The 60,948-nt window shown below is 49.8% G+C and overlaps 1 protein-coding gene and 1 long non-coding RNA gene across 2 annotated transcripts; one reads left to right on the forward strand and one right to left on the reverse strand.

The window, feature by feature from the left end:
* On the reverse strand, positions 2,224 to 4,987 carry LOC106506682. The gene is made up of 3 exons (XR_002343950.1): positions 4,394 to 4,987; positions 3,656 to 3,748; positions 2,224 to 2,306 (listed from the first exon to the last, which is right to left on the reverse strand). It is a non-coding gene; the product is annotated as an uncharacterized LOC106506682 (long non-coding RNA).
* KRT18 (keratin 18) lies at positions 33,515 to 37,261 on the forward strand. The gene is made up of 7 exons (XM_005652579.3): positions 33,515 to 34,014; positions 34,767 to 34,849; positions 35,153 to 35,309; positions 35,824 to 35,988; positions 36,092 to 36,217; positions 36,479 to 36,702; positions 37,080 to 37,261. The coding sequence occupies exons 1-7, from the start codon at positions 33,619 to 33,621 to the stop codon at positions 37,198 to 37,200; spliced, it is 1,272 nt and encodes a 423-aa protein (XP_005652636.3). The 5' UTR covers positions 33,515 to 33,618; the 3' UTR covers positions 37,201 to 37,261.

Here is a 60,948-nt window from a genome sequence, read left to right on the forward strand (position 1 = left end):
GACTGTGGCATAGGTCAGCAGCTGCAGCTCAGATTCGACTCCTAGCCCGGGAACTTCCATGTGCCACAGGTGCAGCCATAAAAAGAAAAAAGAAAACCCACAAAAGCGTAAACTAGCCACATATATAAAACAGGGACTTTATGGGCAGCATAGGGGGCAAGGGATAGAAGGAAAGGTTTTGTCGAGATGCTGAAAGGAAGGTTCCCTGAGTCTACATTAATACCCAGGGCAGTGTCTCCAAGGCACTGAAATCACCTTACAAGATGAGCAATTTAAAATCTTATTGTTGGCTGAGTTTAGCACGGAGGCGACACGAACAATTCATGTAAGTAGGAAGCCACAGATGGTGGGAACACCCATCCATAAGCCACATCATGAATAATAAAGTTGATTTGATTGTTGATTTTTTGTACCATGCGCCTCGAGGCCAAAACTGTTCAGTCAATGCTCAGCAAGTGGTGACTATTTGTGTTCATGATAAACACGGCTCTGATGATTAAAACCAGCCAGAATGGGAATGGGAATGAGCTGCCTAGAGAGGCAGCAGGCTCCTGTCCCTAGAAGTCTCAAGACTGAGGTGTACTAACCAGCTGTCCGCTGGTTCACTCTGGGAGATCCCTCAGTCAGGTAGGGAGGGGTTTGGACTAGAACTTTCCAACCCTCCCTACTTTCCAACCCTCCAACAGGCCTTGGTCCCTGTTCAACCACTATAGAGCTTGGCATTTCGATTAGACAGACGCAAAGATTCTCTGCACCGAAATTTTGATTTTAATAGAAAGTGTGGTTGGAAGTAATAGGAACACGGAGTTCCCATTGTGGCTCAGCAGTAACGAACCTGACTAGTATTCATGAGGACGCAGGTTCAATCCCTGGCCTCCCTCAGTGGGTTAAGGATCTGGCATTGCCCTGAGCTGTGGTGTAGGTTGCAGATGCAGCTGGGATCTGGCATTGCTGTGGCTGTGATGTAGGCCTGAAGCTACAGCTCCAAGTCGCCCCCCAACCTGGGAACTTCCATATGCCTTGGGTGTGGCCCTAAAAAGACAAAAAAAAAGAAGAAGGAGAAAGGGAAGGAGGAGAAGGTGAAGGAGAAGAAGAAGAGGAAGAAGGGAGTTCCCATCATGGCTCAGTGGTTAACGAATCCAACTAGGAACCATGAGGTTGCGGGTTCAATCCCTGGCCTTGCTCAGCGGGTTAAGGATCCGGCGTTGCCATGAGCTGTGGTGTAGGTTGCAGACGCGGTTTAGATCCTGCGTTGCTGTGGCTCTGGCGTAGGCTGACGGCTACAGCTCCGATTCGACCCCTAGCCTGGGAACCTCCATATGCCCTGGGAGCGGCCCAAGAAATGGCAAAAAGACAAAAAAAAAAAAAAAAAAAGGAGAAGAAGGAGGAGGAGGGGAGGAGGAGGAAGAATTAGAACAAGCAAGGGGAGAAAGGTTAACAAGGTAAGCCTTCTTGAAGAGGAAAGGAGAAGAGCCTGACAGCCTGAAGATGAGGAGGTCTCCCACCTGCCTTTCCACCCTCACACCCTCATCTCTCCCTCCTCTCTGCTGAGACCAAACCAGAAGGTGGGCAGTCAAACCGGAAGAGGCCATCATTGGATGGACAGTCCAGCCTGGCTCGGCCTCGCAAGTCCTTCCCCTTAATTCTGGTTCTCTGCCTGGAGCACACACACCGAAATCACTCCACCTGCACTTGTTGAAAGCTTCCTTGGTGCAGCCAGCACTGAGCACCCGGCTCTCCTCCCACACCGAGATCTCCGGGAACACACTCTCCTCTCCCCAGAGGAAGAACGCCCAGAGCCCAAGTCCAGAGCCCCGCAGGGTCCCTGCTCAGAAAGGACAATACATCTGCCCTCAGAGGAAAATCGACAATGGCCAGTCACCAGAGCCTGACCCTCCACCACGGTGGCCAGGGACACAGAGACTGAGATAGGACCTGAATGGGTCCCACTCGGGGTGGTGAGGACAACAGTGCAGGAGGCCTGAGTGATGGAAACCAAGGCAGGGAGTCCCTGGAGAAGGCTCCCCAGGGGCATGGGTCCCTAAGAAAGGACGCACCCAACCCACCCACCCTCCCACACACAGCTCCATTGCAAGAAAAAAGCTTTCCTAAAGGTGTGTTCGGGTACCCAGACAGAAGTGCAAGAGGGAGAAAGGAACCCCAAGGACCTGGAGTTCAGCTACAGCACCCCCCACCCCACCCCACACCACCCCCCTTCCAGCCCTGAGAAATACCTGCGGCCTGAGCGGCTTGGCAATGGAGCTATTGTCCAGAGGTCTTTTGTTCTGAATTTCCTGCCCAGCAACCTGAGGACCAAGGTGGGAGTTAGGGGCAGGAACCCCAGGTTTTTATTCCCTCCTGGTTTTGTTCAAGCCTTCATTCACTCATCCACTCATTTGCATATCAGGCACTAGCCTCAAAACTGTGGGGAGATATAGCTTTGGGGTTCCTTTCACACCGGTTAGGTATAGGTAGGAGCCTCTTATGACCATGGCAAGGTGTATCCTGAAGGCTTCTGTTGAAAGAGAGTCCTGGAGTTCCCGTCGTGGCTCAGAGGTTAACGAATCTGACTAGGAACCATGAGGTTGTGGGTTCGATCCCCGGCCTTGCTCAGTGGGTTAAGGATCTGGCATTGCCGTTGTCTGTGGTACAGGTCACAGATGTGGCTCGGATCTGGCGTTTATGTGGCTCTGGTGTAGGCTGGCGACTGCAGCTCCAATTGGACCCCTAGCCTGGGAACCTCCATATGCCCTGGGAGCAGACCTAGAAAAGACAAAAAGACAAAAAAAAAAAAAGAAAGAAAAAAGAAAAGAGAGAGTCCTTAGTTAGGAGTCCTTAGTCATTAATTCAGTGTCTTACTGGCTGACTATACACTAGGCACGCGCTGGGAAGGCTCTGAGGGAATAGGGGCCCCCATGGTCGTCACTGTCTGTAGGGAGAGACAGACACAAAATGTTATTTATTCTAAGACTGTGATAATAATACCTATATGGTATAAAAATGTCTTCCAAATATTCATTCATTCAATTCTCATAAGAACCCTATAAAGTGGGAGTTCCTGTCATGGCTCAGGGGTAAGGAACCTGTGTCCATGAGGACACAGGTTCAATCCCTGGCCTCACTCAGTGGGTTAAGGATCCGGCGTTGCTGTGAGCTGTGGTGTATTTCGCAGATGCAGCTTGGATCCTGCATTGCTGTGGCTGTGGTGTAGGGCAGCAGGAGGCAGCTCTGATTCAACCCCTAGCCTGGGAACCTCCATATGCCAGGAGTGCAGCCCTAAAAGGACAAAAAATAAAACCCTTAAAGGAAGTGCAGTACCACCATTTTTTTACCAGATGAGATGAGGCACAGAGAGGTTAAGACATATGCCCAGACTCACACAGGCACATGGTTCTTTCTCCATGCTCCTAACCGCTGTATCATGCTTCCAGGATAACGATGAAGAGCAATAAAAGCAGTACAGTGGTTTAACAGCCCAGAGACTGTCCTCAGATCAGCAAACAGGCACCAACAGGGGCAGGGCCTGAGAGAGGGGCATGAGGACAGCCCGTTTTGATGGGAAGAGGAGTGGAGTGTCTGTATTGGGTCCAAGGATCCCCCGTGGAGGCAGGAGGACTGGTGGGGTGGGGAAGGCCACTGAGGTAAGCTCCCTTACCGCCATGTCACCTGAAGCCAGTCTTGTCTGGGATAGACTTCTGAGTGTCCATTCTTCAACCGATACCCCCCAGCCTCAGAGACATCGAGGGCTCTGCTTGAAAAAGAGGAGCCATTTGTGGTCTGAAAAACATCCCCTAGGAACCCTCTTAAAAACTCATAACTAGGGAGTTCCTATTGTGGCTCAATGGCTTAAGAACCCGACTAGCATCCATGAGGATGCAGGTTCGACCCCTGGCCTCACTCAGTGGGTTAAGGATCTGACCTTGCTGCAAGCTGCAGCATAGGTCTCAGATGCAGCTTGGCTCTGTCATTGCTGTGGCTGTGGTGTAAGCCTGCAGCTGCACCTCTGATTCAACCTGTAGCCCAGGAACTTCCATATGCTGCAGGCACAGTCCTTAAAAAAAAAAAAAAAAAAATTTAAAAAAGGAGTTCCCGTCGTGGCACAGCAGAAATGAATCTGACTAGGAACCGTGAAGTTACTGGTTTGATTCTTGGCCTTGCTCAGTGGGTTAAGGATCCGGCATTGCCATGAGCTGTGGTGTAGGTCACAAAGGCGGCTTAGATCTGGGGTTGCTGTGGCTGTGGTGCAGACCTGCAGCTGTAGCTCTGATTTGACCCTTAGCCTGGGAACCTCCATATGCTGCAGGTGCGGCCCTGAAAAGCAAAAAAAAAAAAAAAAACAAAACCCTCATACCTAGTGGAGTTGGATAGAACCTCTGAATATCCTGATACCCACTTGCCAAAGAGTCCCAGAGGTGGGGTGCACACTGACACACCAACCCAGGATGAAGAGGAGGGGCCCCTTCTTGCTCTCCGGATGCCCAGGAGCCATCACCTTCCCATACCTGGTACAGAAGAGAAAGTTGTACAACATGCTTGGGGCTGTGAAAAGTCAGAGTAGGCAAGGTATGGTCCTCTAGAGGAGTTCCGGTCTCCAGATCTCATTCTGCCTTCACCCAGGGAAAAAGCCACTGCTTAGGCCATCCCCAACCTGCGCCACAGACAAGGCTCACGGCCTACAGGAAGGGATCCTTTGTGTACGGCAGGCTGGGGTAAATAAAGAGGTCTGCTTGGGATCAGAGGTGGTCAGGCCAGAGGCTCTGACCACCCAAGGCCTCCCTTGGACACTCAGAGGGCTGGTGGGCCCATTGCATCCCACAGGTATAGCCCGCTCTTGGCACAGTCGACAAGACCAGGCGCCCTGGCTTGGGGACACCGTTCTGCTCTGGTACAGCGAGTTGCCAAGAAAGGAATAGGAAGGAATGGGACTCAAACAGGTGAGGCCCAGCCCACCTTGGAGAAAAGGCTCAGAGATCAAGATCCATCAGAGCTGGAGGCCATAAATTCTCAGCTATTCTACCAGCCTGAGGTTAATCACCCCCCATAAAAGCAACCACAGCCCATGAAGAGGCAGGATGAGGGTGGGGGGTCTCTCAAAAGTGGCCCAGGGCCAGCCCTACCCGTCCCTATCCCCACCCACAGGAGTAGAAGGAAGTAAAAACTCTACCTGGTGAAATCTGGCTATGCCTCAGCAAATTACACCATTCGGGTCTCATTTCCCTCCCCTGTTACTAGAAGTTAGTATAATCAGCCGTCCACATGAACACAAGTTTTATGATTCTATATATCACTCATAGATTCTGAGGAATTTGGCTTCAATCTGAAAACAATGGGATTTTCTCCAAAGGGTAGAAGCTAATGATGATAAGCAACTGTTTGCTGAGCACCTGCTGGGTTCTCCCTAGGTACCTGTGATTCAAAGTCAGCCCCTGCCCTCGGGACATACAGGAGCCAAGAACAAACAAGCCCAAACAACCCCTTGCTCACCCGCCATGTGGCCATGTGTGCACGCATCCCCTCCGACCCTACCTGCACCCTCACAGCTAGTCGGTCCCTTCCCCCTGCAGCCCCCAACATCCATCGCCCTCCATGAGGATATGCATCCCTCACCGCTTTTTTTTTAAACTATTAAATCCTAGTCCTTTACCTCACATCTTTTTATTTTATTCTTTGTTTGTTTGTTTGTCTTTTTAGGGCCACACATGCAGCATATGGAAGTTTCCAGGCGAGGGGTTGAATCGGAGTTACAGCTGCCAGCCTCCGCCACAGCCACAGCAACGCCATGTCCAAGCCGCGTCTGCAACCTGCACCACAGCTCACAGCAATGCCGGATCCTTAACCCACTGAGCGAGCCCAGGGATCGAACCCACATCCTCATGGATACTAGTCGGGTTCCTTACCGCTGAGCCACAACGGGAACCCTCTTGCATCCACCACAGCCACATACATGCCACTGTCCAGTGCCAGTCAAAAGCCCCCCCACCCCACAGCCGTATCATCCAAACTCCAACACCCAGATACTCATCACTGGTCAGGACTCTTGATTGCAAATGACTGAGACTCGACTCAAATGGGCTTAAACAGGAAATACCCTGTTTATACGCAAAGTTTGGGGTGCATATTTGGCTTTTGGCACAGGTGGGTGAGGGGCTCAGTGATGGCACCAGAATTGTCTCTCTCTGTCCCTTGACTGTTTCCGCCTGCCACCTTCCTTCTCAGCATCCACGCTGCAGCAAGCCTGGCAACCCAAGGGAGTGCCACTTTCCCAATCCTTCCAGTGAAAGTTCCAAGGCTGACCCTCTTTGGGGCTGACCTAGGTCACGTGCTCCACCCAGACCCAATCACTGCGGCCGAGAGCCGAGGATACCGGAGGAGGAGGAGCTCGGCGCTGGACTGCAGAGGGCGGGGTTGGTGGCCAGTCCCACCCAGATTATGCAGAAGAGGGGCAGAAGGAGGTGATTCACCAAAAAAAAGGAGGAAGAGATGTGGGGCAGGTAAAAACAACAGATGTTCCCTACTTACATTAACCAAAATGTACACAAAGAAGATGTGGAAACAGAGAGAGCTCCAGGGGTGTAAAGATACTGGTTACACACGGAGCCCTTGTATAAATATAAATACTGCCTGACCAAAGTCTACCTTCCGTACTCATCAAGGAAATATTGATCTCAAATAAATGAGTGATTCAGATACAAGTGATAAGACTTCAGAGGAAGAGCTATTTAAAATGAGTCTGGGCTTCAGCAGAAATGAATCCGACAAGGAACCATGAGGTCGTGGGTTTGACCCCTGACCTCGCTCAGTGGGTTAAGGATCCGGCGTTGCCGTGAGCTGTGGTGTAGGTTGAAGACATGGCTCCAGTCTGGCACTTCTGTGGCTGTGGTGTAGGCCAGCAGCTGTAGCTCTGATTCGACCCCTAACCTGGAAACCGCCATAGGCCACAAGTGTGGCCTTTAAAAAAAAAAAAAAAAAAAAAAAAAAAATCTGGGCTTGAAGATGTTGAGCTTGGAAAAGAAATATGCAGAAATGCAATGATCAATGGGATGAGATCATGATTTCTCTGGCACAGAGAGGCAAGGTAGGGAAGAAAGGGGTGGGCCTGAGGGTTTCAAAAGCCAGACAGAGTTTATGCTGTAGGTCACAGGTGCCAAGGAAGGGGAACACGGTTAAAATAGTGCTTTGGGAAGATTCAGGGGGCTGCAATATATAGGCTGGATGGCAGGGGCAAAAGTGGGCAGGAGGCTGGAAAGGAAGCTATGGTAGCACACAAGTGAGAAGGCTTGTGGTATGCTAGGAGCTGTGCAGTTTGAACACAGTAGGAAGGAAGAGCCAGCAGGATATGGCAGTTGATTGTATGGCCAAGCCCAAGATGAAAGTAAGTGAGAAGGTGACTCAGAGGCATTTCCAGTAGCTCCCTCTGAAATCCGGCACCTTCTGTTCCAGCCAGACTGCTGCACACACTTTCCATGAGCCACTGGACCTACCCCTGCCATCACGTTCATCACAGCGGCCTCACACCATAGCTCCTTGCGGACAGGACCATCCTTAGCATCTGTGTCTGGTTCGTAGCTCTATGCCAGCCTCTGCCAGGCAGGGCACCGGCCCAGAGTAGATGCTGCTGAGCAAGGGTGTAGACCCCCCTGGAACCGCAGTGTTCATCTCCCACCTTACCTCTGTTCATCACACATGCACGGGCACACACACACACCTTCACGCCAGCCACAGCGTGATGAGGTCGCCGTGAAACCCTCTGTGGGCAGCAGATACAAGCGCGGGAGAGCCCATTTTCTCCCCCTCTGATCAGGCCACGCCTGGAGAAGAGGGTTTAGCACTTGTCTGACTCGTCTAAGGGGTCTGGACAAATGGGAGCCTATGCAAGGAGATGACGGGGAAAAGGCGATAAATGGGAACCACCTTCCACAGACCACTCGGGTCATTGCCTTGTCAGAAGCTGTGCCCTGGAGAAGAGGCACCGACTGCCAGGAGGAGGAAGGGCCGTTCATCGGCATGGCCCAAGGGACACGACTCACACCAGCAGGATAAAGCCCCCAGTGAGAGACTTCGGCTCGCTCTAAGGACCTCCCAAGAGATTTGCACAAGTGCAGTCTGCATTGAGACCCGGCAAGTTGTGGCACAAGGTCAACAGATGGGTTGGCAGAGCCCCAGACACGTGTTCTGAGGCCTAATATGTGCACAGCACACATCACCTCCTGCAAACTCAGGAAGACCCCGCCAGGCAGGATGGGTAGGTGCCCAAGTCCACACAGCTATGAAGTGGATGGAATCTGAACCCCATCGTGGGACTGGCCCTAAGCTGTAGATGCGTGTCCCACTGCTTGCAGCCAGGAGTGACTGAAGGCCAAAGGATAGAAGAGGCAATCTAAAAAATTTTGGAGGCGAAGTGGGTTAAGAACCCGACATAGGGTCCATGAGGATGCGGGTTTGATCCCTGGCCTCGCTCAGTGGGTTAAGGATCCAGCATTGCCGTGGGCTGTGGTGTAGGTCGCAGATGCAGCTCAGATCTGGTGTTGCTGGGGCCGTGGTGTAGGCCGGCAGCTGCAGCTCCAATTCGACCCCTAGCTGGGGAACTTCCATATGCCATGGATGTGGCCTTAAAAAAAAAAAAAAAAGAAGAAGAAGAAGAATGTTGGAGCCACTTCCCAACCGCATGAAGCTGGGCACGCTTCTTCATCTTTCCGAGGTTCCTTTTCCTCAGCTAAAAATGCTACTTCCTAAGATGACAGGTATGAGCATCAGGTAAGGGAACAGTGCCTGATGATTGTAGATTTTCCATCAATGTTAGCTTGACTCTCACCACCGCCCCCCACGACGTGCAGCCTCCCCCATCCCTTCATGGCCTCTGCCCCATGGAACTGCTCTTCACTCCCCCATTGACTCATTTGCCTTAGGAGAATTGAAGTCCTTGCAGGATGGAACCACGTCTCATGCATCTCCGTGTCCTTTGCAGTGTCCCCCGGAGGTGCTCTGTTGGGAGAGGGTGCTGGTTCGGAAGGGCTGCGGGTAACTAAGGAGACGTGGCAATGGGGGCTCTAAAGAGGAGTCTGTGGGATAGTAACAAATGGATAACATGCAAAACTCCGCCACCATGCAAAGCAGAAGCTTGCAAATCAATTCCCAGGGAACCAGCCACGCAAAGTGAACCCTGCCTATTGACACCCCCCGTCCTTCCCCAGCTCTCAACCCAGGGCTCCTTTCCCTGCCGACTGTGCTGGTGGCGGTGGGAATGAATGATGGTGATAAGGACGGCAGCTTTCACTTGTTCACTTGTTGGGTTCCCACTGTTGGAAATTGCAATAACTCTGGCTCAGGTCGTCAGTGACGGAAAGTGAGACACGGGGACAAGGAGAAATCTCAACAAGGCTCTTTACTTCTGCAGAAGGACGCGAGCACTCCAAAAAGCGCACGCGCCGAACAAAGGACCCTCCCCTATTTATCCCTAACGCAGGTGGTATACCTGTCCCCTTCCCATGGGTCGGGTCAGGGTGCACATTCTTCCCGGGTGGCTAATTTGAAAGAAATTGTTACTGGGGAAAGAGGTAATAGAGGAAGGGGGTCACAGGAGTGAGCAAAATGGAGTAACCAAGATTTCCTTTGATAGAGAAGATATTATGTTGCTTTCCACACCTCTAAGGGTCGAAGTGTCAGATCTCCTACACATATTATTTATAATCATAAAATAACCCCCAAGGAAGATAAGACTACCCCATTTTACAGATAAGGAAACTAACAAGTCCTTCAAGACTTGCCCTCAAGTCTGGGGTAAGCCCAAACCCTGAGCAGGCTCTTTCCCATCATGCTCTCTTATGGAGCCAATGTCCAGTCCCACCACCAAGGAAGCAGAAAAAATGACCACATTCGCTCAAAAGGCATTTGTTGAACATCTGCATTAGCCCTTCTGCTTAGTGATTGAGACAGACCTGAGGACACCTCCCTATCACAAGGAAAGCTCCAGGAGTGCAGGGACCTTGCCCATCTTGTTAATTACCACATCTACAGCATTAGAATGTGCCATGGGTGTTCCCTTTGTGGCTCATCAGGTTAAGAACCCAACTAGTATTCATGAGGATACGGGTTCCATCCCTGGCCTTGCTCAGTGGGTTAAGGATCCAGTGTTGCTGCAAGCTGTGGTGTATGTAGGTCACAGATGCGGCTCAGATCTGGCATTGCTGCAGTTGTGGTGTAGACCTAGAGCTGCAGCTCCGATTAGACCCCTAGCCTGGGAACTTCCGTATGCCACGGGTGTGGCTCCAAATAGAAAAAAAAGAAAGAAAGAAGGAAAGTGCTATGATGAATGAATTCACTAATGATTGACTCCGCCTGTGCCATGGTACCTGAGCCTGTGCCATGGTGCCTGAGCATGTGTGCGTGCGTGCTTGCGTTCCTACGTGTGTGCGTGTGTGTGTGTGTGTGTGTGTGTGTAAGAGAGGAAGTAAGAGGGAGAAAGGGAAAGCAGCTCAGGTCAAGGAAAGCCCTGCTACATGTGCTCACTGAAGTATATGGAATAACTGGGCAATGGGGACCTGCTGTATAGCATGGGGGCCTCTACCCAATATTCTGCAATAATCTACATGGGAAAAGAATCTGAAAAAGAATGGATGTGTGTATATGCATAACTGAACCCCTTTTTGCATAGCAGAAATTATCACAACGTTGTAAATCAACTATACATCAATCAAACCTTAAAAGATGGGAAAAAAAAAAAAGGGAAAGTCCTGATACCTACCGTCCAATAACCAACATTATCTTCTGGGATTCCCTGGTCTCTAAGGGCTAAGATAACCCCAAAGAAGGACACAGTGATACACCATAGGTCTTATGACAAAGCTGCTGAACTGGATGGTGGGAATGGGCTGGGGCTGGGCCAGCCTGGGCCAGTTTAGCCCCAGGGAAGTGTGTGGCAAGTTCCCATGGCAACATAATTCAGTGTGTGTTTCTACATTCCCAACAGAATTCCAGGCTGAGGCCAGGATTCCCCAAGGCATCGCCCTCTCCTTCCTTGCCTCCCCAGGTTTCCCAGAGGATCATCTTGGGAAGCTAAGAGAAGCTTGAGCAGCAGAAGCAGCCTCTAGAGCGTGGGAGGCAGAGGAGAGAAAGCCCTGCCATGGAGAGACCCTAACCAGACCAGAGCTTCTGGCTCAGAAGCATCCTGCGGCAGAGAGAAGTCAGACTCCCCAGCCTCCTCCGAGACCCATGGTGCCGTGGCTCCCATGGCCCCCTCATGCAGCCTCATGAACCCTTCACCCGCAGCCACTCCTCCCCACCCACAGCCTGACGCTGTTCCAGCTGGCAGCCAGCTCCTACACAAACTCTTTCTCCGCTTGACCAGTTCCTCCACCACACCAGACCCTCCTCTTCTCTTTCTCTCCCTCCAGCCTGGCTCCACTCCAAATACCTCCTTCAAGAAGCCCTCCCTGGAGTTCCCATCGTGGTGCAGTAGTTAAGGAATCCGACTAGGAACCATGAGGTTGCAGGTTCGATCCCTGTCCTTGCTCAGTGGGTTAAGGATCTGGTGTTGCTGTGACCTGTGGTGTAGGTTGCAGATGCGGCTTGGATCCCGCGTTGCTGTGGCTCTGGTGTAGGCCGGGGGCTACGGCTCTGATTAGACCCCTAGCCTGAGAATCTCCATATGCCACGGAAAGTGACCCTAGAAAAGGCAAAAAGACGAAACAAACAAACAAAAAAAAACCAAGAAGCCCTCCCAGGCTTCTCCCACCAGTCCCCCCAGCCACGACTCTGCGGGGTCTCCCAGAGTTGGGCCTGGGTCCAAGTACCCCCAGTGGCCTCGGAGTTCTTTGAAGGTGGTAATGAGAGCTTTCAATCCCTACAGAAGCTATGAAAGCAGCGTTATCTCCATGTAGAACTGAGTTAATTGAGCACCAAGGTGAAGCCTTGTTCTGACAGCAGCAAATGGGGAGTTCCTTTGTGGCACAGCAAATTAAGGATCCAGCAGTGGCTCAGGTCACTGCTGTGGTGCGGGTTCAATCCCTGGCCCAGGAATTCCATGTACTATGTGGGCGCCACAAACACACACACACACACAACACAACACAACACAGACAAAAAAGCAATAACACGTGGGAGAGGCAGAGCTGGGCCCTGTCTGCCCTCCAAAGCCATGGCTCACCACCCCCCCGCCCCGCCCCTCACACCTCCCTCTATCCCTGTCCCTTCAGGATAGTACCATATGCCAGGCACTCCCTGAACCATAGACTTTTTATAACCCCATGTAATCCCCACAATTAAACCTATGAGGAAAGTACAGTTAGTCTTAATCATGCACGTGGATACGGAAGTTGAGAAACTTTCGCTCTGTTTTGTAAAGGCACAGAAGGGTCAGGATCAGAATTCAACCCAACGCTTCTAGGTCCGAAACCCAGTTAGGTTTCCAGTCCCCCTGGGTTTCGCCGTCCTGAGTCTAACCAGAGACAGACCCAAAGATGTAGGAGACAAGAGTGCAGACTCTCCAGGCCTGCATGAAAGCTTTGACTCTGACAGAGGAAGATGACTTCCAGGAGGCCTGCAGAAGTTGCCCTGCTGATCTGGGGAGGCCTAGGAATCCCAGGACAGTGAGAGCTGGCTCCCTGGCTCGCTGACCTCCCAGCTTCCCACCCTTCCCACCCATCCTGTGAGCTGACACACCCTCAAGTCCTTCCACTTCTGCAAATTCCTATCACTACGCCCCAGGGCTCTAGGGTTTGTAATGAGAATTAATTTTCAGGTTGAGAATTGTCTTCAGCCATCCTTGGAATAACACGGAGTAGCAGGCAAACATAAATTGGGGAATCAAACGAGTTGCTCTCATCTCAGCTCCATCTCTAAATTGCTGTGTGACCTTGGACAGGTCACGTCCCCTCTCGGAGCTACAGTTGTCTCATCTGAACAGTGGAGGAACAGTCCCATTTTATTTCTAAAATGCCTTGCAATGAAGTTTGAATATTAATGACATTTAAACGGATTTAATTTTGAAAACTTTGAACTTCCCAAAATGATTGCAGTGTCATGGGGAAAGCATTAAGCTTGAAATCACACCTGGAGTTCCCTCTGTGGCACGGAGATCCATGGTCTCCTGGGAGCTGGGACATAGGCTCCATCACTTTCCTGCCACAGTAGGTGAAGGATCCAGCGTTGCCGAAGCTTTGGCTTAAGTCCCAGCTAATGCTCAGATCTGATCCCTGGCCCGGGAACTCCATATGTTGCTGGGAGGCCGGAAAAAAAAACAAAAAGAAAAAAGTCACACCTGATTCGGGCGCTCAGCTTTTGGTTCTCTCCTATGTAAAAGCAATTATAGGATGATAATGTTTGCAAGAGATTTTCCTCACCCCTGCACAGTTCCCATCTAGGACTCCTGCTGCAATGGGTGAATACTCTAAACTCTTCTCTAAGAATTCGTCCTTCCCTGACTTTGACCTGCCTCTCGTGGGATCCATCCACCCTCACCTGCCCTCTAGAGTTGGCCTCAGCAGCACCAACCCATGAACAAAACAGAGACTTTGAGCAATGCTTTCCTCCCTTTCAAAGGCAAATCCCCCCTTCCCTCTTTCTTTATTTCTGCTCCTACTATTTCTGGGAGTAGCCTCCCTTCAGTCTAGACTTTTCTCCCTTTCAATATGGTACCAGTGACAGCCTTTCAAGCTTTCCCTTTTTCATTCCTCCTCCTTCCTGCTGCAAGCCCTGAGCTGTCTTCTAGGCGCTTCTGACTGGTCTACTCTTTGGTCTCTTTCTTCTGTGTTACGTGGGTGCAATTCCATCTTTCTCTGTGCAGCCCATCTTTCTTTTTTATTTTTAAATTGAATTTTCAATGAATTTTATTATACTTATAACTGTACAACCATCATCACAACCTAATTTTAGAGTGTTTCCATCATCCTTTTTTTTTTTTTTTTTTTGCTTTTTAGGGCTCCATGTGCAGCATATGGAAGTTCCCAAGCTGAGGGTTGAATCAGAGTTGCAACTGCCAGCCTACACCATAGCCACAGCAGCTCCAGATCCAAGCCAAGTAAGTCTATGACCTAAATCACAGCTCAAGGCAATGCCAGATCCTCAACCCACTGAGCGAGACCAGGGATTGAACCCACATCCTCATGGATATTAGTTAGTTGGGTTCGTTACCGCTGGGCCACAACGAGAACTCCAATCCAGCATCCCATCTTTCAAGATGTATAAAGTTCTTCACTTTTTTCTCTAAGGTTTTAGTGGGTGGGGGAGGTCAGCATCATTTTATATACATATATATATATTTTTTCCCCAATCCAAAATTTTTTCAATGTCTATGAAGCTTTTTTTCCCCTTTTTTTAAACAGTTATTTCCCCAATACAGTTTTTTTTCTACTGTACAGCATGGTGACCCGATTTACGGAGTTTTTTTTAATTGAAGTTTAATTGTTGTGCAACATTACGTAAGTTACAGGTGTACAATATGTCACAATTTTTTAACATATTAAAAACAATTCCGTTTCATAAGTGAACATATATTATGTTCACATACAGCCTAAATAAACCTTTAAAAATCCACCTCGGATTGCCTGTCAAAATGCAGATGACAGAAATTCAGAAGAATTCTTGTTCTCCTGATAGAACAATCTGCACATTGTGATTTTAATGGTTTACAGTGAGTCACAATTTTTAAGGGTTATATACTCCATTTACAGCTCTTAGATGATTATACTGTAAGGTAGAAAATGTGACTTAGATATAAACTGACAATAAATATTAAATGAAAGTGAGAAAATAAATTAAAGGGAGAAAAGGCGAGACTGAAGGAAGGACTGGCTAATGCAAGGAGTGGCGAGAGTAGAAATGAGAGAAGAGGAAAGGGGATGCTCATTTGCAAAAGAAGCTGTGCTGGGTCTCTTTTCACTCAGATTTAGAGTGGGTCAGGAGAACCCCCACCCACCCACCCCCCCTGGAGCCGAGGCCTAGGGCAGAGTGGGAGCAGCAGGCCTCAGGGGAGCAAGAACAAGGCGAGGCCAGGGTGGTGAGCAGATCCCCTCCAGGGGAGGAGATGCCTCGGGGCAGCTTTCTGAAAATGGAGCTCTCAGACAGCCTGAAATTCCTGGGAACGACAGAGTAAGCAGGGTCAGGCCCTGGGAGGAATGCAGTCAGAGGTATGTCTGCACAGCCCACCAGCACAGAGAAGGAGCCATAAACCTTATCTCCCCACCTCTGGACAGGGGGGGTAGCTATCTGGGCTTTTCTAGGAACTCGGCTGAGTCAGCGCTGGGGGTTGGGAGGACTGCGAGCTCGGGCCACATACCTGAATCACGCCAGCCTGTGTGTGGTCCACCCGGAAATGAGGTGGGAGCAACGCTCAGTTGGGATCGGTGGTGCCAACAAAGGCTGAGGCTCTTGGATTCCTACCGGCCAGGCCCAGGCCAGAAATTTCCCTCCCCAGAAGAGTTAGATCCCAGGGCTGGATAGCACAGTCCTCCCAAATGGCCCTCTAGGTTTCATGACAGTGACTTTCCTGGGGGCCTCTGGGTTCTCACTCTCTTTGTCACCATGAACTATTCTCCAGCTCTAAAAACCACAGCTGAGGAGTTCCCTGGTGGCATAGCAGTTAAGGATCCAGCATTGTCACTACTGTAGCTCTGATCATTGCTGTGTCACAAGTTTGATCCCTGGCCGGGAACTTCCATATGCTGCAAATGAGGCCAAAAATGAATAAATAAAAAATAAAAATAGGAGTTCCTGTTGTGGCTCAGCAGATTAAGAACCCAACTAGTGTCCATGAAGATGAGATCTGACCTCACTCAGTGGATTTAAGGACCTGGTATTACTATGGCTGCGGTGTAAGCAGCAGCTGCAACTCTGATTGGACCCCCAGCCTGGGAACTTCCATACGCCACAGGTGCAGCACTAAAACAAAAAACAAAAAATAGAAAATTAAAAAAAAAAAAATAGGTCTTTTAAAAAATACCTGCAGTTGAACTATATATAAAATAGATAACCAACAAGGACCTATTGTATGGCACAGGGAACTATATTCAATATTTTGTAATAATCTATAAGGGAAAAGAATCCCAAAAAAATAGATATTATGTATAACAGAATCACTTTGCTATACTCCTGAAATGAACCCATCGTAAATGAACTATACTTCATCAAAAATGATAGTAATAACAAATTAAAAAAAAAAACCCACAGTTGATTCACCCTCTCTCTTAGAGGACGGGAGCAGGACCCAGCAAAACAAAGGGACTGGGATCCTAGGTGTAATCTTGTCCTCTCCTCCCCACCTCCTCCCTCCCCTCTTCCCCCCCTCCTCCCTCCCCTCCTCCCCCCTCCTCACTCCCTCCTCCCCCTCTCCTCCCCCTCCTCCTCCCCCTACGAGCCGAGCCCTGGGTCCCACAGAGGGCGGAGGAGAAAGGAGGCAGTGTTCCCCAGCTCCCTGTGTCCCCGAGAAATTCTCCACCTCCCTGCCATGTTCCCTCCCTCCTCACAGGCAGGTGAGAGGGGCCCCAGGGACAGGGACGTGCTGCCATGAACGCCCCCGTTTCTGCAGAATTGGGAGGGAGGTGACCTCATCGGCTCCCAGACACGTACGCGCTCTCCCTCTGGCCCCGCCCCCCTTCACCTCCAAGGTGTCCTCTCCCAGGGCCCAGCCAGACTGATCTTCCACAAACACCACTTTGATCCTATCACTCCCCAGCTCAGAACTTCCCCGTTGCCTTCAGAATAAAGGTCAAGCCCCTCCTGGAGGACAGGAACTGAGCCCTTCCTGCCTGGCACTGGCGACCTCCCTGCCCTGCCCCAGGGCTCTGCCTGTCCCTCCTGCAGCAGCCTTGGCACCTGCACCTGCTGAAATCTTCCCTTCCTGCAGGCCCTGGCTCCCTGCATTCTGCAAACATTTACTGAATGAAAATCACCATGCACCAGGCACCTCCCAACATGTCCTGCCTGCAGTCAGCGCTGTCGGAAGTGGCCACGCCCACAAAGACCCCAAGAACCGGCCTATGTTACACCCTGGGCTGGGTTACCCTTGCCTGAGCACCCCTCCCTGATTGTAAACCTGAGCCGCAGGCAGCTAACAGGCATTGAACACTGGCGAAAGAGGCAGTCTTCCACATGGGGCACAATGACCTTGGGAATTAAAGATCATTATCCTTATTTACAGATGAGGAAGCCAAGGCTTAGAGAACTGACTTGTCCGTTAAGTGGTGGTCGGGGCTCTAACCAGGGTCCCTGGATTCCCGACGCAGGGCCCTCACCCCAGCACCAAGGCGCCTTCTCAAAAGCAGGGTCGTGTCGGAGCTCTCGTCGTGTGGCAGTAAAAATGAATCCAACTAGGAACCATGAGGTTGTGGGTTCGATCCCTGGCCTTACTCAGTGGGTTAAGGATCCGGCGTTGCCAGTGAGCTGTGGTGCAGGTCACAGACACGGCTCGCATCCTGCGTTGCTGTGGCTGTGGTGTAGACCAGCAGCTATAGCTCCAATTTGACTCCTAGCCTGAGAACCTCCCTATGCCACAGGTGCGGCCCTAAAAAACAAAACAAAACCAAAAAAGCAGAGTCACATCTTATACTTTTCTGTTTCCCCCAGCACCCAGCATGGGAGTTTGTTTGATTGATGGAATGAATGAATGAATGAATGAATGAATGGTTCTAAGATTCAATTCTACCCAGATGACTCGACTTCTCCCCTCTGAACCCTATTCCTTTCCCCTACATTGGTTTTTTTTCTATCTTCTCCCTTCCCTTCCCTTGGGCGCTAAGGATCCAGGAGATAAGGAGGGAAGAAGCTGTAATTGTTCTCGCCGATTCCAGGGTTTGGACCTAGGCCTCAGGAAGGCCCCCACAGCCTCCCTGGAAACAGCCCAAAGGAGGACAAGAAGGCTCTTCCCTACACCCCACCACCCAGCTTGATAGTGAGTCCCAGTCCTCTCCCCAGTCCTCCCCAGTTCCAGCAGGACAGAGATGGGGCAAGAGGGAGCAGCAGGGCCAGCCGGACAACAGTGAGGGGGTGGAGAGGGCCTAAATTCAGTGACTCATCACCCCTGTGCCTTCCCGAAAGGGGCTGGGGGACACGTGGACACTCGAAATTCCAGCCCCTGCCCAGAGAGACACCAGGGTGTCAGTAAGCTGAAGAAGAGGAGGAAGAGCTCTGTTTACCCCCAACCAAGGGGCCGCCATGGCAACGGAGAGGCCAGGGCCATCTGGGCAGGGAGCAAAGTTCCTGGACCCGGTTGGGGGGTGAGGGCCCGGCTGCCAGCCTGCCAACTGGGCCATTTGCCCGGATCATGTTTGCCAGCCTTCTCTGGCTGAGCACCCTCTTGTGGGCGCAGCCTGCCCTGAGAACTGAGGAGGGACAGTCCTGAGGGAGAAGCCACCCATTTCACAGATACACCTCTGCTCCCATTCCTTCCTTACCTCCTTCCTTGAGCTTTCTCTCTGGAGATCAGAGACAGACAGACAGACAGACAGACACTGAACCAAGGGGAGCTCTTGGCCCCTGTGCTGAGGCAAAGAGGGAGTAGGGAGCTGAGGCAGCTGCTGGGAAGGGGCAGAGTAGAGGTATCAATCAAGGAAGGCTTCCTGGAGGAGGACAAGGCTGAATATAAGGAGGAGGGTGTCCCAGGCTACGGAAGAAACAGTGTCTCCTAGACTAGTGTGAGGCAAGAGGCAACATCACTCTTTCCCCTCTGCTAGTCCCCAGAATCATAAACCCCTGATGACCAAAGGGGTGCCCCATGGCTGCTACTGCCATCTTTAATAAGGTCTCCCTTACCTCCCTCTTGGAGATGGAGGTGGCACTTGCTGTACTCGGAGGAGCCAGGCCCTCCACCTGCACTCTGACCTCTACTCCTCAGACCCTCACTGCATTAGGTGGCTTCTCTCTCTGGTCCTGCTTCCCCACCCCCATCCCAGAAGGGATTTTTCCCCTCTACCAATATCCATGCTCAAGGCCCTTCCTCCTTAAAAGAAAAAAAAAAATGAATGAATTAAGAAGATGTGGTGCATATACACAATGGAATACTACTCAGCCATAAAAAAGAATGAAATAACGCCATGTGCAGCAACATGGATGGAACTAGAGATTCTCATACTAAGTGAAGTAAGTCAGAAAGAGAAAGACAAATATCATATGATATCACTTCTATGTGGAATCTAAAATATGGCACAAATGAAACTATTTACAGAATAGAAGCAAACTCATGGACATGGAGAACAGACTTGTGGTTGCCAAGGGGGATGCAGAGGGAGTGGGATGGACTGGGAGTTTGGAGTTAGTAGGTACAAACTACTGCATTTAGAATGGATAAGCAATGAGATCCTGCTGTATAACACAGGGACCTATAAATAATCACTTGTGATGGAACATGATAGAGGATAATGTGAGTAAAAGAATGTATGTGTATGTATAACTGGCTCACTTTGCTGTATAGCAGAAATTGACAGAACATTGTAAATCAACTATAATTTAAAATTTTTCAAAAAAGAAGAGAGAAGAAAGGAAGATGGATGTAACTGGAGATTAGCTTACTAGGTGAAGTTTGAAAGACAAATACCATATGATATCACTTACATGTGGAATCTAAAATATGGCACAAATGAACCGATCTACAAAACAGAAACAAACTCACAGATACGGAGAACAGACTGGTGGTTGCCAGGGGTGGGATGGGCTAGGAGTGGGATGGGCTGGGTGTCTGAGGTTAGTAGAGGCAAACTATTACATTTAGAATGGATAAGCAACCAGGTCCTGCTGTATGGCACAGGGAACTATATCCAGCCTCTTGGGACAGACCATGATGGAAGATAATATAAAAAAGGAAACCTGCATTTGTGTGTGACTGGGTCACTTTGCTGAATGGCAGAAATTGGGACAACATTGTAAATCAACTATACGTTAATAAATTTCAAATTTAAAAAAAAAAATAAAAATGAAAAAAGAGGAGTTCCCGTCGTGACACAGTGGTTAACAAATCCGACTAGGAACCACGAGGTTGCGGGTTCGATCCCTGGCCTTGCTCAGTGGGTTAACAATCCAGCGTTGCTGTGAGCTGTGGTGTAGGTTGCAGACACGGCTCGGATCCCATGTTGCTGTGGCTCTGGCGTAGGCCAGTGGCTACAGCTCCGATTGGACCCCTAGCCTGGGAACCTCCACATGCCGAGGGAGCAGCCCAAGAAATGGCAAAAAGACAAAAAATAAATAAATAAATAAATAAAATTTAAAAAGGGAGAAAGAAGGGAAGACAGTGAGGGAGGGAGGGAAAGAGGGTGGAAGGGAAATGACCCTTGATCCTCAGCCCTCTCTCTCCTCTTCCCAAAAGAAGAAGCTCTATTCATTGTCAAGGTTCACCTCATCCTTTCTGCTCCCACCCCAGCCACCATCCATGGAAATGATTAAAACCACCCATGATCCACTAAGAGCCGCACCAGGGCCACATGGAAGTCCCCAGGCTAGGGGTCAAATTGGAGCTGCAGCTGCCAGCCTGCACCACAGCCACAGCAATGCAGGATCCAAGTCATGTCTGCGACCTACACCACGGCTCACAGCAACGCCGGATCCTTAACCCACTGAGCAAGGCCAGGAATCCAACCTGCGTCCTCATGGATACTAGTTGGATTCGTTATTGCTGAGCCACAACAAGAACACATAAGAGCCAAATTTAGTAGATATTTTCACGTTTTCTCTTATCTGACCTCTTGGCAATATTGGCCTGGACCACTGACGACTCTTTTTTTTTTAAAAAAAAGATGACTTTCTTGACCTTCTGACATCTCTTTCTGAATTTCTTACTATCTCTCCAGCCACTCCTTTGCAAACCTCCATTCCTGAATGTGCTTTATCTACCCACCGCTTGTATCCATACAAGGACTATCCATAGTCCTTAAACTTTTTGGTGGGCTATGCAGCTCCCTCTGCTTTTAAGCACAGTCACAGACTGCCAGCATCTCTCACACAACTGAAGGGGCTCATGTACTCAGGAGACCATCACAGACGCCAGATTATGAGCCTTGGCCTTGAATGTTAGATGCTTCAACCTCTTCTGGCCGATCCCATCCACTCCCGGGGATGAGGGCTCCTGGACCCACATCTCCTGGCTCTCAGGAGAGTTTCTGACCCATGTTTCCAGTTGCTGCCTGGATATCAGCCAAGTCCCAAAGTCAGGAGCATCCAAACTGAAGTCATTACCTGACATCACCTTCCTGGCGCTCCTTCCTCTCCTGATCCTCGTCTGTGGACCGCATCACTGCCTCCAAAGCAAGAAAACTGGGAGTCACCCGAAGTCCCAGGGTGATACTAAAATCTGCCTCACATGGTTGTTATGAGACTAAATAATGTGACATGTAGATGCAAACTATTACATTGAGAATGGCACATCCTAGGTACTCTTTAATCGTTACTTTTTGTTGTTGCTATTCTTTTTTTTTTTGTCTTTTGTCTTTTGTCTTTTTAGGGCTGCACCGCAGCATATGGAGGTTCCCAGGCTAGGCGTCTAATCTGAACTAGAGCTGCCAGCTTACACCGCAACCACAGCTACACCAGATCCGAGCTGTGTCTGCGACCTACACCACAGGTCATGGTAACACCGGATCCTTAACCCACTGAGTGAGACCAGGGATTGAACCCATACCCTCTAGGATACCATGTGAGGTTTTTAACCTGCTGAGCCATGACAGACATTCCTGCAGTCACCTCCAGTCTTGTCCCTTCCTACTTTTTTGAGACATTCAGCCAGAATGGTCTTGCCAAAAGGCAAGTCATACCAAGACACGTCCCTACTTGAAATCTCAGTATCTTCCCAGATCCTAAACCAGTAGCCCTCAGCCTTTGGTACCTTCCTAGGGAACTTGTTTATAAATAAAAAGGCTCAGACCCCAACCCCAAAGGGTGTCATTCTGCGGCATGGGTGATACCTTGGCACACACATTCAGAACACATTCCCTAGTGGATCTCATGCAAAATAAACTTGAAGAGCAAGGAAGGAAAAATTCTGTAAGGCCTGCAAGGCCCTCCTTTGCCTACCTACCCTCGATAACCTTTCCCACTTTATCTTCTGCCTCTTCCTTTCCTCTGCTACTCATATAGGCAACAAATATTCATTGAGCTCCTAATAAGTGCAGGCACTAAAGACACAAGAGTGAGCAAAATGGACATAGCCCCATTTGGGAGCTTACGATTTAGTTGGAGAGAAAGACAGTAACCTAATAATCACACTAATGAAAGTGTAAATATAAACTGCTATAAATTATGTAAATGAGAGGAACAATGAGCTGACAAGAGTTTATGGTAAAGGCACCTGACCTAAATTTGAAGGGGTTAAGGAAACCTCCCTGAGGAAGTGATACTTTAACTGAAATATGAAAGATGACTACATTAATAGAAAAGGCTGAGTAAGATGAAAAGAATGAGCTAGTTATGGAGAATTGCATGTGCAAAGGCCCTGGGGAAGCAGGTGTATGACGTGGAAGAAGGCCAGTGTTGCCGTATTAAGAGACAAGGTACAGAGGGAGACCAGAGAGGGAGGGAGGGCCAGACCAAGCAAGGTTTCCTTGGCCACCTTAAGGTTGTGGGTCTTCACCCTAAGAATAATAGAACCCAATTCTTTTTTTGTTTTGTTTTTTTCTAAGGCCGTACCCACGACATATGGAGGTTCCCAGGCTAGGGATCTAATCAGAGCTGTAGCCACCGGCCTACGGCACCAGCCACAGCAACACAGGATCCGAGCCGCGTCTGCGACCCACACCACAGTTCACGGCAACGCCAGATCCTTAACCCACTGGGTGAGGCTAGGGATTGAACCCGAAACCTCATGATTTCTAGTTGGATTTGTTAACCACTGAGCCACGATGGGAACTCCAGAGAGAATTTCTTTGACCGGACAAAGAGCATCTACAAAAAAACCTATGACTATCATCATTTTTAGCAGTGAAAGAATGAATGCTCTCCTTACAAAGCCAAGATATTTGCTCTCTCATCACTTCTATTTAACATTTTAATGGAGGTGTTAGTGCAATAAGAAAAAGAAACTAAAAACAAAGAAATTGGAAAGGAAGAAACAAATCTGTGTTCATAAATGAAATGATATTCTATGTTAAAAAAAAAACTCAAAGAATCTACAAGAAAGCTACTGGAATAAGAGCATTTAGCAAAGTTGCAAGATAAATCATCAACACACAAAATCAATCATAGGAATTCCTGTCGTGTCTCAGCGGTAACAAACCTGACTAGGATCCATGAGGATGTGGGTTTGATCCTTGGTCTTGTGCAGTGTTAAGGATAAGGGATTGCTGTGAGCTGTGGTGCAGGTCGCAGAGGCAGCTCGGAACTGGCATTGCTGTGGCTGTGGCATAGGCCAGCAGGTATAGCTCTGATTCAACCCTAGCCTGGGAACCTCCATATGCTGCAGGTGCAGCCCTAAAAAGACAAAAAAAAAAAAAATCATATTTCTATATACTAGCAATGTAAATTGGAAACTAAAATTGAAAATACAGTATCATTGGCAATCTTATTTAAAGCATAAAATACCTTTCAATCAAACAAAATATGTGCAAGATAGTTGTGCTGAAAACCACAAAAGTTTACTGAGAGGAATGAAAGAAGATCTAGAATGGTGAGATATACCAAGTTCCAGGTTTTATTGGGGTCCCAATCAATACCCCAGGAAGCTTTCATTTAGAGACTGACAAACTGATTCTAAAAATGTATATAAAAGAGCAAAGGGCCTAGACTAGCTAAAACAGTCTTGAAAAAGAAGAAGGTTGGAGAACTCACACTACCTAGTTTCAAGGCTTAACTGTAAAACTACAGTAATCAAGACACTGAGGTTTCAGCATAATGACAGATACATACATCAGTGGAATACAACAGAGTCCAGAAATAAACTCACACTATGATACCAAAGTAGATCATTGTAGAAAAGAGAATCTTTTCAACAAATAGTGCTGGAATAATTGGACATCCTCATGCAAAAAAAAAAAAAAATTAACCTCAACCCATACTTCATGTCATAGACAAAATGTAGATCCTAAAAATATACAATCTCTAGAAGAAAACATAAGAAAAAAATCCTAGTGATCTTAGGTAAATGTTTCTTAGAACACCAATAAATAAGTAAATAAATAAATAAATGAAAATTTTTGATAATGGGATTTTACCAAAATTTAAAATTTCATCTATTCTAATGACATTGCTAAGAAAATACAAAAATAAGCTACAGACTGGGAAAAAAATATTTGCCAAACATATGAACTCAAATGAAACATAGTCCAAAATGCAAAATCCCAAACCATAACACTTCTAGAAGAAACCAGAAAAAAACCTACCGATAAGCAAAGATTACTGTGACTTTCTGATAAGCAAAGCTTTCTCAAATAGAGCACCCAAGTATGATACTTAAAGTAAAAACTTGATAAATTAGACTTCTTTGAAATTAGTAATTTCTCCTCAAAAGACACCGCTAAGGGAGTTCCCGCTGTGTCACATTGTGTTAGTGACCTGGCTTGTCCCTGTAGAGGTCCTGGTTCAATCCCTGGCCTTGCACAGTGGGTTAAAGATCTGGCACCGCTGCAGATGCAGCTTCGGCTCTGATTCCATCTCTGGCCCTGGAACTTCCAAATATATTCAAAACTCTCAAAATTTAATAATAAAAACACAGACAACCCAATATTTTTTAAATGTTTTATTAAAGTATGTTGATTTACGACATTGTGCCAATTTCTGCTGTACAGCAAAGTGACTCAGTTGTGCACATAGATACATTCTTTTTAATATTCTTTTCCATCTATGGATATAGTTCCCTGTGCTGTACAGTAGGACCTCATTGCTTATCCACTCTCAATGTAATAGTTCACATCCACTAACCCCAAACTCCCTGTCCATCCCTCTCCCTCCCTCATCCCCCTTGGCAATCACAAGTCTGCTCTCTATGTCTGAATCTGTTTCTGTTCTGTAGATAGATTCATTTGTGCTGGTTTTTTTGTTTTTTGTTTTTTTGTTTTTTTGTTTTTTTTTTTTGTCTTTTCTGGGGCCACACCCACAGCATATGGAAGTTCCCAGGCTAGGGATCTAATCAGAGCTGTAGCTGCCAGCCTACATCACAGCCATAGCAACGTGGGATCTCAGCCGAGTCTGCGACCTACACCGCAGCTCACGGCAATGCCGGATCTTTAACCCACTGAGGGAGGCCAGGGATCAGACCTGCATCCTCATGGATGCTAGTCAGATTCATTTCCACTGAGCCACAACAAGAACTCCAAATGTTTTGTAACTTGATTTAAGGCGGCAGTTCTACAACTATATCTATTTGTCAAAACCCATCCAACTGTACCCTTAAAAAGGGGTGAACAGGAGTTCTATTGTGTCATAGAGGGTTAAGGATCCAGCATTGTCACTGCCGCAGCTTGGGTCACTGCTATGGCACAGGTTCAATCCCTGGCCCAGGAACTTCCACATGCCACAGGCACGGCCAAAAAAAGGGGGGGGGGGACATGACTGTATGCAAATTGCACATCAATAAATGTGAATTTGTTAATGCAAAAAAGAAAAAGATGAAGATCCTAGGTTCAGCCTTAGGGCCTTAGACCTGACTTAAGATTTCTTAGAAACCTCCAACTGCGAACAATATCCAGTGACCAGCAGGAAATACAGACCTGAAACTCCGAGGAGGGCACTCTGTTGGTGGTGTAACAGGTCTCAATGCCCATCATTCTAACTTAGAAGATTCCTCCTTGCCCCCCCCCCATGTCTCTCTAGTAAGTTCTTGCTCATTTTCTGAAGCTCTGCCAGAGCATTCTCTCCTTCACAAGATTCTCTCTGATCCTAATCCTTCAACACCTAAAATGTGGCAACGACCTTATCTGGCTTTTCTTTGCTGTATCCCCAGACTCTAGAACATGGCTGGCATATCGCAGTTGCCTTATAAAGAGTGAATGAATGGATGAATGGCTTCGTCCTGCTAGTGCTTTAGAACTTATCCTAGCACTTGTCACACTGTATTTTTTTTTTTTTTTTTGCCTAGTTATCGGTCCCCTCTAATCATCATCTCCTTGACAATTATGATTTATTTTTATTTATCGCTATATCCCCAGCTCACCGTGGAACTGAACCAAACGCAGAGACTTGAACCTCCCTGCTGCTGAGGATTCCAGGAGGCAGGGGAGCACCTACTCTGCTCCAAGGCCTCTCACGCACATTTAGTTCCCGCAACAGCAGATGAGAAACGGTAGCTCCAAGAAGCTCACTAACTTGGGCGTCCAACTTGAACGAAGTCCCTCGGCAGGCAAACAACAGAGCTAGAACACAAATTCCGTTCGGTTTGATGCCCAAATCCATGCTCTTTTCCCAGCCTTTCTTTTCTTTGAAGAGTCTTAGCTCCGTGATTTTCAGCACCTTCAGCTACCCTCAAATGGCATCATCTGCTCTGACCCTAAACTCGTGCCAATCCCTTCTCTGACACGCCACATCTCATGCTCCCTAGTTTTCGAGCCACCTGCTGCCATCTGTCATGTCCGTTCCCAAGCCCTAGACTCCTCCTTTGCCTCTGAGGTCTTCTGGTGGCCTTTGCTTTTCCCACTCAACCCACCCCAAGGGTCTGTCATTTCAGCAATGTTGCAAACCCAGATTCCTTTGCCCCTGAGTTTCCACCACTCCCTCCTTCTCATCTCTCAGCCAGGGAGTCCCCCAGGAAACAAATTCTTCGGTGGTTGATCTCATCACAGAACTATGCTGTGTGACCTTCACTGGGACCTCAAAACCACCCACGTAGCCTCAGGCACCATGGGTAGACCAGGTATCTCATCACCCATGCCTCAGTCTCCTTCTGCCTCTGTCCTACTCTTCCCATTGGTAGAGATGCAGAAGCGTGTGGAGGTCACTCATGATTAATTCCAGCTCTGCCACCTACTAGTGCTGGCATTCTTCAGGTTCCAGCTGAAATGTCCATTCCCCAAGGCCCTTAGGCTGGGTGAATGGTTGCTGTTATAGGCTTCCACTCTGCTCTGAACTTGCCCTGGAGTACCAACCACACTCCATTGCCATAGCCTGGCTCAACTGTACCATCCTAAGAACACGATCCATCAACCTTGCTACCTACAAAGATGTACCACCCCATCTTCTCCTTCCCTTCCCTGATATACCTTTTTTTGGGGGGGCCACACCTGCAGCATGCAGAAGTTCCCAGGCCAGGGATCAAAACTTGAGCCACAGCAGTGACAATGCCTGGTCCTTAACTGCTAAGACACCAGGGAACTCCCATGATACATTTCTTAAGAAAAGTCCATATTCTGCCTCCTCTTGGCACTAACCGCCCACTCCTTGGCCTTTCACCACCTGGCTTTGGTCTCCATCACTTTATTGAAAGTGCTCTGCTTGCTCTCAGCCTCCTTGATCCTGGGTGTATCGATGCCTCCTTGGCACTCTTTCTCCTTGGCTTTCATGACAGACCTGTCTCCTGGTCTCTTCTGGGAGGAGGTCCTCTCCTCTCTCTTCTCTCTGTCTCTTCCCCCTCTTCTTGTCTTAGGTCCCTCCGTGCAGACTCTGCCCAGTTTTTCGTCTTTTTATTTTTCCTTAGGCCATCTCATCTGCACCAGGGTTTTCCCCAAGTCATCTAGGTGGGTGGCTCCAGACAAGGCCGCCACATCTGGCTGTGTAGGTCACAAGGGCACCAGGCCAGGGAAACAAGGAGGAAGCTGCCTTTGTCCAGTTCATGCAAAGGCCCTGAAGGCTAGCCTTGGTCCCACAAGCTGCATTCCATACCCCATGCCTCTCTCAAGCTCTCACCTTGATTTTCTGGCTGCTTCCTAGACACCTCCCCCAGACACTCCTGGTAGATCTGCCAAGTCCAAAGCCAAAGTGGACTACCTGTTGTGGCTCAGCAGGTTAAGAAACCAACATAGTATCAGTGAGGATACAAGTTCAATCCCTGGCCTCGCTCAGTGGGTTAAGGATCCCGTGTTCCTGTGGCTGTGGCATAGGCCAGCAGCTGCAGCTCTAACCCAACCCCTACCCTGGGAACTTTCATATGCCACAGGTGAAGCCCTAAAAAGATTTTTTTTCAAAAGCATTTAAAAAAAAAAAAAAACCAGGAGTTTCTGTCATGGCTCAGTTGTCAACAAACCCAACTAGTATCCATGAGGACATGGGTTTGATCCCTGGCCTCACTCAGTGGGTTAAGGATCTGGTGTTGCTGTGAGCGGTGGTGTAAATCACAGACGTGGCTCAGGATCCTGCATTGACATAGGCCAGCAGCTACAACTCTGATTCGACCCCTAGTCTGGGAACCTCCATATGCCGCAGGTGCAGCCCTAAAAAGACAAAAGACAAAAAAAAAAAAAAAAGCCAAAGGGATAGAGACTGATAGACACATGGCCATTGATAGGATGATTTCAAGATGGGTTCTCAGCCACTCTACTTTTCCACAGACTCAGTTGTAGCTGCCGCTGCCCCATGCCCAAGGTGAAAGTAAGGACATAGTGATAAGCAGAGAGCAGAAGGCTAGAGGGTAGTGAGGGCGAAAAAAGGAATCTGGAAAAAAAAGGAGAAGATAGAGGCAAGCCAAACAGGAAAGGAAATCTACTGGATTCTTCAGCACCGAAGCTCTTCCAGGCAAATGGTCTCATTTGACCCTCATGCAAACTCTTGGAGAATACAGTGGAATACTACTCAGCCATAAAAAAGAATGAAACAATGCCATTTGCAGCTGCATGGATGCAACTAGAGATTCTCATACCAAGTAAAGGAAGTCAGAAAGAGAAAGACAAATACCATATGGTATCACTTATATGCGGAATCTAAAATACAGCACAAATGAACCGATCTACAAAACAGAAACAGACATAGAGAAGAGACTTGCAGTTGCCAAGGGGACGGGGGGAGAGAGAGGGATGGACTGGGAGTCTGGGGTTAGTAGATGCAAACGATTACATTTAGGATGGATAAGCAATGGAGTCCTCCTGCACAGCACAGGGAGCTATACGCAGTCTCTTGGGACAGACCGTGACGAAAGATAATAAGAGGGAAGGTGTATCTATCTATGACTGGGTCACTTTGCTGTACAGCAGAAACTGTGACTACACTTTAATTAAAAAAAAAAAAAAAAAAACTCTCGGAGTAGATATACCTATTATCCTTATTCTATAGCTGAAGAGACCAAGACGAGTAAATTTGCCCAAGATCATCCAGCCAGCAGTGGGACCTTGAACCCAGGTCCTTTGACACCAAGTGCCACACTTATGCCTGTGCTTCATTCCGCTCTTGGCAGATTGGAAAGAGGTGATAGGTTGTGGGGATGGCACTGAGGTAAAGGGTGGCACCTGAGAAGAGACCAGATCAGAAGGGGCAAGGGGCAGAGGTCATAAGAATAGGAGGAGCGGAGTTCCCGTCGTTGCGCAGTGGTTAACGAATCCAACTAGGAACCATGAGGTTTCAGGTTCGATCCCTGGCCTCGCTCAGTGGGTTAAGGATCCGGCGTTGCTGTGAGCTGTGGTGTAGGTCACAGATGCGGATCGGATCCCGCGTTGTTGTGGCTCTGGTGCAGGCCGCCGGCTACAGCTCTGATTCAAACCCTAGCCTGTGAACCTCCATATGCCATGGGAAAGCGGCCCTAGAAAAGCCAAAAAGACCAAAAAAATAAAAAATAATAATAATAATGATAAAAAGAATAGGAGAAGCCATCCCTGGTAGGGGAGAGCTGGCTTTGCCAGAGGTGACTGTAGGGGACCCCAGGGAGCCGAGGGTACTCTGGAAAGCCCGGATTTCCTAGAAGCCTCTCTGAGTTTATTGCTGGAGATTCCTCAGAGCAGCTCCAGACTCCTCAGAGCGGATCTTTCCTTCCTTTATTCCCGGGAATAACTCAGGATCCAAACCCAGTTGAAGCAATGATATAAAAGTACCAGAGCATTCTTTTTTTTTTTTTTTTTTTTGCTTTTTAGGGCCACACTCCCAGCATATGGAAGTTCCCAGGCTAGGGGTCTAATCAGACCTACAGCTGCTGGTCTATACCACAGCGACAGCAACATGGGATCTGAGCCATCTGTGCCACCTACACCACAGCTCACGGCAACGCTGGATCCTTAACCCACTGAGTGAGGCCAGGGAGCGAACTCCCATCCTCATGGATCCTAGTCGGGTTCGGGTTCGTTAACCACTGAGCCCTGAAGGGAACTCCCTATCAGAGTATTCTTGGACCCTCCCAACCCTGGGGGAAGGGGCCTGGCCCAACCCTCAGCATCCTTCCCCCACTCCACACAGGACAGGCAGGTCCAGGGGCCCTGCCAGAGAAATTCCCCAAAGTCTTGAGAGATTCACATTGGGTCCCACTCCCAAGCCAGCAGGAACCCCATCAACCCACCTGCCTCCACAGCCTCCCTAAGCGCACTTCTTGGTCCCCTGCATGTCCCCAGAACCCCCTTTTCATTCATTGTAAATCATTTACGGAGCTCCCCCACATGCCAGGCTCAGGGCTGAGCCAGAGGGATTCTCACTCTGCCTGACTCCTTTCCCTCGGCTCTGCCTCATCCTTCCTCTGTCTGTTCTCTTCCTCTAAGGCTCTGCCCCTAACTCAGTAGCCCTGGGGTCCTCCAGTGAGACACCCGCCTTGCTGCCCCCTGCTGTCCCCACCACAAGGACCTCTCACTGCCCCCAACAGTCTGGAGTCATTCTCAATCCTTCAATCCTTTGAGAAGAGGCTGAGAATCAGCCCCCCAGCGCCCCTCCCCCCAGCGCCACTCAGTCTAGAGACCCCCACCCTCACACTTCAGCTGCTATTCTAAACAAACCCCCTCCTCAGGGTCAGGTATGAAATTTACAGCCTAAATGATAAAGCAAAGCCTAAAGGGCTCCAGGCGCCCATGATCCCCCCAATCCCTTAATCCCCCCACTATCTAGTTCTCCCAGAGCTGTGGCTCCAGCTCTCGCTGGGAGGTGGGGGAGCGGGGGAGAAGGCTGACCCCCCTTATCGGGGGTCATCTCTGAGTTGACTCCGGAGTTAAACCTGTCTCTCAGGTTCCCAGTTCCTCCTCTGCAGGACGCCGGAATGCAGGGCAGGATGGGGGCGGAACCATTTCCCCTCTTCTGGACCCCCCTCTGCTGAGTCTTTTTATTCTGGGAGCCTTTTCTTCTGTCTTTGTTGCCGGCTCACACCTGGGCCCCTCCTGCTCCACCTCCTTCCAGGACCAGCCTCACCACCAGCCATGTTCCTGCCCATCCTGCCTCCCACCCACCCGACCCCAGAGCCCCAGTGCTAGGAACCTGGGGAGGTCCGAAACTCCCCCTCCCACACCCCCTTCCCCAGCTCTCCCAGAGGCTCTCAGACCCAGTGAAAAGGCCCTGGACCACAGAGGAATCTGAACGTGGTGGAAAAGGGCAGACTGGTGCTGGAAACCTGAGGTCGGTATTTGCCCCAATGCCGCAAGAGGTCAGGAATGTGGCCACAGCATCAGCTCTGGGAGATAAGACCCTGGCAGCTCTCCTTCTCTGGCCCCAGACAGAACCTTCCTCCCGAGGCCCCAAAAGGTCCCAAGCAGTCAGAGCGGGGCAGGGATCAGTGAAAGATCTGGAAAGGAGCTTAGATAAGGATCCTTAGATCTGGGCCTGATCCCTGGTGGAATTCAAAGACCCCCAGGGGTCTTAAGTGACTTAGAAAGAGTCCTTATATCAAGGAGGCATCTTTACAAGTAAATTGACCCCCTCGCAGCTGCTTCACCATAAGCAATTAGCATTTGTTCAGTGCATAAGTGAGTGATAATTAACATTCATATCCATTGCCACCCAAGGAGATGGACGGGACTGGTTTTTTCTCCTTTTTACCAGTGAAGAAACTGAAGTGCAGAGTTAAGTCACTTCCGCCAAGGTCACACAGCTGGCCAAATACCCAAACTGGCCGTAAGCCCTATACCTCATCACAGCGTAACCCCTCTACCTCATTGCGCAATTCTGCACATGACAATTCTGGGTAGGGGAAGGTGACGTAAGCGGGAGAAACCTCTTTGACTGGCTGGCACTCCTAAGCTCCCAGAAACCCTCCATGCAAAACTCCTGGGCATTCATTTGGATGCTAATTTGCATCCCGTTTGCCTTTTGATCTTCCACAAGACCTGACCCTCCCCTGGCCAGCTCCTACCCTGACCTGCCTCCAACTAGCTCCCAGTGGGTGTTTCCCCACCAGAAGATGCCAGGCCTGGGATGATCCAGGGCCAAGCCCCTCATCTGAGCTGCACCTGCCCCCTGGCTGGTCCTTTGACCCAGCTACTCCCCAGGGCACCTATCCTCCCAGGTCTCCTTGCCTGTCTGCCCCCTCCTCTTCAGTTTAGCTGGCAGCTCATTAAGAATCAATAGGTCACTGCAGAGCAAACAGCACAGACAGCTAGGTAATGCCAGCCCCTGCCTGACAAACCAGCTGCTGGTGGTGACAGGCCCAGAACCTTAGGATTCCTCCAGCTCATTCAGCAGGGGGTCACCATCCAGCTTCAGGGGTGAAGGGAGCTGTGGGAATTTCTCTACCTGCAGCCTTTTCACTCATATCCTGGCCGAAGCTTCCAGAAGGAGGCAGCCTCCACCCACTCCTTGGGATCCAGAGAACCTTTTGAGGAGAGGCAGGGAAAGGAAGAGGGCTTGCCAAAAAGTCCGAGTGAGGAGGAAGAGAGGGCCGACCACCAGGCTGAGGCTCACCTAGAATGTTTCTAGGTGCACGTGTCTGTCCTCTCGGACAGGAGAGCTCCATGAAGATTACCGGCGTCTTTTCACCACTGCTCCCCAGCAACTAGAACAGAGCCTGACACACAGTAGGTGCCCAACAAATATCTGTTGAACTGTACGTGCCCAGCTATTATTTCTTTACCCAAGGGTGTGGGTAAGGCTGAAACACAAAAGTGTGCAAAAGTGAGGACAAGTCCCCTGTTCAAATCACTGAGTGTTTCCCAGAGGCCAGGCCTCCCTGGGATGGAGCTGAGGGAAGAGGGGAAAGGAGACCCCGTTCAGAGAATGAGTTTGTTTTCCAGAGTCTGAACATGATTGGTGAGTGAAGGTGTCTGTGGGTAATTGACAATACCCGCCTATAGGATGCAGGAGGACTGTTGGGGAATCAACCGAGGTGGGGACCCGTGTAAACCAGCCAAATTGAGCCTCAGGATGGCATTTCTCTTCCCCAGGACTCTGGGGGCTCTAGGATTCCCCAAGATGTCCCCTGCAGGTGGGAACTTGGGGTGCAGGCTGAGCCCAGCTAAAGCAGACACACTCTTCTCCGGACCCTCATCCCCCAAATTCTCACAGGCTGGATCTCCTCTCCCTGGGGGTAGGGTGGGGGTACAATATCATCATTTCTTGCCGTGAAAGCACAGCTGCCAGAGCCACCTTCACCTGCTGCCCTTGCGGGTCTCCATCCCGCTCACTCACCCCCTTCCCGCAGGGTGGAGGGTGGCCGGGGCAGGGCAGGGCTGAGGGGGCGGGGAAAGGCTGGGGAGGGTCAGGAACCATGGGCGATGATTCCCCGCTGTTCACCTGTGACCCGGGCTTCCGTAGCGACTCCGGTGGCAGGGGCGGAGCCTGTCCGGGAGGTCCCCTCCCCTTCCCTCGGAGCTATAACTTGAGTTGCGAACCTAACACCCTCCACGGCCCAGCACCTGAGCTCTGGTCTCGCTCTTCCCTCGCGGAATAAGCAACATGAGCTTCAGCACCCAGTCCTCTTTCTCCAGCTACCGGTCCGTGCAGTCGCCGGGCCACCGGGTCCGACCGGTCAGCAGCGCGGCCAGCGTCTATGCAGGCGCCGGGGGCTCGGGCTCCCGGATCTCCGTGTCCCGCTCCAGCAGCGTCCGGGGCGGGAGCGGCTGGGGGGCCGGGATGGCCGGGGGTCTGGTGGGTGTCGGGGGCATCCAGGGCGAGAAGGAGACCATGCAGGACCTGAATGACCGCCTGGCCTCCTACCTGGAGAGGGTGAGGAGTCTGGAGGCTGATAATCGGAGGCTGGAGATCAAAATCCGGGAACACCTGGAGAAAAAGGGACCCCAGGTCAGGGACTGGAGTCATTACTTGAAGACTATCGAGGAACTGAGGGCTCAGGTAAGAGGGCAAGGAGGGAGCAGCCCCAACTCCCAGCCCTGATGGATCCTCCAGTTGTCGGCTGCCTTCCCTCTTCCTCCCCCTCCCCCAAGGATAGCAATTCTAACAGAGTGGGGTACGTTCACTCCTTCCCCCATCTCCCACCCCTCCTGCAACTCCGACTGGGGGGCTTAGGAATGCCCCAGATTTCCTTACACACCTCTGGCCACCGGGCTCCCAAGGGTGGTGAATGAGCAGGAAGGGCTCTTCCCCAGGAGAGAGCCGGAAGGGGAGGTGGGCATTTGCAAAAGAGTGGACAGCATGGAAGGAGGTGAAACAGGAGCGGAGAAGGGACAGCTGGAGGGGTTAAGCGGATGTGGCTAAAGCTGAGTCATCTAGGAGCAAACAGAAGGCCTACCTGTGGGAGAGACCAGTGGGGGAGGGGGGCCACTGAGCAGGTGCTCTCGCAAGAAATGCTAGGAGAAGGCCAGGAGCAGGCTTTTTAGCAGCTGCTCGTTTCTGGGCAGGCCAGCCAGTGGAGGCCTGGAAAGGAAGGGCAGCAGGAGGTGGGAAACGCTGGGATTTGGGACTCCAGGAAAGGAGGGGACAGTGTGAGGGGGCACAGGTGGAAGAGGAGAGGTATACAAGGAGAGCCTCTGGTTACCCGGGGACCAGGAAGGTTGTTTTACTGAGACACATGACACCTCCCAACGTACTCAGCCCTCCCCATCAACTTCCCACTCACCGAGCAACCTCTCTGTCCATCCCCCCAGATCTTTGCAAGTTCTGTGGACAATGCCCGCATCGTTCTGCAGATTGACAATGCCCGTCTCGCTGCTGATGACTTCAGAGTCAAGTAAGGATGGGGGGCTGGGGGCTGTGATCCGGTGGGGTTCACAGTGGGATCTTGTGCAGCTGTAGGTGGAGCTGGATGAGTGAGAGTAAGGCTCCGTCAGTTCACTTATTCATGAGCCCCAGTTTTCATACCCAAGTGCCAGTACCCAACTGCCAGGAACTGTGCTCTGAGGATTGTGATCGCCTGATTCTTGAGCCAGGTGGCTGGTTTGCAGTGGTCATGCAGCTGCTCTTAGGAGGTGGCCTGGGTTGAGAAGGTTCTGGATCAGAGACGAGGCCCTTCTCATCACCTCCACTCCCACAGGTATGAGACGGAGCTGGCCATGCGCCAGTCTGTGGAGAGCGACATCCACGGGCTCCGCAAGGTCATTGATGACACCAATGTCACTCGCCTGCAGCTGGAGACAGAGATCGAGGCTCTCAAGGAGGAGCTGCTCTTCATGAAGAAGAACCACGAGGAGGCAAGCAGGGGCCGCAAGACAAGTCTGGGTCGGGGAGTAGAGGGAGCAGGGCCCCTGCAAGGATTCTTATTTAGAACTACCAGCCTGAGCACATCTCCATCAGATTCTTGCCATGCTCGGTGGCTCACCTGAATGTGGTGAGGTCAAAAGGATATGGATGAGGAGTTCCCTTGTGGTGCAGCGGGAAGGGTTGAAACAGGAGCAGTAAAAGCAAGCAGTGATGGAGAAAGATACAAGGAGCAGATCAGTAGACGGAGGAACAGGGCGAAGGGAGGTGAGAGAAACCACTTGTGATTGATTTGTGATTGACAGGTATGGGCGGGACAGGTGATATTTACCCATCTCGAGCAGAAGGCCCATAACTGGCATTGCCCAGAGAGCAAAGTCAAGGGCATCCTCTGCTTTGTTGTCTGGTCGGCCCTGTAGGCTTCCTGGAAGAGGCAGCCCCGGATGAAGAGTCTTCCTGGATCTCCGACCCTCAGCCCCTCCTCACTTCCATTCCTCTCTCCTTTAGGAAGTAAAGGGTCTACAAAACCAGATTGCCAACTCTGGGTTGACCGTGGAGTTGGATGCCCCCAAACCTCAGGACCTCAGCAAGATCATGGCAGACATCCGGGCCCAGTATGATGAGCTGGCTCAGAAGAACCGAGAGGAGCTGGACAAGTACTGGTCCCAGCAGGTGCGTGAAAGGAAGGGATGGATGCCCAGCGAGGCACAGAGGCAGGAGGGGGCGGGAGGGAGGAGGACAGAGGAGGGACCTGAGCACCATGTCCACCCTGCAGATTGAGGAGAGCACCTCAGTGGTCACCTCACAGTCGGCTGAGATTGGAGCTGCTGAGATGACACTCACAGAGCTGAGACGGACCGTCCAGTCCCTGGAGATCGACCTGGACTCCATGAGAAATCTGGTGAGAGCCCTCACTCAGTCCATCTGTCCCCACCACCCTTGGTCCTGACCTCTGTCACCCAATCCTGTCTCAGCCCCAATCCTCCCCTTCCATCATCTCCTTTGGCTCAGAATTGTTTCTCATGTCATGTCCCCCTGCTCCTGCCCTCTACCCTCGTCCCTGGCACACACTAGGTGCTCCAAATTTCAAAGCGTGCTGCAAGTGGCAGAGATTCTTCCTCTGCTCTGTCTCACCTGACCCCCCCTCCCTGTGCCCCTGCAGAAGGCCACCTTGGAGAACAGCCTGAGGGAGGTGGAGGCCCGCTACGCCCTGCAGATGGAGCAGCTCAACGGGGTCCTGCTGCACCTGGAGTCAGAGCTGGCTCAGACCCGGGCAGAGGGGCAACGCCAGACCCAGGAGTACGAGGCCCTGCTGAACATCAAGGTCAAGCTGGAGGCTGAGATCAACACCTACCGCCGCCTCCTGGAAGATGGCGAGGACTTCAAGTGAGTAGAGCTGGCCTCCCCCGCTTGTAGAAGCCGGGGTCAAGCCACCACTTCTCCCCAAAGCCTGAGCTTTCCTAAGCCTCCCATAGGCAGGTTCATTGGGACCCAGTGAGCCCTGGGCTGGGGTTCTGTACATGCCGCAGGCTCTCAGGGGAGTAACAGTTAGAGAAGCTCCCTCCCAGAGAAGAGAACGGACTAAGTATTGCCCCTAGCCTTTCTTAGAGCACAAGGGGACTTTGGTCTTTGACTTACGGAGGAAGCAGCCAAGGGGAATTTGGAAATATAGGTGGGGATCAGGAGGCTTTTTTTCTCCACTTTTCTTGTTTCCCTTTCCTCTGCGGGGCTGTTTTTAACTGAGGCTTGGTCTTCTGTTACAGTCTTGGCGACGCTCTGGACAGCAGCAACTCCAGGCAGACGATTCAGAAAACCACCACCCTCAGGCTCGTGGATGGCAAAGTGGTGTCTGAGACCTCAGACACCAAAGTTCTGAGGCACTGAGGCAGCAGAAGCAGGGTGCCCTGGGGAGCAGGAGGCCAATAAAAGTTCAGATGTCATTGCATACCGCTTTGTAGTTCTATCTTCCTTGGCTGTTTGCATACGCCGCGCGTATAAATGCTCTGACCCCGTAGCCCTAGCTCTGATCAGGCAGAAGTCACCTCTGAGCCCAGGGGTTTCCTTTGGGTGTGGGTGAGGGCGTGGGTGGAGGAAGGATCTGAGTTCTTGGAAACACCTCAGAGAAATAGGAGGGAGCCATAAATGCAGTGGGGAAAATACAATAGATTTGGGGAGTCTTAGCCTTAAATAAAACTGGTCATCACAACGTGCTCTTTAGAAGAAATCTGAGCCTCAGGAGAAAGCGGAGCCAAAGCCAGGGGGCAAAGGAAAGGAGAAGATCTGAGCACACAGCTGGCCCTCCGCCTCCCTGCCACTCTGCAGCCCAGGGCCTCTTTCCACATTCAGCCCCCAAACCAGTGGTCCCTATGCTCTGCCCATTCACTTCATTGGGAATCAGGATGTGATTTGCAGGGTGCTAGAGGTCTGGCTAGAATTGGATTGAATGCAATCTTTGCAGGGGAAGGAATAATCTACACCACTGGTTCCCATCTAAGTGGTGCCCCTAAGTAAGCCTCCACTTAGGTAATAACGAACTCTCGGAGTTCCCGTCGTGGCACAGTGGAAACGAATCTGACTAGTAACCATGAGGTTGCGGGTTTGATACTTGGCCTCACTCAGTGGGTTAAGGATCTGGCATTGCCGTGAGCTGTGGTGTAGGTCGCAGGCACAGCTTGGATCCTGCTTGGCTGTGGCAGTGGTGGAGGCTGGCAGCTGCAGGTCCAGTTTGACCCCTAGCCTAAGAACCAACATATGCTGCTAGTGTGGACCTAAAAAGCACTCCCTATTCTTCTGATTGCAAATGTGTCATCTAGTAGTGAAAACAATGGCTGTCTGAAACTAATTTTAGGCTTTTGATTGGGATGATAATTTATCTTTTTAAGTTAAAAAAATTATAAAAAAAACATGCACAGAGAGTTCCCATTGCGGCTCAACAGGTTAAGAATCCGACCAGTATCCATGAGGATGTAGATTTGATCCCTGACCTCATTCTAGGTTAAGGATCTTGAGTTGCCACAAGCCGTGATGTAGGTCACAGATGGGGCTTAGATGCCGTTTTGTTTTGCTGTAGCTGTGGGGTAGGCCAGCAGCTGCGGCTCTGATTTGACGCCTAGCCTGGGAACTTCCATACGCCGCAGGTGCATACCTAAAAAAAAAAGAAAGAAAGAAAAAATGCACAAAGTCTGAAAAGAAAGGAAAAGAAAATTAAATATTTCCCATTCCACCCCCAAGGTGATTATTGTAAATATACATATATGCAAACCCTTTTATTTTATACGTGTGGGACCATACTGTTGTCTACTTTGATTTCTTAAACTCCGCTTTCTTCATTTCACATATCTTGGACACCTTTCTGAATCAGCATGTGTAGATCTACCTTTTTTTTAAAACCCAGACAAGTAAACTTGGAATCCATCCGCATATTTCATGTACTAAAAGGAAACTGTGGGGAAGTACAGGACTGCAATGCTTACACATTTCTGTCGCCTCTCCTGTTTTGGTGTCAATTTCGATGACATATTTTCCTACCTGTTGTCCAACTGAATGTTCATATCGCGTACATCTGCTCCTAATCTGCAATAACGACAACTACTACACTCCATAAATTCTTTCTAAAAATCAGAACTTTGATCTGTGTAATGTCCGATCATGTTCCACAGACCAATTTGAGAAATGATGCCTAGATCTTTCTTGACCCTTGCCTTAGTTATCTGTCATCCATCTAGCTTGAGAAACATCGTACAAAATAGGATATGTTACATGAAACTCCTCATTGCATCTGTATAGGAATAATGTTGGGATGATTATTTTAGAAGGACCCTCTACAATTCTCTCTTTCGGTCTCAGCAACCAAAAATAACTTGTTTGGTGGGGAAAGGGCTATTATATTTGATCTCATATCATACATCTCATACGTTGTTTTCTTTAGGGTTAGGGTTAGGGTTTTTTCTTTTAGGGCCGCCCTGCAGCATATGGAAGTTCCTGGGCTAGGGGTTGAATTGGAGCGGCAGGTGCTGGCTGACACCACAGCCATGGCAATACCAGATCCAAGCTGTGTTTTCGAACTATGCCACAGCTCAGGGCAACGCCAGATCCTTAACCCACTGAGCGAAGCCAGGGGTCAAACCCATGTCCTCATGGATACTAGTCGGGTCCTTAACCCACCGAGCCACAAGAACTCCATCTCATTCTTTTTAGTAGTTGCTTGGCACTCTAATGTGTGGAATATCCATTTAATTAACCCAGATCTTCTAATGGTCCATGTCTTGGTCTCCAGCAGTTTTATTTTTGCCAAAAGTCTACAATTAACATGAATTAATATGCAAGTAATATCTAATTAATATGCACTCGGCGATCATATCTATAGGTTAAATTCCTAGAAGTGGTGTTCTAGGCTATCATATTAACCAATATTTATGAAGTGCCTATTTTGTGCCAGGCCATGCAAGTATATCTGCGGTAAACAAAAATGGGGATCACCCCCACCTCATTAATGGTCAAAAGCATGTGCATTTTTATTCGTTCTCCCAACAAATTCTTACCGAGCACCTACTATGCACCAGCCACTCTTCTAGGCACTAGGGATAAACCAGTGAACAAAACAGGCAAAAGCCCCATCCTCATGGACTTTCTACTCTGGGGACAGGAGACAGATAATAACTGTGGATGTAGCATGTTAGCAGGTGATGAGTGTTACAGGCAGGATAGAGCAGGCAAGGACTGTAGCCAGGAAAGTGAAAAGGTGATAATGAATCTTCAACTAAAACAGACAACTGAGTTTTTACTTAAGAAGTACAGTGTGTTGGGAGTTCCCGTCGTGGCTCAGTGGTTAACGAATCCGACAAGGAATCATGAGGTTGAAGGTTCCATCCCTGGCCTCGCTCAGTGGGTTAAGGATCTGGCATTGTCGTGAGCTGTGGTGTGGGTTGCAAAAGCGGCTTGGATCCCGCGTTGCTGTGGCTGTGGCATAGGCCGGTGGCTACAGCTCCAATTAGACCCCTGGCCTGGGAACCTCTGTATGCCGCAGGTGTGGCCCTAGAAAAGACAAAAAGAAAAAGAAAAAAAAAAGAAATACAGTGTGTTTATCCTGCCATCTCTAAAATCGTGAAGGTCCTTGGAGAAAAGGCTAAAGAGAGCACCATTTGAGTCCCTCAGGGGCCCAGAGGACAGGAAGCCAGGCCAGGTGCCCCCAAGGGTATAAGGAAGCCCCCCCCCAACTCCGCCCCAGGGAAGATGAGTCAGAGAGGCTGCCAAGTGAGCAGAGCAAGGGCTGCCCATCCTGAGTTACACAAGAGGTCACCCGGGAGCTTCTGCAGGCAGGGAGCCTTGCTGTCTCTGGGTACCTGGGTTCTACTACCTGGAGGAAAACAACCTATCTGAAAGCAAGGTGCCCCAATGAGGTGCTTCTCACCCTTAAACCTACCTGCCCTGAATAAACACAGCAATCACTGACCCTACTTCCTCCCTCCCAATCTCTCTCCAGCCCCTACTTTGTCCCCCGATCTCACTTTTCACAGGAGTCTACAGGAGAGGCATCCTTGGGGCAAGGAGGTTGAGCTTTACTCTCTAGGATTTGTTTGTTTATTTTCTTTTTTAAAAATTTTTACTATAGTTGATTTAGAATGTTCTGTCAATTTCTGCTGTACAGCAAAGTGACCCAGTTATACATGTGTGTGTGTGTGTGTGTGTGTGTGTGTGTGTGTGTACACATTCTTTTTCTCATATAATCTTTTATTATGTTCTGTGATCTTGATTTGTTTTAGGAAAGTAATCTGGGTAGTTTTCTTGTCCTGTCTGCCCCACCATTTTCCAAATGTGTAAATACAATTTTAAAAAACTTTTTTTTATTATAGCTGATTTGCAATGTTCTGTCAATTTCGGCTGTACAGCAAAGTGACCCAGTCTTTCCCATACTATCTTCCATCATGGTCTACCACACGTGACTGGACAGAGTTCCCTGTGCTCTACAGCAGTAAGACTTTAAATCTGCTCTTCCTGAGTACACAGGTACCCCAGAGGTCTGATGAACCCCAGCCAAAGGTTGCCCTGGCTGGAATTAGGGGAAGGAGGAATCTAGCCCTCATAAGAAGAGACTGATACAGGACAGCAAGCAAACAGGCCTGAGAACCGCCTAATGCCAACAAACATTATGGGATGTGTACCTGCCTGTGGGTGAAGCAGAAAGTCCCTGGCAGAGCCCGAGCGGTGCTTGCAACCAAGTCAAGCAGATCGAAGAAACCCGAGATGATGCACCTGATATGATTAGCGCTCCCATTGGACAACGGCTTACAGTTCCCAAGGCGCTTATGCATTTGATCCTCATTACAATCCTGTGAGGTATGACAGGCAGTAGTTATTACTGGCTCTGGCCCAGAGAGGTAGAGACCGAGGTTCACAGGGATCATGTGACTCGTCCAAAGCCACCGAGCGAGAAGCTTAATGAAGGAAACCACATCTCCGGATACCCAATCCCAAGCTCTTTCCCCTATTCCAACTTCACCTGGGGGTTTTTGCCCTGGATGCACATTTGAATAACCTAGTGAGATCTCCAAACATTGCCAGGTCCCAGCTCTAGAGATTCCAGTTCATTAGTTCTGAGGTTGGGACGCAGGCCTCCAGGCCCCTAAGTGATTCCAACAGCAGGCAAGATCAAGAGGCACCATGGCCTTCCCTCTTTTTTTGGTGGGGGTCGGGGTGGCTGCACCTGTGGCATGTGGAAATTCCCAGGCCAGGGATAGAACCCAAGTCACAGCAGCAACCCGAACCACTGCAGTGACAATACCAGGCTCTTAACCCACTTCACCACAGGGGAACTCCTGGCCTTCCCTCTTGATGCAAGAGGGGAACAGGAGATCAAGGACTCTGTGGTCTGTCTGCCTTGGCTGTACTAATGAGCTTAAAGAAAAGAAACAGCAAGCTTAACATTTTTTTTTTTTTTTTTGGTCTTTTCTAGGGCTGCACCCGAGGCATATGGAGGTTCCTAGGCTATAGGTCTAATTGGAGCTGTAGCTGCCGGCCTACACCACAGCCACAGCAACGCCAGATCCTCAACCCACTGAGGGAGGCCGGGGATCAAACCCACAACCTCATGGTTCCTAGTCAGATTCGTTAACCACTGAGGCTCAACATTTTAAATTCTTGACTCAAAGGAGTTCTCTTAGTGGCTCAGTGGTTAACGAACTCAACTAGGATCCATAAGGATGTGGGTTCGATCCCTGGCCTCACTCAGCGGGTTAAGGATCCGGCCTGGCCGTGAGCTGTGGTGTAGGTCAAAGACATGGCTCAGGTCCTGCATTGCTGTGCCTGTGGTGTAGGCGGCAGCTGTAGCTCAATTTGACCCCTAGCCTGGGAACTTTCATATGCAGCAGGGGCAGCCCTAAAAAGCAAAAAAAGAAAAAAAAATTTTGGCTCAAAAGGACCAAGCTGCTCTCTAAGACGTTCTAAATGAATCTCAACTCCTGGAGCTGTAGGGCTGATGCAGCTGAAGCCTGATTCGACAGGTTGTTGGATTACATCATGCATTGAAATCACAACCTTGCCAGGTCTTCTGGGAAAGCCAAGGGACTGGGGAGGAATCCTAAGGATGAGCAAAGGGGCCTTGGGATGAGGATGCTAAATGTCCAGACCCCACGAAATCTCACTGGCTGGCAGAGGCAGCCCCTCCTTCTCTGTCTAACGAGGCTGGTCCTGTCTTGCTTGGAGAATCTGTAACAGCCTCACCAGAGGCACTTAAGGTGCAAAGGATGCCTCAGACACATACCGAGGGGTCCGTTCCAAAATCTGACCCTAGTGAAGACTCACAAGAATTGCAGAGATTTTGCCAGTTTATATAGACACAAACTTGGGGAATATGTGTGGGAGAAAATTCTCAAGGCACTAAACCAGAAAGGAAGGAACACAGTTTGAGACCTGGGCTGAATTTCTGTACAGGAGTTCCGAGATTGCAAACTCGACGTGCTCACTCCAGCAGCTGGAAATGATTTGATCTCTTTCCTTAGTTAATGGGTTAAAAGCTGGATTCAAGAGCGGTGTTGTTCCATAAACGAAGCTGCAACACGAGAAATCCTATTGCATAATGCAGAGAAAGGAATCCAAAGACTTAAGGAGAGAGGAATGCTGAATCGGATTTATCATGTACAATCCAGTCACTCGCCCCTAAATAATTCCCCCAAGAGAGCCTAGAGGACCTGCCCTTCACTGAGGCATTGAGAAAGAGAAGCACAGCATTCTTAAAAAGGGCTGAGCTGGTTTTTCTCTGCATGCGCAGGAATGAAGATGGACAGGCTGCTATGGAAATGGGCTTCCTGATTTTGATCGCAATGATGGGTCCCAGCCTGGAGGGGGAGGGGCTGCAGTTGACCACCAGAGGCAAGGTGGGTTTGGTTACCTTAAAAGGCAATGGGGTCAGCACAATAATCGGGATGGCCCGACCCACAGGAATCTTTGGCAGTTATCACCTTGTTATAGGATTCCAGTTCTAAAATGAGTGGGCAGTCTATTAAAATCCTCTTTGAGGTTTCTCTTATAGATGTGTCTATAAAAGGTTCATTTCAAATCAATGAGATAAGCAGGTCGAAAGTAAAAGAATGAAAAAAAAAAAAAAAAAGATCGGTCATGAAATAGCAGCCAAGGGAAAGCAGAAGTGGCAATATTAATATCAGATAAAGTAGACTTCCCAGCAAAGAAAACTGCCAGAAATAGAGACATTGTACAATAGTAAAAAGTTGGAGTTCCCGTTGTGGCTCAGCGGGTTAAGAACCGGATCAGAATCCATGAGGATTTGGGTTCAATCCCTGGCGTCACTCAGGGTGTTAAGGGTCTGGAGTTGCTGTGGCTGCAGTGCAGGCCTCAGCTGCCACTCCAATTTGACCCTAGCCTGGGAATTTCCACACACCACATGGCAGTCGTTAAAAAAAAAGAAAGAAAGAAAAATAAATGGACATCACCAAATGCACGTGTGGAGAAACTGGAACGTTCATACATTGCTGTTGGCACAGCCACTCTGAAATACAATTGGGTGAGTTCCTTAAAAATCTAAGCTTAGGAGTTCCCTTTGTGGCTCAGTGGAAACGAATTTGACTAGCATCCGTGAGGACGCAGGTTTGCTCCCTGGCCTCGCCCAGTGGGTTAAGGATCTGGCAATGCCGTGAGCTGTGGTGTAGGTCACAGACATGACTCAGATCGGGCATTGCTGTGGCTGTGGTGTAGGCTGGCAGCTACAGCTAAAACTTGACTCCAGGCCTGGGAACTTCAACATGCCACGTGTGCAGCCCTAAAAAGCAAAAAAAAAAAAAAAAAAAAATTTAAGCTTACAACTCAGCATTTGCACTCCTGGGCATTGATCTTAAAGAAATAAAAACTTTATCTTCACACAAGTCTTAAAATAGCTAAAAACTAGAGACAATACAGATGTCCTTCTCAGGTGAATGGTTAAACTGGGGTACCACATCTATATGGTGGGATAATTCTCAGCTCTAAAGAAGATATTTGCAACAGCTCAGATGAGTCTTCAGGGAATTATGCTAAGTGAGAAAAGCCCGTTCCAAAAGGTTACACGTTGTAGGTTTCCATTCTTGAAATGACACAATTGCAGAAATGGAGAACAGCTTAGCGAGTGCCCCCCACCCCCTGCGCCTGGGGGGTATTAAGGAGGAAATGGGGCCAGAGGGAAATGAGTGTGGCCATACAAGGACAACACCTGAGATCCTTGTAGTGATGGAAACGTCTTGTGTCTTCACATTATCAATGTCAACATCTTGTTTGTGACAAAGTACGATAGTTTTGCAAGATGCTACCCTTGGGGGAAACTGGGTGAAGAGTACATGGGATTTCTCTGTGTTATTTCTGACAGCTCCATGTGTCTACAATTATGTCGAAAGGTTTAATTTAAAAAAAATGGGTATATAAAAGGTTTTGCATTTATTTTTTTCCAAAAAACAAAGGTATTTAAGGTTGCTTTTTATTTTATTTTTTGCTTTTTAGGGCTGCACCTGTGGCATATGAAATTCACCCAGGCTAGGGATGGTATCAAAGCTGCAGCTACACCACAGCCACAGCAAAGCTGGATGGACCCCCTTAACCCACGAAGCAGAGTTCAAACCCACGAAGCAGAGTTCAAACTCACGTCCTCATGGATAAAATAGTCGGGTTCATTACTGCTGAGCCACATCGGGAACTCCTAAGGTTGTTTTTTTGGTTTTGGGGGCTTTTTTTTTTTTTTTGTCTTTTTGCCTTTTTGCCTTTCCTAGGGCCGCTCCCGCGGCATATGGAGGTTCCCAGGCTAGGGGTCGAATCAGAGCTGTAGCCCCTGGCCTACACCACAGCTCACAGCAACACCGGATCCTTAATCCACTAAGCAAGGCCAGGGATCGAACCCTCAACCTCTTGGTTCCTAGTCGGATTTGTTAACTGCTGAGCCACAATGGGAACTCCAAGTTTGCTTTTTAATAGTCAATCTTTACCCTAAATTTATAGGGCGGGCCACACACGTACACCCAAGATTTTTCCCTTGAGTGTTAGGAGAATGCTCCCCCATCTTAGCTTAGGAGACTCAGGTTGGTTGCAGGTGCTCCGGGAATCACCCTGTGCTCCCAGGAATCCCAGGACAAACTGGAAACCAGGCGACTCTCCCAGCTGGGGGACGTTGGGGAAGTGGCGGTCAGAGGGCGCGGGAAGCCCAGCCCAGGGGTGCGAACCCAGACTGGGCTGGGGCCATGGGACAGGCGGACAGCCCTGAGCCCTCGGAGCTGGGGACACCCAGGCGCCCGCCGCTGACTCTACTCGGGGTGAAGGGCACCAGGGCCCCGGGGAAGGCAGAGAAGACAAAAGGCAGCGGGCCGCCGGAATGCGGCTTCCCCACGCGGATTGCTCGGGAAAGGAGCCGAAAGTAGGGTCCGGCCGAGCCAAGAAACGGCTACCCGCCCCCTCCCGCTCCAGAGAGTCCTTTAAGAATTTTTAAAATCTAGGGTCCCTCTCGCCGCCCACCAGTCCCCATACCCCGCGATCCTCGCAGTCCTGGGCTCTGACGCCTTCTCTCCGTCCCTCCCTGCACCCCCCTGCGTTCCCACCTTGGCTGCGGCTCTAAGGGGACTCCCACCCCGACACAAAGCTTCCTTTTGTTCTTCCAGTTCCTTTTTGCCCCTCAGCCCCGCCCACGAGCACTGCGGCCTCGGGGGAGGCCTTGCTGCAGTCATGTTTGAGCAGCGCTCTGCAGGTGTAAACCTAGGGAGATAGGACAGAAAGACCCAGGGACCCAGAAGCAGCCCTCTCGCTGGTCTACGAAGCTTGAAACCCTAGGAGAACTCTTCACGGGCAGGTTCTTTACCTGTCAATGCCTTAGTTTCCCTGTTCCTAAAATAGGATCTTTAATCTTTGTTCCTAAAATAAGGACTTTATCTTGGAGTTCCCATGGTCTAAGGAGGAACCATGAGGTTTTGGGTTCACTGGCCTCACTCAGTGGGTTAAGGATCTGGTGTTGCGGTGAGCTGTGGTGTAGGTCGCAGACGCGGCTCAGATCCTGCGTTGCTGTGGCTGTGGTGTAGGCTGGTGGCTGTAGCTCGGGTTAGACCCCTAGCCTGGCAACTTCCATATGCCTCGGATCCGGCCCTTAAAAGCAAAAAAAAGGGGGACTTTATCTTTAATAGTGCGTGCTGGGGGAGGGGGTTACCTGAATTAACACATGTAAAGTTTTGTGGGGTTTTTTTGGGTTTTTTTTTTGTCTTTTTTGCTCCCTCGGCATACGGAGGTTCCCAGGCTAGGGGTCGAATCGGATGGAGCTGTAGCCACTGGCCTACGCCACAGCCACAGCAACTCAGGATCCGAGCCGCGTCTGCGACTTACACCACAGCTCACGGCAACGCCGGATCCTTAACCCACTGAGCAAGGCCAGGGATCGAACCTGCAACCTCATGGTTCCTAGTCGGATTCGTTAACCACTGAGCCACGATGGGAACGCCACATGTAAAGCCTTTCTTTTTTTTTTTTTTTAACTTTTTAGTCTAGCCCACAGTAAGTGCTAAGTGCTGTGTAAGTCTTGATATTATCATAAGCAGTTGAGTACCAGAATCCCTATGTCATTTTCCCAGGTTCCACGACTGCACCTGTGCCTTCCCTCTCTGGAAGGCCTGTCACAAGCTGGTTATGCCCACTGGTCACTGGGAATGATAAAATGGTGCCCAGACACCCCCACTGCCACCCAGCAAGTCCCCTTACCCTCACCTGGGCCCAGGTGCCTCTCCTTGGTGAAGCAGGGTAAACTGAGGGACACTCTGGCCCCACTCGGACTGGGTGACCCGTCAAAGAGTGAAAGTTGGGAAGCTCTAAACCCCGAATCCAGGAGTTCCCGTCATGGCTCAGAGGAAACCCATCTGACTAGCATCCATGAGGACACAAGTTCAATCCCTGGCCTCACTCAGTGGGTTAAGGCTCCAGCGTTGCGGCGAACTATGGTGTAGATCACAGATGTGGCTCAGATCCTGCGTTGCTGTGGCTGTGGTGTAGGGCAGCAGCCACAGCTCTGATTGGACCCCTAGCTTTGGAACCTCCATATGCCTCAGGTGCAGCCCTAAAAAGACAAAAAAAAATTAAATAAGTAAACTCCGAGGCCTTGTCCCAGCCCTGTCGCTACTTTCATGAGCTTGAGTCTGCCACCCTCTGGGCCTTAGTTTTTTCATGAGTGCAATAAAGATACTGCTTTCTCGAGCACACATTTATCAGGTGTAAGACGGTGATCTGGCCTGCCCTAACCACTTTAAGTGTTGTTATAAGGATTATCTTAATTCGGGTGAGTCATGAAGTTCTTTATAGCTCCACACCGTCTGCTGTGCTAGAGGTACAGGCCTGCGGTGCCTGTCCTTCCATTCCTCCCCACTTCCACCCATGTCTCAGCTCCAGGAGATTGGGGATTTGGGTCTGCTTTGTCCTCAGACGTGACCCCAGCACCTAGCACAGTGCGCAGAATAGGTGGCCAGCAATTGGGCTGAATGAGTGAAGGCTCCAGAGTTGGCCTCTCAGAGGAGGAATCTTTGCAGCCCTCCTGACATCTGACCTCTGTGTGAAGACTTTAAGATAGCCTTGCAAGTACCTGAAAAAAAACAAAAAAAAAAACCTTTATTTATTTATTTATTTTTGCATTTTAGGGCCACACCCGTGACATAAGAAGATTCCCAGGCTAGGGGTCCACTCGGAGCTTCAGCTGCCAGCCTACACCACAGCCACAGCAACACAGGATCTGAGCCGCATCTGTGACCTATACCATAGCTCATGGCAATGCCAGATCCTTAACCCACTGAGCAAGGCCAGGGATGGAACCGGCAACCTCATGGTTCCTAGTCAGATTCGTTTCCACTGCACCATGACGGGAACTCCAAAATTTTTTTAAATTATATGTATACCTGAATCACTGAATCACCTTGCTGTACACCTGAAACTAACACAATTTTGTAAATTAACTGTACTCCAATGTTTTAAAAAAAAAAAAATAGCCTGGAGTTTCTGCTGTGGCATAGCGGCTTAAGAATCTGCCTATAGTGGCTTGGGTCACTGCAGCAGCCTGAGTCACTGCCAAGGCACAAGTTCGATTCCACACCGGGCACAATGGGTTAAAGTATCTGGCAGCAGCTTAGATTCAATCCCTGGCTCAGGAACTTCCATGGGTAGGGCTATTGGGAAAAAAAAAAAAAAAAAAAAAAGCCAGAAGCTCCTGTTGTAGCCCAGCAGAAACGAATCTGATGAGTATCCATGAGGATATGGGTTGGATCCCTGGCCTCACTCAGTGGATTAAGGATTCAGTGTGGCTGTGAGCTGTCATGGTAGGTTGCGGATGTGGCTCCAATCTGGCATTGCTGTGGCTGTGGCTTGTTGTAGGCTGGCACCTGCTCCTCCAATTGGACCCCTAGCCTGGGAACCTCCCTATGCCACACATGTGGCCCTTAAAAGCAAAATAAATAAATAATTTAAAAACTCCCTCCTCTGTGAGATTTCATCTGTTTTTTTTTTTTTTTTTTTTTTTGATCAAGCTGGGGGCATGCAGAAGTTCCCAAGCCAGGGATCGAACCCCAGCCACAGTAGGGACAATGCAAGGTCCTTAACCCTCTGTGCCATCAGGGAACTCCGGTATTAATCTCCTAACCTATGAGAGGGAGCCCTTTAGCACTGCACACAGATTTAGCTGCACCGCTTGTCTGGCCCACCTGCCTGAGGCTGAGCCAAGGAAGCACCGCTCTACACAGAAACATCTCAAGGACGTTGAATAAATGAATGGATGTAGTGATTCTCAGGACTCGGGAAGCTGTTTCTCCCAGAGACCCTGATCAGAACATGATGAAGTGGCTGGTGCTGCAGCAAAAGGGATTTAGGGAAAACTTCTTGGGATTCCCAGGTGTTGCAGTGGCCCGGGGCCAAAAGCAGAGTTCTCCTCGACCCCACCCCAGGCAATGGGGTCAAGTGGGCCCCTGCCAAATGAGCTGACCTTTCTCCATCACCCAACCCCTCAGGATCTAAAGACATTCATCTGCATTGTTGAGTTTCTTCCAGGCCCTTCCCACACATACCTGTGTTAGCACTGTGGTCCTGCTTTGTATCCCCTGCCAGAGCTAATGATTTACACTCAAGGCCAGATGAAAGGGCTTGGGATCGGGGAGGGGGGGAGGTGTCAGTGGAGGGGAGAGGCTTTGGTGCCACCTAGGTGTGGGGAGTGAATTTCAGTCCCTTGTGGCCCGTGTCCTCCACCCCAAGTTAATTCCCTTTGAGACGTATTCCTTTTTCTCTTCTTCCAAAAGCCACTGTGGTCCCTTTCAGGAAGTCTTTCTCACTCTTCTCTAACCCTTCACCCTGTCCTACATCCCCTAATGTCTAAAGCAGTATTTTTCAGGGGATATGAGCAGAAGAGTGGACTAACCAGTGTACAAATATATTTTTTAAGTAAAATGAATAGGCATTCCCAGTGTGGCACACCTGGAGAGGTGGCATCTCTGCAGAACTGGGACACAGGTTCAATCCCAGGGCCAGCACAGTAGTTTAAGAATCCGGCATTGCCACAATTGTGGCATAGGTCACAACTGTGGTTTGAATCTGATCCCTGGCCTAGGTACTCCATATGCCTCAGGACAGACAAAAAAGAAAAAAAAAATTTACTTTTTTCAAATTAAAAAAAAAATTAATAAAGGAGTTCCCGGCATGGCTCAGTGGTAACAAACCCATGAGGGTTCGGGTTTGATCCCTGGCCTCAATCAGTGGGTTAAGGATCTGGCATTGCCATGAACTGTGGTGTAGGTTGCAGATGTGGCCTGGATCCCATGTTGCTGTGACTGTGGTATAGGCCAGCAGCTGTAGCTTCGATTTGACCCCAAGCCTGGGATCTTCTTGATGCCATGGGTGTGGCCCTAAAAAGACAAAAAAATAAAATAATAAAATGAAAAGAAAAGGGTTAAATAAACTAAATCAGAGTGCATCCCATGTGGTAAGGCTGAATACTATTATATTGTTTCATGAAACTCTTTGTTTTTTTTTTGTTTGTTTGTTTGTTTTTCTTTTTGGGGCCGCACCTGCATCATATGGAAGTTCTCTCGCTAGGGCTCAGATCCGAGCTGCAGCTGCCAGCCTATGCCACCGCCATGGCAACACCAATCTGAGCTGCATCTGTGGCCTGTGCTGCAGCTTGCAGCAATACTGGATCCTTAACCCACTGATGGAGGCCAGGGATCAAAACAGCATCCTCACGGAAACTATGTAGGGTTTTTAACTGGCTGAGCCACAAAAGGAACTCCTGTTTCATGAAAGTCTTGATATATGTGTGGAGAGAGAGAGAGAGAGATCATTTGTATGTCTTAAAAGGGATTTTCATCAAAAAAGCTTAAAAGCCACAGTCTAGAGCTCTTGGTTCTATCATTTCGAAGGTCTTCCCTGGGTCCGGATACGTGACCCATCTGCCTTCCCCATTCCTCTTCCTCCTTCTGCCTCTAGACAGCATCCAAGAGAATTTTCTGCACTCATGGAAGTTAACTGCATCTGTGTTGTCCAATATGATAGCCAAGAACCACAGAGGCTACTGAGCACTTGAAATATAGCTAAATATAGCTAGTGACTGAGGAAATTTTTGTGTTTTTTTGCTTTTTTTTCTGCTTTTCTTAAGGCCACACCTGTGGCATATGGAAGTTCCCAGCCTAGGGATCGAATCAGACCTGAAGCTGTCAGCCAACACCACAGCCACAGCAACACCAGATCTGAGCCTCATCTTCGACCTACACCACAGCTCACAGCAATGCCTGATCCTTAACCCACTGAGCAAGGCCAGGGATCGAACCCTCATCCTCATGGATACTAGTCGGATTTGTTTCTGCTGAGCCACAACAGGAACGCCCAGGAAATTATTATTATATTTAATTCCAATGAATTTAAATTTAAGTAGCCACAGTGGTGGCTAGTAGCTAAAGACTACTATACTGCACGGTGAAGTTCTAGACTGAAAACTCCCTGTGGGCAGAGACCAAGCTGTCTTGTTCATTCTTGTGCTGCTGGAACTCAGCACAGTTCTGGCATGTGATAAATCGCCAATAAATGTTGGAGTGTTTTTTGTTTTTATTTTGGAGACAAATAAAATACCCCTAACCTGTAGCACTTACCAATTCCCATGGTGTAAATACTCCCACCCTGGTCAGTTTCAAGCTACCAGTGGTTTATTTCTGGCTAGTAAAATTCCTTAATTTAGCAATGGGCTCTCACTAGACTTTGAATGAATGAGTGAATGAATGAACAAATAAATAAGCGAATAGCCTACCAGTATGGGACGCTACAAGCAGAACACTCAAGAGAAGGAGTAATACGGAGAGTAGAGGGAGCTTTTAAGCTAGTACTTTTCTCTCTTTGTAGCTCCTCTTTGTACTAAGAAACAGAACCCAGCAGGAAATCATTGAACTTCTTCAGTCTGTGGCCCTACTTCGCAGCCACACACTGTTAGGAAACTCCAAAGGCTTTCCAAGAGGTCCCGACCTGAGCCATTCTAGCCCGAGGAAAATCCTCTATGTTAAAAAAGCTACTGAGTGACTACAGAGCACGTGTAATGAGCCCATGCAAGGCAGTTGTTACCATTTTTCGAAATTTCCAGGTACAGAAATCACACAGCCTCCCCCAGTCACGAAAACAGCCTCTGTAATGGGAAGGTGCTAACACTATAAATCTTGCTGTCGGTTTAGGAATGCTCTGTGCAAATGTTTTGAGGGCCCCAGGCACCATTTTCCACCTCTCCTTTGCTGGGCTTTGCCTTCCTCCCCTGGGGTCACTTCTGCATTCCACACGTGTTTAAGGAAGGAGGGTCGGGTGCCTACTTTGGGGATAGCTTGAACCCAGGTCAAGACCTTAGCCCTAACTGATTCGAAAGACAGAGCACTCAAATAAAAATTCAAGCACCAAAGCGTGAGACAAGATACAAGAAAGGTCATGAGCTGAATTCAGAGCCAAGGAATGGGAGGCCAATAAACGCTACAGGCTACAGGCCTTGGGAAGAAGGATGGTGATTGTGATTCATGACCAAGTGGAATCTGAAGGATGCTAGGGCTCGTGCTCTGGGAGAGGTGTGCCTTCCAGATGAGAGAATAATGAGGAGACGGTCCCCAAGGTCAACCTTGTGACTTGCACATGGTAGCTATTCAATAAATACATGCTCCTAGGGTCCCAGAAAACCTGAGGCTGCTCTTGGTTGTGGCGATGGCAAGAGAACATGGGTGAGCAAATGCCAGGTCTCAGGCAGGCTGGCAAGCACCAGGGAGATAACCTGGGGCTGGCAGGAGCAGCGGAGCATAGGGCAGGGCTGAGCCAAGCCAAAAGCACAGACAAAAGGGTTTATCCCTGCAGCTACCATCTAGGATGCCAACTCCCCAGCATCCTAGGAGGCGTTACCTTGGGGAGGTGACATCCCGCCTGCCGACCATGGCTCTGCCCAGCCAGGATCTTAAAGGTCTGCTGCCCACCCTGCACCAGGCTCAGCCACACTCTGCTCTTCAGAGCTCTCAGATCCCTTTGTTGGCAGAGTTAAGGGTGGCTGGATGGTGACAGCCCTGATCAAAGCAAAGCCTTCCTGAGCCCCTGTGGCTCAGTGGGTTAAGGATACGGCATTGTCACAGCTGTGGTGCAGGTGCAGGTCACAGCTGCAGTGCAGGTTTGACCCCTGGCCCGGGAACGTCCATATGCCTTGGATGCAACTGAAAAAAAAAAAAAAAGCAAAACCTTCCTGGGGTCCCCTGGAGCTGTCATGTGCCAACCACCTTCAGGTAACTATCACCCCACCCCACCCCAAGTTCTTTGGCTTGTTCAAGTTCCCACCAAGTATTGTACAATCATCCTTAAAAGATAATAGCATAATGTCCAATCCCTTATCCAACAATTCCAAACTCCAGAAAACTCTGAGGACCAGAGTTCTTTTTTTTTTTTCCTATTTTTTTTAGGGGTGCACCCACGGCATACGGAAGTTCCTAGGCTAGGGATCCAATCAGAGCTGTGGCCACTGGCCTACGTCACAGCAACGCCAGATCTGAGACAGGTCTGTGACCTACACCAGAGCTCAAGGCAACGCCAGATCTTTAACCCACTCAGCAAGGTCAGGGATTGAACCTGCATCCTCATGGATGCTAGTCAGACTCCTTTCTGCTATGCCACAATGGGAACTCCTCTTTCTTTTTTTTTTTAAATGGGCACACCCACAGCATATGGAAGTTCCCAGGCCAGGGACTGAATCTGAGCTGCATCTGTGACCTACACCACAGGTGCAACAACACCAAATCCTTAACCCACTGAGCGAGGCCAGGGATCCAACCCACATCCTCATGGAGACTATGTCAGGTTCTTAACCCTCTGAGCCACAGTGGGAACTCAGAGGTCTTTGTAATTAATTCACTTACCTGCAAAACCTGACATGAGGCTGCTTCTAGGTTTCATATACCCCACCTAGGGGGGAATGGGTGTACGTCTCCCTGCAGAAATAATAAAGGGTCTGATTCCATGGTTTCAGGTGCCACATCAAACCCCGCTGTGCTTTTACTTGTACATTATACATAGTACGTTCCCTTTCTAAAATCTAAAAGATTCTGAATCCCAAGAGCCATCTGGACCTCTCGGTTGGGTTCAGGGGTTGTGAACTTGTGATATCAATCCAGGTTTAAGGGGTTTTGTTTTAGTTTTTGTTTTTGTCTTCTTTTCACAGCACACAAGTGGCATATGGAAGTTTCCAGGCTAGGGGTCAAATCTGAGCCGCAGCTGCCAGCCTACACCACAACCATGGCAACATTGGATCTGAGCGGCATCTGTGCAGCGTGCTGCAACACCGGATCCTTAACCCAGCGAGCAAGGCCAGGGATTGAACACATCCTGTGCACATACAGGAGTTCCCATCATGGCTCAGCGTAATGAACCCAACTAGAATCCATGACGACATGGGTTCAATCCCTGGCCGTGTTCAATGGGTTAAGGATCCTGAATTGCTGTGAGCTGCAGTGTAGGTCACAGATTCGGCTCAGATCTGGCGCTGCTGTGGCTGTGGTGTAGGCGGGCAGCTGTAGCTCTGTTTCCACCTCTAGCCTGAGAACCTCCAGATGCCAAGGGCGTGGCCCTAAAAAGACAAAAAACAAAATAAAAATAGAACGTGCACATACAAATAAAAGTGAAATTGTACCAAGCAGATCAAAGTAAGATCTCAAAGGAGAGGCACGTTTGACCTGGAGAAAGAGAAGCTGGGGAGGGAAGAAGGGCGCCCTGGGCAGTGTCAGGAGACCTGGGTTGCATCAGGCTGACTCACCTGGCCACGCTAATACACCTCTTTCCCCTCCGGGCCATTTTCCTCCCTGACAAAACCTTCCATCTCCTCTGAGTTCCCGTCTATTCTCTATGACGTCAAATAGCTGAAGGCCTGTCATTCAGGAGACGAGACACCAGACTGGTCTTTGTACCTCCCCGAGGAGCCAAGCCTGGGTAGCCCAGGAGGCGGGCCTCCGTTCCCACGAAGGGCTGTGTGAGGTGCTCTCCCACAGTCCGGCCAGCTGCCCGCCTCATCCTCCCCGCAGTGAGGCAGCCTGGGGTTTGGGCATTGGACAGGGGGCCAGAGAAGGGGCTCATGGCCTGAAAAAAGGTGGGTGGCCTCCCCAGGGACAAGGAGAGGGATGAACAAAATCCCAAGGGTCTGTGGGAATTCCCACTGTGGCTCAGTGGGTTATGAACCGGACTAGTATCCATGAGGAAGCGAGTTCGCTCCCTACCTAGCCTCGCTCAGTGGGTGAAAGATCCGGCGTTGCCATGAGCTGTGGGGTAGGCTGCAGATGCAGTTCCAATTTCACCCCGAGCCTAGGAACATCCATAGGCCGCAGGTGCGGCCCTAAAAGGCAAACAGTACAAAACAAAACAAAAAACCTCAAGGATCTGGGATCCGGGCACGCCTGCTAGGTGTTGTCTCCCTCCCCATAATAGCAGCTGCAAAGGGCCCGGGCCCAGCTTCCCAGAAACACCTCCCCGGACAGAGCCCAGCCGATGCCCCACAAGAACCATCCTCATCACCTCCATTCCCTGTCTCGGGACAGACCTTCTCCAGCCCCAGGATCTATATTCCAGGGAACAGTTCTGAGGATTGATTTCTGAGGACCAGTAAGGCCTGGCCTGGGGGTCACAAGAGAGAAAGGAGACACTCACTCTGGGGAGCCTGAGGGGGTAGACTGAGCCTTTGGGATGCACCCCCCACCCCTGGACCCAGTGAGCTTGCTCCAAACCATCCCCTTGCTCTTGAACTTCTGCCCTCTGCTTCTTTCTCCTTTTTCTTTTTCTCTCTTTTTTTCCTTTTTCTTTTTTTTTCTTTTTAGGGCTGCACCAGCAGCATATGGCAGTTTCCAGACTAGGGGTCAAATCGGAGCTGTAGCTGCCAGTCTATGCAACAGCCACAGCAACGCCAGATCCGAGCTGCATCTATGAAGGACACCACAGCTCATGGCAACACTAGATCCTTAACCCACTGAGCAAGGCCGGGGATGGAACTGGAATCCTCATGGATATTATTCAGGTTCTTAACCCACTGAGCCACAATGGGAACTCCTGCCCTCCCCTTCCCCACTCCCACCTCCCCTTTGGGCTGAGGCCAGAGCGTGCAAAAGCCAGTGGTACCAATGAACTGAACCCTTTCCTGTTTGGTGCCAGGCCCTCTGGTCCGGAGCAGGTGACCCTGTCCTGTGCCCGCAGGAGGCAGGGAAGGCTTTGCCATCCACGCTCCACTGTGGACAGAACCACTGGCCAGATGTGGCCCCAAATCCGGAGAAGCCTTGGATTGGGAAATGGGGGAGCCAGGTCTCTCCCTGCTCCCTCAGTCCTCACTCCAGGCGCTTCGGGGCCTGCTGAGACAGTGGCCACAGCAGAGGGTGAGGGGCGTGGGAAATGCAGAGACCATGGGCCCCCCACCTCTCACCCTGATCAAGGGTCCACACTGTGCTTCTGGAATTGTCTTTCAATCCACATCTGCAGTCACCTATCCCCATTCCCTCCACCAACAAACACCTTCCATGGTCCCATTGTTGAGAGCATAAAATCCGGCCTCCACCTGCTGGTTCCTGCCTTCATCTCTGCCATCACCCTGTATTTGTCTCCCAGATTAGCCCTCCCGGCTCCTCCTTCTCTAAACCCTTTGTTCCTAGACAATGTTTCTTCAGCTGCCCCTGCCCGCTCCTCTATTTCCTGCTGCTCTTCTAGTTCCTACACCCCATACCTCCCCCAGGACTCAGCAGTAGGGACACCTTATTTGTTTTTTTGGTTTTTGTTTTTTTCACAGCTGCACCCGCGGCATCTGGAAGTTCCCCAGCTGGGGGGGGCGAATCCAATCGGAGCTGCAGCTGCCTACACCACAACCACAGCAACGTGGGGTCCAAGCCGCGCCTGCAATCTACACCACAGCTCACAGCAACGCCGGATCCCGGACACACCTGAGCGAGGCCAGGGATCACACCTGCATCCTCACGGACACTCTGTTGGGTTCTTACCCCGCTGAGCTACAACGGGAACCCCATGACACCTCCGTCCTCATAAGTCTGGCACCTGATACTGGTGCTGTCTCATCAGGACCACTGGTCAAGATTACTTTTTAGTACCTGGAGTGCCTGGCCCCGTTTGTTGACTAGAATTGATTATGGGAATGAAAGTTGTATTCGTTCAAGGTGGTCCCCTGCCCTACTGCCCCAGGAGAGAGAGGGCAGAGGAGCCCACAGCAGGGGTCAATGACCCAGCCCTAACTCAAGAGATGTCCCTGTGATGATTAAAGTGAGACATTCCCCTCCAGGTTCCGAGGAGGCCCTGGAATCAGATGAGGATGACAAAAGGGATGCAGAGAGACCAAAGATGGAGCAAGGGCTGAAGCAGCGGCATGGAAAGCACTGGGGCAGACAGCAGACAGTCCTTCTCCCAGGAAAGAAGATAAATTGCGGGGGACTTAAGGGAGGGCAGAGGGAGTTCTCGCTGTGGCTCAGCGGTGAAGAGCCAGACTTGTATATCCATGAGGATGCAGGTTCCATCCCTGGCCTCGATCAGTGGGTTGAGGATCTGGCATTGCCGTGGCTGTCGTGTAGGCTGGAAGATGCAGCTCTGATTTGACCTCTGGCCTGGGAACTTCCACGTGATGTGGGTTCAGCCCTAAAGGGACTAAAATAAAATAAAATAAGGGAGTTGGGGGGCAGAACGTAGTTCCTGAGAAAGAATGTGTTATTCATCCTAGAAGAAAGAGAATGGAAGCTTCCTGGAGGGGAGGGGGTGCTGATCTTATCTGCCGCCTACATTCCAGAGGGCCCCTGCTGCTGCTTCTCATCTTAATTAGAAAATACCTGAGGATCCCCGCTAAGTGCTGGGACAAAGGAATTCCAGCGCCTCCCCCACCCCCACCCCAGTCCTGCTCCCCACCCTCTGACCTCCAGCCTTGCCCTGTGGAGGGATTGGGGGGAGCAGGGGCTCAGGCTGCATTTCTGATTCTTCATCGACCTTGGGTGGATCCTTGAAGCTGGATTCCTTGAGAGATAATGGGAGAGGGTCTGGGAACTGTCAGGACTCCACGCCTGCTAAAAAAAAAAAAAAAAAAAAAAAAATCAGAAATAGCCCCTGAGAGAAATAGCCAAGTTTCTCACATCTCCACCTCGGGGTTTCTGGATGCTGACGCTTCACCCATTCATCCATCTGGCGGTCTGTTCAAAGCCACTTACTAGGGGCTGCTATCGATGTGCCAGGCAGTGCTGGGGTACAGACATTTCTGGGGCAGCCTGTTTTTGATAATATACAATAATAAGCTATAATCTAGATATAAACATGCTCTGAGTGGGTGGGAACAAAGTTGTGTTGCCGATGTCCCAGAAGCTGACATCTGAGCTCCTTGAAGCATCCATCCAAGGTGAGCTGGTGCTAAGGCGAGAAGGGGCCACAGGAAGGGCCGAAGGAAGAACCCGAGCCAGGGTCTGGATCTCATCCCCTCCCACACATCATCAGCTGACCTTCCTCTCCTGCACCAGATTTCTCCCTCACTCTTCTAGATCCTTCTAATGGCTCTCCCCTCCCTCACCTCCCTCCACCCCACTCCTCAGCCCACTCCAGGCTGGTCAGGGCTCCCGTTGCCCCACAGGAGCTACACTAGCCCAGGTTCCCAGAGACCCCCCCTCATGTTATTAAAAATCAGTGAACACGATATTCCTTCTATGCCTTGGCCTTTCAGCAGCTGAACATGAACACCTGCTCCTCGGGACACTCTTCCTCCCCATCTCCTTGACACCTCCTCCAGGTTTTCCTCCATGTGTAGGGACTCAGGCTCTTCTCTCAGCTCCCCCCTTATCCCTTCTGTAAAAGCTGACATTCCTCTGCTCTGGTTACTATTTCCTTGAGGAATCTCACTGGCTACTATGCTACCCTGGCTTTCCTCGTATCTTCTATAGACCAAAGGCTTCCCCACCTTCCTTCCCCTGATAAGTCTATGGAACTTTCTACTTGATGCCTCCTTTGGGGTGTCTCTTAGGCATCTCAGATTTATCCTGTTCCAAACTAAAAACTGGGAGTTCCCGTCATGGCGCAGCGGAAACGGATCCAACTAGGAACCATGAAGTTGCGGATTCGATCCCTGGCCTCGCTCAGTGGGTTAAGGATCCGGCGTTGCCGTGAGCTGTGGTATAGGTTGCAGATATGGCTCAGATCTGGCGTTGCTGTGGCTGTGGTATAGGCCGGCAGCTGTAGCTCCAATTCGACCCCTAGCCTGGGAACTTCCATATGCAGTGGGTGCAGCCCTAAAAGACAAAAGACAAAAAAAAAAAAAAACCCTGAAAACTGAACTATTAATATTAGCCGCCCCCTGCACCTGCCCCCGCTCCTTCTTAATTATTGCTCATCTTAGTAAATGACACTCCATTCATTCAATTGCTCACAGCACAGCTTGGGAATCATAGTTGAGCCCTTCTTTCTTACCCCGTCTCTCGGCAGCTAATGAATTACTAAGTCTACTTCCAAAATACATTCAAGCCCATTCCCTTCGTCTATATACCATGTCCAGGCTGCGCCTTTCTCTCCTCTGTACTATAATTCCTCCCTGATGACAAGCCTTCTCGTGGCCACCGGCTACCCCTTAGCCTTCCTCAACACACCATCCCATATGGTCTTCTTCAAATATAAATCTTGGAGTTCCCATCATGGCTCAGTGGTTAATGAACCCAAGTAGTATCCATGAGGACGCGGGTTTGATCCCTGGCCTCGCTCAGTGGGTTAAGGAGCCAGCGTTGCTGTCAGCTGTGGTATAGATTACAGAAGAGGCTTGGATCCCGAGTTGCTGTGGCTGTGGTGTAGGCAGTCAGCTGTAGCTCCGATTTAACCCCTAGCCTGGGAACCTCCATATGCCATGGGTGTGAACCTAAAAAAGACAAATATGGGAGTTCCCGTCGTGGCGCAGTGGTTAACGAATCCGACTAGGAACCATGAGGTTGCGGGTTCGGTCCCTGCCCTTGCTCACTGGGTTAACGATCTGGCGTTGCCGTGAGCTGTGGTGTAGGTTGCAGACGCGGCTCGGATCCCGCGTTGCTGTGGCTCTGGCGTAGGCCGGTGGCTACAGCTCCGATTCAACCCCTAGCCTGGGAACCTCCATATGCCGCGGGAGCAGCCCAAGAAATAGCAACAATAACAACAACAACAACAAAAGACAAAAGACAAAAAAAAAAAAAAAAGACAAATATGTATTTTATATATATATGTCTCTTTGTGTCCCCCACCTGCTTAGGATCCTTCAATGATCCCAGAAATGAGCCAACCACATGATCAGTTCCCTCTCTCTAGCCCTGTCTCTTGCAGGATCCCCTTTGCTGATCAGCCTTCTTCGGCATCAAGCTTCACCAGTTGGTTCTTCTAACCAGGCACGTGTTTCCAAGGACCTGGGAGTGTAGTCCGCTCTGCCAGTCACACTTCACACACCCACTCTTTGGGGGGGGTTGGTTTTGTTTTTTTTCTTTTTTGGCTGTCCCCGGGGCCTTGGAAGCTCCCAGGCCAGGGATTGGATCTGAGCCCAAGCTGCGACCTATGCCACAGCGGCAGCAACACAGGATCCTTAACCCACTGCTGCAGTTCTGGGATGGAACTGGTGCTTCCATAGACAAGCCACATCAT

Source organism: Sus scrofa, chromosome 5 (genome assembly GCF_000003025.6).
Source record: "Sus scrofa isolate TJ Tabasco breed Duroc chromosome 5, Sscrofa11.1, whole genome shotgun sequence".
Lineage (NCBI taxonomy): Eukaryota > Metazoa > Chordata > Mammalia > Artiodactyla > Suidae > Sus > Sus scrofa.

What these genes read in the sequence shown, in the direction of transcription:
- KRT18 (XM_005652579.3), top strand. Translation starts at nt 33,619, where the DNA reads ATGAGCTTCAGCACCCAGTCCTCTTTCTCCAGCTACCGGTCCGTGCAG. An exon ending in GCTGATGACTTCAGAGTCAA is followed by an intron (nt 34,850 to 35,152) that starts GTAAGGATGGGG and finishes CCACTCCCACAG; the next exon opens with GTATGAGACGGAGCTGGCCA. An exon ending in GAAGATGGCGAGGACTTCAA is followed by an intron (nt 36,703 to 37,079) that starts GTGAGTAGAGCT and finishes CTTCTGTTACAG; the next exon opens with TCTTGGCGACGCTCTGGACA.